The sequence below is a fragment of the Schistocerca cancellata genome, chromosome 1 (assembly GCF_023864275.1).
Source record: "Schistocerca cancellata isolate TAMUIC-IGC-003103 chromosome 1, iqSchCanc2.1, whole genome shotgun sequence".
Classification (NCBI taxonomy): domain Eukaryota; kingdom Metazoa; phylum Arthropoda; class Insecta; order Orthoptera; family Acrididae; genus Schistocerca; species Schistocerca cancellata.
In genome coordinates, this window is record NC_064626.1 from 832,675,288 (window position 1) to 832,747,376 (window position 72,089).

A 72,089-nucleotide genomic window follows, 5' to 3' on the forward strand; every position below is an offset into this window, starting at 1 on the left:
GCATATTTTTGTACACATTTATTGCAAACGCCCTGTGATTGTAAAAAATCCGCTTTTATATGTTGCACAAGATGTTGCAAAAATTATTGCTTTGTTTGTTTTTACAATAATTACCACTGTGGCTCTTGTTTATAATTATTATATGTATAAAAGTGAATGTTTCCTAATCGAATTTGTTATTCTGATTAAAAACCCAATGATTCTCCTTATATACTTTACAATGAAAAATGGAAAACCCACCACCATGAATTGTGTTGTTGGAGAAAAAGAAAATAATTTTTATTCAATAATGTAACTAATTTGTTAAAGATAATGTAGGTTTGGGAAACTTTATTAATAATTGGTGGAATAACAAAAGAAAATGAAACAGAAGAAAAAAAAGTGCTAGAGGAGGAATAGAACCAGACACCTTTGGCGTAAGAGTCCGAGCCCTAAACATCTAGGCCAGACGGCGGCTCGGCAATGGACTAACATTTTATACACATAAGGCACATAAGAAACTTTCGATCCATTTTTCCCAGGATTTTCCCGGTAGTGCGTCCTAATATTTTAACAACGTGAGGTGTTAGAGGTCCTCTTTCACCACACAAAATTTCGGACAAATCCCCGACCCCACGCTCGTGGTGACTCCTTGTTAGAGGAAAACCTTTACCACTGTTAATAATATTACTTGATAATCTAATTTCAGTGGATTCTTTAAGAACACATTCCCAATAGCGAGAAGCAGGAGCGATCAGTTGTGTCTTCACATCATCTTGTGTCCTTAGTTAAGGCAGTGTACCGCCAGTGCCGACTTCTCAGGTTGGAACAACCGATGATGTTCCACACACCGGTCCTGAATAGTTCGAATAATTTCACCAATATACTTCTTTCCACAGTGGCACGGAATTTCATAAGCCCCGCGCTTCCTCAAGCCCAAATAATCTTTAACTGAACCAAGGAGGGCTCTAGTCTTGTCCACCGGCGTAAAAACACTTTTAATATCATATTTTCTTAAAATTCTTGAGATTTTACTTGATATACTTCCCGCAAAGGATAGATAAGCAACAGCTTCGAAAGTATCTTCTATAGGCATGCGTGATGGACCAAACTGAAGAGCACGGCATATTTGTTGTTCCGTATATCCATTCTCTTTAAAAACAATCAAAGAATATCAGCAGTTATTACATCGGGAAAGTCTATGAAATCACATGACTCAATAATATCACTGTTCCACAAGGTTGCATATTTGTGCCAGTATTTCTACATTTTTGTGTAACCGCACCTCGATTTCGTATCTCGGGAGGTGTAAAACTGATGCAATACGAGACATCGTGCACAAAAACACGCCACTAAGAACTCGTGACGCTGTCTGTGATGAAAAATGGTCCTTGTACCAGCGTTGTTTTGTAACACCTTACTGGCAACACTGGTGGTCTCTCGGTCGTCTGGTAGAGAGACGGCGGCACAAAAGGACTGGCCAAACTAGGTGCAGCATGGCACGGCGGGACGGTAATCCGCTTTCACGCAGATACCCTGCGGACGACATGTCCTGAATTTTGTTTTTAGCATACTGCGGGTGTAAACACGACGTACACTCAAGGGGATTACAGCCGGGGACCCGGCTATGGGGATTATGGTTTCTGTCTCCAGAGCCGAGCTGCGGGGTTGCCTGTCCGCAACGTCCATGGCTACCTGTGAAGCATTTCCGACTGAGAGGAAGTGTATGAGGCTTACCGTAATGTAATTTTTCTCGGTTCAGCTCACGCTACTAAAGCGAAACTGTCGTCCTGTTTTCGTCCCCTAGAGTGAGTTTAAATATTAAGTATCATGTCGGAGAGATTACATGGCCCACGTGGCAATTTCTTTTTTCCGTTTTTTTATATCTCATCGTAACGAAGACTGAATTACAAACATCAAAAACGGATTTTTAAACGACTGGTTTTGCGGGGATTATTTTCGTCCGAAGAGTTGGAGAGTGGCTTTTACGTATACTGCAAAATTCATATCCAGGTTATGTTCACCAGCACTACTGAATCCGACAAAAAAGGTTCTGTGCAGATCTAACATACGCCTCGAGGAGGACACTGCTTCACAGCCGGTTGAGCATGAAATTTATGACTTTCCAGCTCCTCCCTCTGCTTTCAAATTTCGAGGATCGGCATCTTATGCATCACTGCCATTCGAGACGGTTTCCTCCATTCCGAACTCAATACCAGTAGGCTACGTAAGAGACAATTATCGCGACACCAGTCACCTCTTAGTTTGCGAGACTCGACAATCTACATCAGTGCAGGTAATAATTACGTTGGCACCCAAATAATGCGCTCGCTCTAGAATAATGTGGTCTGTTAATGACGATTAATAACCTAATCACCGAAAACGAAACTTATTATGTTATTACAAACTTAAAAATGATAGGTTAATAACTCTGTGTGGCCATAGAGGAAGGAAGAAACCAACTAAGTATTCCTGTAACTCTGCATAAGGATTTAAGATGCGATACGAGAAACAATTTTCGGGAACTACAAGTTGAAACAATGTAGGATTTACATCCAGATTACTGCATCGGTATAATTTACAAGGTTCTCCACAATTTCTATTACAGGCTCTTAGGTACAGTAAAGAAAACTTATCAAATATTTTTTTAATGAGGAACCCATGTACTGAAGATCGAATTTCAGATTTCCCTAAAGTCTCCCACTTTACGGTACGTACATAAACCGAGAAGAGGGAGCTGTTGTCAGTCTTTGTTGCAATTACGATGTCGCATACCATTTTCTTCCGACTGGAACCAGGGCTACCAGAAACTGGTACGTCAGCAACAAGGAGAGTTGATACGTTCGTGCACGGACGCGACGCACTCTCGACGTCGAACAAAATCGTCTACGACACGTAGAAGAGAACGAAACGACAAGCACTCGAAACATTGCCCATGCCGCGGGCTCCTTAGAGCACATGGCCTCCGCAGTTTGCATACGTGAAGCGGGGCATTTGATAGTTAAGCGATTTTCAAATGTATTTAACAGCCGAACGGTACATTTCCAGAGACGGTTTCCTTGTCAAAACCAGACTAAGATCGCTCTGCAATGCCCAGAAGTCTGAAACAGGAATTGAGGACTACCCTTTGTATAGTAAGCAACGATACAAGAAATTCTGTTTTCTCTCACTTCCAAGAGTAAGACTGATGAGTTACACATGAATTTAAATATGTATATACATGAAAGTACCAATTTTTCACCCGGTAACGGCTCCTTTGCTATAGATGAGCACGTTATGCATTTCAACTACAACAACAAGATCTTTCTCCTGCGAAGTGGTTTTGTTACTAAAGTTATTGTTCTATAGTGAAGTAGCATAAGTACCGAACTCATTTACGGGTTTCAGCATTTTCATCCACCCTTTTTTCTTTCAAGTACAAGAATGAAACCATTAATACTTCTTTTTTCTTTAATTTCTGCTATTTATAAAACACATGAAGTAACGGATGCAAAATACTAACGAGTATTCTCTACAGACGAATGGAAAAACTGGTAGAAGCTGACCTCGGGGAAGATCAGTTTGGATTCCGTAGAAATATTGGAACACGTGAGGCAACACTGACCTTACGACTTATCTTAGAAGCTAGATTAAGGAAAGGCAAACCTACGTTTCTAGCATTTGTAGACTTAGAGAAAGCTTTTGACAATGTTGACTGGAATATTCTCTTTCAAATTCTGAAGGTGGCAGAGGTAAAATACAGAGAGCGAAAGGCTATTTACAATTTGTACAGAAACCAGATGGCAGTTATAAGAGTCGAAGGGCATGAAAGGGAAGCAGTCGTTGGGAAGGGAGTGAGACAGGGTTGTAGCCTATCCCCGATGTTATTCAATCTGTATATTGAGCAAGCAGTGAAGGAAACAAAAGAAAAATTCGGAGTCGGTACTAAAATCCATGGAGAAGAATTAAAAACTTTGAGGTTCGCCGATGACATTGCAATTCTGTCAGAGACAGCAAAGGACTTGGAAGAGCAGTTGAACGGAATGGACAGTGTCATGAAAGGAGGGTATAAGATGAACATTAACAAAAGCAAAACAAGGATAATGGAATGTAGTCGAATTAAGTCAGGTGATGCTGATGGAATTAGATTAGGAAATGAGACACTTAAAGTAGTAAAGGAGTTTTCCTATTTGGGGAGCAAAATAACTGATGATGGTCGAAGTAGAGAGGATATAAAATGTAGACTGGCAATGGCAAGGAAAGCGTTTCTGAAGAAGAGAAATTTGTTAACATCGAGTATTGATTTAAGTGTCAGGAAGTCGTTTCTGTAAGTATTTGTATGGAACGTAGTCATGTATGGAAGTGAAACATGGACGATAACTAGTTTGGACAAGAAGAGATTAGAATCTTTCGAAATGTGGTGCTGCAGAAGAATGCTGAAGATTAGATGGGTAGATCATATAACTAATGAGGAGGTATTGAATAGGATTGGGGAGAAGAGAAGTTTGTGGCACAACTTGACTAGAAGAAGGGATCGGTTGGTAGGACATGTTCTGAGGCATCAAGGGATCACCAATTTAGTATTGGAGGGCAGCGTCTGGGTTAAAAATCGTAGAGGGAGACCAAGAGATAAATACACTAAACAGATTCAGAAGGATGTAGGTTGGTGGAGGTACTGGGAGATGAAGAAGCTTGCACAGGATAGAGTAGCATGGAGAGCTGCATCAAACCAGTCTCAGGAGTGAAGACCACAACAACAACAACATGAAGTAACTTTCTCATGATTCTGTTATTTTGTCGAAAACTGGCATCATGTGCCCGTGGCTGTGTGCAAAATGTAGGCTGACTCTTACAGAGAAGATAATACCAACCACTGACAGTTTGTAATACCATTTATTTATTTAAATAGCACGGTTACCGGTTTCGAACCGAAAGGTCCATCTTCAGACGGCTCATTCACGTTAAGATACCATTTACATTAGCTTTCACTGTTTTTTTTCCAAAATTTGGATATTTCCTTGGAGTGATGGTGCCCTAGAGCATCATTTGACAAAACAAAAAGTGGGAGATAATGTAAAATGTATCGTACCTTGGACGAACCGTCTGTGGATAAACTTGTCGGTTAGAAACTGGTAACAGCGCTATTTAAATAATTAAATAGTGTTATAAAAAACGGATGGTTGCTGTTATCTCCTCTGTAAGAGTGGACCTATACTCCTCATGATTTCGTCTTCATTCCGGATTTTCGGTCTTTTATTAAAGTTTCTCTATTATATTTTGCAAAGTACGGCCCGCTTTATGTCTCTCTGTGCAACAGTGGGTGTTTAAACCCTGCAGCTTGTCTGTCTGTTACTGAGGCTTTTAGAACAGCTAAGAATAAACGTTATAGGGATATGGGAAAGCCCACCACAGACTAAATTTGTAAAAGTGGCTTCTCAGACCAGAACTTAGTCCCCAGGATACCTTGTAATGTATAGCCTGTAGCTTTAAGAATGCTACCGACGCGACGAACGTTCCATTCCTTGGGTGACAGCATTGCCAAACGACAAGGATAGACAAAGTTTGATTGTTGCCCTTTTTTACATTTGATGTGCAGCATTTCACAAGAACAATATTTCAATTCATACCGACATCAACAATATCGGTAAACAGAAATGTTAGGTAATGCAATCCAAATTCAGCAAAAAATCGCATCGAGCCTATTAAAAGAGGGTGTTAAGAGAGGGTGGATAAGCATACTGGGAAAGAGAGGGAGAGAGAGAGAGAGAGAGAGAGAGAGTGAGTTAGTTGGGGTGGGGGGAGACGAAATATCATGTCTTACTTTATCTGAAAATTCAACAGTATCAGACATTACCATCATTAATCCGAGATTTGTCGATTATCGAAGGATAGTCTGTGTCCTACTGTCATTTTTCAGGAATCTGTAGTCGATCTTGTCGGACAACACTTCATTTTATTTATTTTTCCTGTGCGCATAATCCATTTAGCCTCCAATCATGAAGGTAAAGTCCTTTGAATTCAGACAATGTTATAGGGATTAAAAGGCACGGTCCACAAGGATCAAATCCAGCTCGTTCTGGCTTTGTTGTTGTGGTTATCACTTCGAGCACAGGTTTGATACAGCTCTCCACGACAGTCTAGTCTGTGCAAGCATTTTCATCCCTGCATATTTACTACACTCCACATCTACCTGAACCTGCTTACCTTTAATCACGTATGTGACACCTGCAATTTTTATACCGCACGCTCGTCTCCCACATTTGAATTTCATGTTTCTGCATGTGTCCTATAATCCGATACCTTCATTTAGTCAAGAAGTAACATAAATGTCTACTCTTCCTATCTCAATACATTACCCTTTCATCAGTTATCCAGTTTACCCATTTAAGCATCAGCATTCTTCTGCAGCACCGCGTTTGAAATTATTCTACTATCTTCTTGATCGAATTGTTTAATATCCATCTGTGAATGACTACACTCAAGACAAATACCTTTAGAAGAGCCTCCAAAGAATTTAAATTTGTATTCGACGTACGCTAATTTCTCGCTCTCAGAACCGCTTTTATTAATATTGTCAGTCTTCATCTCATACCCTTCTTATTAAAATGTCGCCGGATATTTAACGAGAAAAAAGTTCAACCAGTTATTATTAGTGTCTCATTTTCTAATGTAATTCTCTCAGAATCGACTGATTTCAGTCGACTAGATTCCGTTATCATTGTTTTGCTTATATTAGTGTTCACCTTATAGCCTCTTTCTTTGTCCCTATATATTCCGTTCAACTGTCTTCCCTATGGTTTTTCTGAGACAGAATTACGTCTCCCGCAAATCTCAAAGACTTTATTTCTTCTTCCTGAAATTTAATTCCCTTTTCTAATTTCTCCCTGGTTTCCTACACCACTTGCTCACTGTACAGATTCCAGAACTTGGGGCCAGTTCTACAACCTTGTCTAACTCCGTTCTTGACTATTTCTGACGCTATAACCCTGCATATTTCCATTCTTGACTACTGCATGCGTTTCATGTCCTTCTACTCTCAGAACTGCAGTCTGTACCATTGGATACAAACTTTCGTCCCCTGTTTTCTATACCGGCTGAATTTAGAAAATGTGAATTTGATATCCAGTCAACACTGTCAAACGTGTTCTCCAAATCTAGAAGTGTTATATGTGTAAATTATGACCTAAGATGTTGAGTCCCATAGTGCTCAGAGCCATTTGAACAATTTTGAACCATATGTAAATTAATTATCTTTCCATTAACCTATACTAAGATAAGTCGTATGGTCAGTACGGCCATCAAAATGAAAACCGATCTTTCTCGAGGTCAGCTGAATCTAAATTTTTCACTGTTCTGAATGTAACTGATGTCAGTAATTTGCACCATTACGTTTTAAACTTATGGCTCTGTGATATTCAGATCAGTCAGCACATGTCTTCATTGAAATTATAATTATTGTATTCTTCTTGAAGTCTGAGGATATTTCATATGTTGAATATTTCGTGCATATCCAGTGACATATTTCAATAAGGTATCTTCTGCTAAGGATTTCAACAATTATAGCGGAATTTCGTCTACCCCGTGTACGTTGTTTCGACTTGAGCGCGTCTATAGCTTTCCATTTCTCGTCTGCCTTGATATTTTGCACTTACTGGCAGTCTCACTTTTTACTCCTATCCCGTTTTGAGTGTTATGTTTGTCACATTATCATACTTTAACCATCCATCAATTACATTCAATATCTCGTAGATAATCCTAGGATTCCTACTAGGTCACGTCTTTTTGGCCATTTGATACTTTGCTGTGTTTACTATTGTATCTATCAAAGGTACCAATTCGAGTACTGTCAATTTCCTTTCTTCAGTTTCACTAAACTAAATTCTAGTTAACTCTCCGACATTTCTGCAATTTCTTTACATTTCGTCTGCAAGTTGATAAGCAATGAACTACGTTTATTGTCCACATCTGTTTTTAAGTTTAAAATTCGGCATCTTCCTGAAGCCTGGCACTTTCTCTAGGGACTCATCCACTTAAATAACTTATTTGTGCTATTTTGTCTAGAACTGACATATTGCGACCGTGGCTGTGTACATTTAATGTAGGTTGATTCTTACAAAGAAGAAGACAGCAACCAGAAACTATTTACACTGCTGCGCCGTGGCGCTATTTACTTAAATAAATAGAAGTATTAATAGTGGCTGCCTCCCCCCATGAACCATAGACCTTGCCGTTGGTGGGGAGGCTTGTGTGCCTCAGCGATAGAGATAGCCGTACCGTAGGTGCAACCACAACGGATGGGTATCTGTTGAGAGGCCAGACAAACGTGTGGTTCCTGAAGAGGGACTGCAGCCTTTTCAGTAGTTGCAGGGGCAACAGTCTGGATGATTGACTGATCTGGCCTTGTAATACTAACCAAAATGGCCTTGCTGTGCTGGTACTGCGAACGGCTGAAAGCAAGGGGAAACTACGGCCGTAATTTTTCCCGAGGGCATGCAGCTTTACTGTGTGATTAAATGATGATGGCGTCCTCTTAGGTAAAATATTCCGGAGGTAAAATAGTCCCCCATTCCGATCTCCGGGAGGGGACTACTCAAGAGGACGTCGTTATCAGGAGATTGAAAACTGGCGTTCTACGAATCGGAGTGTTGAATGTCAGATCCCTTAATTGGGCAGGTAGGTTAGAAAATTTTAAAAGGGAAATGGATAGGTTAAAGTTTGATGTAGTGATATTAGCGAAGTTCAGTGGCAGGAGGAACAAGACTTCTGGTCAGGTGAATACAGGGTTATAAATACAAAATCAAACAGGGGTAATGCAGGAGTAGGTTTAATAATGAATACAAAAATAGGAGTGCGGGTAAGCTACTACAAATAGCATAGTGAACGCCTTATTGTGGCCAAGATAGACACGAAGCCCACGCCTACTACAGTAGTACAAGTTTATATGCCAACTAGCTCTGCAGATGACGAAGAAGTTGAAGAAATGTATGATGAGATAAAAGAAATTATTGAGATAGTGAAGGGAGACGAAAATTTAATATTTATGGGTGACTGCAATTCGATAGTAGGAAAAGGAAGAGAAGGAAACGTAAAGGGTGAATATCGATTGGGGGTAAGAAATTACAGAGGAAGACGCCCGGTAGAATTTTGCAAAAAAAAAAAAAAATGGTTCAAGTGGCTCTTAGCACTATGGGACTCAACTGCTGAGGTCATAAGTCCCCTAGAGCTTAGAATTACTTAAACCTAACTAACCTAAGGACATCACACACATCCATACCCGAGGCAGGATTCGAACCAGCGACCGTAGCGGTCGCGCAGTTCCAGACTGTAGCGCCTAGAACCGCTCGGCCACTAAGGCCGGCAGAATTTTGCACAGAGGATAACTTAATCGTAGCTAACACTTGATTCAAGAATCATAAAAGAAGGTTGTATACATGGAAGAAACCTGGAGATACTGACAGGTTTCAGATAGATTATATAATGGTAAGAAAGATATTTTGGAAACAAGTATTTAAATTGTAAGACATTACCAGGGGCGGATGTGGACTCTGGTCACAGTCTGTTTGTTATGAACTGTAGATTAAAACTGAAGAAAGTGCAAAAAGGTGGCAATTTAAGGACATGGGACTGTATAAACTGACTAAACCAGAGGTTGTACAGAGTTTCGGGGAGAGCATAAGGGAACAATTGACAAGAATGGGGGAAAGAAATACAGTAGACGAAGAATGGATAGCTTTGAGGGATGAACTAGTGAAGGCAGAAAAAGATGAAGAAGTTAAAAAGACGAGGGCTAGTAAAAATCCTTGGGTAACAGAAGAAATATTGAATTTAGTTGATGAAAGAAGGAAATATAAAAATGCAGTAAATGAAGCAGGCAAAAAGGAATACAAACGTCTCAATAATGAGATCGACAGGAAGTGCAAAATGGGTAAGCAGGGATGGCTAGAGGACAAATATAAGGATGTAGAGCAGGCTGTTCCAGCTCGTCGGCTCCATTGTGAGCCGCGGAGCGCTCCAGGGAGCCGTGTCGCTCGCTGTGACCATTCAAGTGGGCCCGCACGCCGGCAGGTGTCACGGCAGGCTGAGGCAGGCGGCAAGGCAAGCGTTTTGGCTCTGAGCACTATGGGACTCAACATCTTAGGTCATAAGTCCCCTAGAACTTAGAACTACTTAAACCTAACTAACCTAAGGACATCACACACACCCATGCCCAGGGCAGGATTCGAACCTGCGACCGTAACAGTCCCGCGGTTCTGGACTGCAGCGCCAGAACCGCTAGACCACCGCGGCCGGCGGCAAGCGTTTTGATGTGCCAGTTGCGTCTTACAAGATCGACCATCTCATACTTTTAGCTCCTAAGACGTGGTGACATACTACACCAGAAAATACGATGTTCAGGAAATAAATAAGAAACAACTGTTTTATAAGAAATTGCATACTAAATTTATTGGGCCTCTGTAGCTTGACTTTTCTTTTCATTACAAGATCGAAAATATCAGGCGTCAAAGTGTTCACAGCGGTAATGCGGAGGATAGCCTTCATTGTTGCATGCTGAAGAAACGATCGTTCCTTACTTTTTACTCTTTTCATTGCTGAGAAAAGCTGCTCACAACAATACATACATCCAAACATGCCCATGATCTGAGCAGCATTGTTGTGAAGCTTGGGAAATGTTTTTTGCTGTAATGAACGATACCATCATGACAAATCCAACGTGTTGTAGCACCTGTCTTTCAACAAAGTTGAATTTTGCTAATCAATAATCTCCAAATGAAGTGATGATGACAAGTCATCGGGGGAAACTGAAAAAGGAATGCTGAACACCTTAAGTTCCATTTCCAAACTAGTGAGGTCTCGGAATCGTGTTTCAAACGACGTGATGAGCTGCTTTAACTTTGCTTGGTAATCGCCGAAAGTAGTACCTTCAGGTAGTTTTAAAGAAGCAAGACGATTGAAGAACGTTAAATGTCCATTATTCATATGCCTCTCAAATAAACGTAACTTTTGCATGAACGCTTTGATCTGGTCGTGCATGTCAACTATTAGCTGCCCTTTGCCCTGCAATGACAGATTTACATTATTTAGATGCATAGTTATGTCAGCTAGGAACGCCAGCTCTGATATCCATTTTATATCTTTCAGAAAACGCATTTCTTCCCCTTTCATTTCGAGAAAAAGGGTTATTTCCTCACGAATGGCAAAGAAAACATCAAGAAATTTTCCCCGACTCAGCCAACGAACTGTACTGTGGTAAGGTATATCCCCATACTCCGCTTCCATATCTTTCAGGAATCCTTTGAATTGGCGATGATTCATACCGTGACGCCGCACAAAATTCACACACTTCACGACATCTTTCATTACGCCACCTAGCTCTACTGTTTCAGCGCACAGTGCCTCTTGGTGAATAAAACAATGAAGAGTCAAAATGTCTTTCCCGAATTCGTCCCTGAGTTTATTTTTCAAACGAGAAGCATAACCCTGGTGACACCCGATCGTTTGTGGTGCACCGTCTGTCGCTACAGAATGGAGCTTATCCCACGGCAAATTCATATTGTCCACTGATTCACAAACAGCTTCAAAAATGTCACGTCCTGTTGCGGTGTAATCGAGTGGTACCACATCCAAGAGTTCTTCAGTTACTTGCAGCTCCACGCACAAAAACTGCAATCTGAGCACAGTCCGATATGTCGGTGCTTTCGTCAAGCACTAGCGAAAATGCAACAAAGCTCTCCGCCTTTTTTCCTGAGCTGTGTCTCTAAATCCGCTGCCATGTTTAGGATTCGACGAGACATTGTTTGCTTCGACAGGCAAACCCCTTCAATTGCCTGCACCTCCCTTGGAAACAAACATTCTGCAACGGCTACCATGCACGATTTTACGAGTGGTCCCACCGAAAACGGCTTGCCACTCGTCGCAACGATGTGAGCCACCCTGCAGCTTGCTCGATTTGCAGACTCAGTAGTGTTTTCTCCGCTCTCATTCACCTGAAAATTATAAACGCATTACAGATCACGAACTATGTTGCATGTTTTGATACCCTCCGTATTACGAAACCGTTTTTAAACTTAACGTCTCCTGGTATGTCGTTCTTAAGCCTGGCCACCAGTTCTCTGCGTGCAACGCCTTCGACCTGATCGTAGTGCGCTGCGTGAAGCCGTGTATAATGTCGTTGTATATTGTACCTCTTCGCAGAATTAATTACTTTATGACATACAAGACACTGCGGACGACCATCCCTCTCAATGAATAGAAAGGTATCCTCCAATAGAGGTACAGGGCTCCCGCAGCTAATCATAGCTGTCATTGAACACGGATTATTGCGTCAGTTGCGGCTGGATGCGGCCAGGGGGCAGTGAGTTCGCTTTCCCCCTCCACGTGGGCTCCGAGCTGCCGCAGTGAGCGCTCCGGAGCGCTCCGGCTCCCTGGAGCTCGGTTGGAACAGCCTGATGTAGAGGCTTATCTCACTAGGGGTAAGATAGATAGTACCTACAGAAAAATTAAAGAGACCTTTGGAGAAAACAGAACCACTTCTATGAATATAAAGAGCTCAGATGGAAACCCAGTTCTAAGCAAAGAAGGGGAAGCAGAAAGGTGGAAGGAGTATATAGAGTGTCTATACAAGGGCGATGTACTTGAGGGCAATATTATGGAAATGGAAGAGGATGTAGATGAAGATAAAATGGGAGATATGATACTGCGTGAAGAGTTTGACAGAGCACTGAAAGACCTGAGTCGAAACAAGGCCCCGGGAGTAGGACAACAGTCTCAGGACTGAAGACCACAACAGCAACAACAATAGTGGCTGGTTGCTGTCTTATTCTTTGTAAGAATCAACCTACATTATTTTTTATGGTTCTTAAACCAAGTATTACCATTGATTAAACTGTGTTCCATTATTTTAACAGGCGGCTTCCCAGTTCATTCTTTAGCATAAATATTAATGATATTAGGCGGAGAAGATATGTAAGCATGTACATTGAAAAACCCGATTTAGGGGCGTTTGAAAATTCTGTGCAAAATAAAAACTACTTGCGTGTTTGGGGTAAGCCTTTTTTAATTTTCGACATAGTCTCCCTTAAGACGTATACACTTCGTCCAACGCTGTTCTAATTTGTTGATCCCTTCCGAATAATAGGAATTGTCCAAGTCTGCAAAATAGGTATTGGTTGCTGCAATCACCCCCTCGTTTGAATAAAATCTTTGTCCAGCCAGCCATTTCTTCTAATTTGGGAACAAATAGTAGTCCGAGGGAGCCACGTCCGGGGAATAGGGGGGATGTGAAACGAGTTGGAATCCTGTTTCCATTAATTTTGCGACCTAAAATGCTGAGATGTGCGCTGGTGCATTGTCGTGATGGAAAAAGGACTTTTTTGCGGTCCAATCGCAGGCGTTTCTCTTGCAGCTCGGGTTTCAAATGGTCTAATAACGATGAACAATACCCACCTGTAATAGTTTTACCCTTTTCCAGATAATCGATGAGGATTATCCGCCGGCCGGGGTGGCCGAGCGGTTCTAGGCGCTTCAGTCTGGAGCCGTGCGACTGCTACGGTCGCAGGTTCGAATCGTGCCTCGGGCATGGATGTGTGTGATGTCGTCATAGTGCTCAGACCCATTTTGAACCAAGTTTTATCCCTTGCTAATCCCAAAAGATAGTCGCCATAAACGTTCCGGCTGAAGGACTGGTCTTCACCTTTTTTGGTGCAGATTCTCCCTTGCTAACCCATTGTTTAGATTGTTGTTTGGTCTCAGGAGCATAGTAATGTATCCATATTTCATCCACAATGACGAAACGACGTTTAACGTCCTCCAAATTCTTCCTGAACAGCTGCAAACCATCTTTGCAACACTTCACACGATTCCGTTTTTGGTCAAGTGGGAGCAATCGCGGAACCCATCTTGCGGATAGCTTTCTCATGTCCAAATTTGAGATGCGCACAGCATTATAAATCCCAGGCACCTTACCTCTTCTGTCATCCATCACCATATCATAGATTTTATCAATGATTTCTGGAGTCGTAAACTCCACAGAGCGTCCAGAATATTTAGCATCACTTGTGCGTATATGGCCACTCCGAAAATTTAGAAACCACTTATAAGCTGTTATAATCGAAGGTTCAGAGTCACCCTAATGTTTATGAAGCTTCTCTTTAGTATTTTGAACATAGCTGCACAACAGCAAGGGTTCCACGTAATACAATTATAACCGGACGACCAGTTGCAATGGATACAGAAATTCTTTACCTAGGTTTCGACAAATATAAATTTGTCTTCTTCAGAAGGTAGCCTAAGGACAATGAACATCATAGCATACATTAGAAAAGTATGAAACATAAGCCAAGAATAAATTTTAACACAAATTAGAGAACTCTTGCATTACAGAAATATGATAACGACGACAGGTACTTACAATTTTAAATTAGTAATGACTAATGTACCATCGCCGTTTTTACAATTGTCGGAATAGATCCATTTCTCGAAAATAAAAGATAGCCCTATAATTAGGATTTGTCACGTAAATACAAAATAGTTCATGGATCTTGCAGAGCTCACAACCGACTGAGTGTAAATCGGCGAGCGTAGTTACTCTGAAACCAGGGCAGGTGGCGCTCGTGAAGAGAAAAATGTGCCAATTGTCGTACAAAGACAACGTGTAAATTGTCAGTATTAATAACGTCCTTAGGTAAAGTGACAATAAAAACGAATGAAATTAACACTTGAAAGGTCTCTGTTGGATTCCTTTCATGTTTAATTTCTTAAATCTGTTGCCATTTATGGAATAAATTCCTCTTCTAAATGTACTGTGGCGTTTCTGACTATCTGGGAGGAGACTGAGCAGTGGAACGTGTTACTTTTACACATAAACAAGAACGATCTGTCACACTACTACACTTTAAAGCACAGTTTATATGTGATTCTTATATGTAATTCATGTCACACAGTCTCATACGGAACCTACATCCGCTTTCTTTTATATACTGTATATGATAAGATACTGTCATCCCCCTTCCCTTTTGTGTGAGAGGATGAATGAGCATATGTATTTCTAGTTGCATGCTTGAGGGTAGCAGACAAGGCTGTCTGCTAGAGAACAGTAGGACCAACGTCGGAACAGGTAGCTACGCTTCCTAAAAGCAAAGAGGTGTCTATCCTTAGTATGGTCCTGTCCGTCCGTTGTCATGTTGGTATAGGAAGCTGCCCCTCTGGCCACTTCCGTTGGTCTTTGTGAGCCACTGGGAGGAAGCACGCTCGGCAGTAGGGGAGTTGCAGGGTGGCCGTGGCGAGCGTCTGAAGTGGTAAGATCTCCGGCTAAGCGCGTGTCTGTTAAGTCCGTAGGACAATGGATTTCTTAAGTTCAGCCTAACTGAAAATTTAATCACTTTTATTTCGGGTTTAGGTCTAAAATATCCGATGTTATCTTAAATTGCAGCGCAGTGTAATTATCGTGTGAAGTTCAGATTATTTTTCGGTAGTTGCTTTGTTACTACTTTGTGAGTAAAGTGGAACCATGTGTTGATCAGTAACTCTAACTAAGTTCATCAATCTTAAATCCGAATGTGCATGAGATTATAACGTCTCGTCTTGAGAATATTTTTTTAATATAGCAACTTTTCTTTATGCTTTTCTTTATGTTCAACCCACGTGGGGTGTACTTTGCGAGACCAGTACCACGTGCTTATATAACTGTTTGACCCATCAGGTTAATAGTAAGACGTTAGTAACCAGTTCAAGGTTTTTCTTTTGTGTTTTTTATTCTCGCTTGTAAATTCCACTGTTTCGATCTAAGATAAAACATTGTTTTGCGTGTGAAAAAGTGCGTACTAGGTTGGGTATCTTTCGTGTGACTGTCGTAATTTTTGTGGGACACATTTATTTTGATTAGTGTGTCGCATACCGGTTATAAATTGCACTAATGCAGACACGTAACCAAACTTAAAGTAAGCGGTCCGACAACCTAACCAACATGGACCAAGGGGATAATTTAATTTCGAATGTTAACGCGTCGGGCGGTTCCGAAAATGCAATGGGGAATACTTCAGACGAAATGCAAGACAGGACGAACGGGCTCACATCAGAGCCACAAATTAATTTGCCTCCAACTAACCAAATTGATTTGGCAGAACTCATGAAAGCCTTATTGCAACAAAATAAAGAATCATCCGAAAAATCGATCCGCGAGCTAGGCGAACAAATGACGCAGAAATCTGAAAAATCGATCCGAGAGCTAGGGGAACAAATGACGCAGAAATCTGAAAAATCGATCCGGGAGCTAGGGGAACAAATAGACGAAAAACTAATCCAGCAGACAAATAAAGTCGACAAGTCGATGCAGAGAGTGTCCGATCATATCTCACAAAGAATAAACAATCTGGCAAGTGAGATAAAAAGTGATATTATGAAAGAATTAGGCCGTACATTTGAACAAATCGATGATCGTCTGCAAGCCTTAGAACAGAGCAAGCGGAGGGGCGATGCCGAATCTAAAGAAAGCGAAGAACGGCTGCTTAGGAATTTCCTAGAGCTGAGGGAAGAATGCCAAAGGGAGCACCAGCAGGTACTCTCGAGTGTCCAAGAGGCGGAAACGCATTGTCCCACGTCCGTTAGAAACACAATAGCGGACAACAGTTTAGCGATCCACGCGTTGGAACAGCAAATAGAACAATTGAAGCAGACTGGGGCGGAGGACAAGAGACAAATTGATGATAAGATTGCGGCATTAGCAGACATTGTAGGCACGATGAAGCTGACGGAAAGCGAGAACAATACTACACCGGTAGCGGCCGCAGAGACCGAAGAAGTGCGTTCTCTTCTGAGATTTCAGAAGGGACAGTTCGAAGTGAACAGGCAAAACAGAGCTGTAACAGGCGAATTGCAAGAACGCGTGGCGCATCTGGAAAACCGCATGGCGTGTGATTCCGAACTCGTCAATAGCATTAAAAATAGCCGTACGAACAGTGTAGAGAGGGACTCCGGCCACGAGGGAGATTTTGACGACAGGGAAGAATGCAATTTGACGGGCAGACATGAGAATAATAGAAACATTCAAGGGCCTCGCCAGGAGGAAATGCGGGGATTTGATTTCAAACATTTCCTTACGGTGAGAAAGTTTGAGATATTCCGAAATTCGCAAAAAGGAATACATCCACGAGCATGGCTCGAGCAATTTGAGTTCTGTCTTCCTCCCGACTGGGCAAGTTCACATAAGATAGAATATATGTGTGGCTATTTGGAAGGCGAACCGGCGATTCGCATGAGGTCGGCAGCGCGTCACTGCAACTCCACTCGGGAGTTTCGACAAGCCTTTCTGTCCGCCTATTGGTCGGAAGCGGCACAAGACAGGGTCAAACATGGCATAATTATGCTGCCAAATTTGAACCAGTCTGGTTTCGGCAGCCCTGCACGCCTATTCAACCACATGCTGCAGGCAAATCAATTTTTATACGACCCATACGGGCCTGCGGAACTAATTAGGATATGCATCACCAAATTGCCGATGCACTTGCGGCACGTCATTCTTGCGGGACGATGCAAAGAGGACGTGGAAACGTTTAAAACACTTCTCCAAGAGTTGGAATACAATACAGCAGAATGCCCCGCCTAATCAGGCACAAAGTTATTACGGGGCACAGCAGCGCGACCGCAGTCGTGGCCGTATTACTAATCAACGGCGTGACTGGTCGTCGCGACGCGAACGGAACAATAATCGGGACCGGCCGTATAGAAACTGGGGTGACAGTCGCGAACACAGGTGGAACAACAGAAATGATCGAGGACGTAGACAAGATCGTGAACGCTACAGGTACGGCAACCAGAATCGATACGATGAATACGGTGGGAATAGGACTGTAGGCGGAGCACCTCATGATGTCGAAATTCGGCCGGCTAACCCTAGACATAATCCAGCAAATGGAAATGAACGAAACCGGCAATGACAAACGATCAGCGCAGAAGGCGCCCAATCGGGACAAATGAGCGACATGGCAAATGAGTAGAAAGGGCAGTGGGGACTAGAGAGGACGGTGAAGAGAAACAATTGATTAGTTTACATTTGTGATAAATGCATTTTGAATAATATGTTGATAAAAATTAATGATAAAGATGTTTCTATGTGATGGATTGAAGTGATGTTTTAATTTTTTCTCTCCTTGTGCAATTAGGATTTAGTTTGATTCAAACGTGAAGATAAAAGGTTTCTTTGTGAACGAGTAAAATGCTGTTTATGTTTTTTTTTTTGTGTGTAAATTGAAAAGAGTCGCTCCTGAGGAAAGCAAGATCGTTGCTGAATTAGTGCATAAACTCAGGGGAATATCCGATCTGTGGGTATTATGGGTCTGGCAAACCCAGGTCCCCAGCTGTTAGTAGCCGTGTTTCCGATTTTCTGTTTTCAGTGCTACTATCTATCTATTACTATTCTATATCTGTCAGTGTAAATGAGGATCTCTTACTATAGTATGCGTGCTGTATGAATATTTTAAGATAGGAAAACTCAGGGGAATATCCGATCTGTGGGTATTATGGGTCTGGCAAACCCAGGTCCCCAGCTGTTAGTAGCCTTGTTTCCGATTTTCTGCTTTCAGTGCTACTATCTATCTACTACTATTCTATATCTGTCAGTATAAATGAGGATCTCTTACTATAGTATGCGTGCTGTATGAATATTTTAAGATAGGAGAACTCTGAGAAAGGAATGAGTAAGTTTGGAATCTTGAAAACAGGATGCGATAATACGATTGTTGAACCATTGGCTTCCAATATGCGATGATATGTTAATATTGATGATATATGTCCTTTTTGTTCTTTATGGCTGAGTACGTAAAGTGCTGTCTGTGGATTTCGTAAGTATATTGATTCCCTTCAAGGTGAAAGAAGAATTGTGGTTTGTGTAATTTACGTGGCTCTGAAATATTATTGTGGTAGTCAAATACGAGCAGCTTTTCAGCAAATGGAGAATGGAACGGAAATATGGATCCTTTTTGTAGTCTTGATTGATGTTGAGCCAAAGCCTAAAAAAATTATTCTGCGTTGATACTTGTCCTAGAAAAGCGACGTTTATGTGCTTTGCTGATGCTGTGAGCATTACAGCTTACTGTTTTCGCTGGTGCGGGATGCACTGCAGCCTATATGATTTGTACTGAGCAAATTTCCCTCTTGAAGGTAGAGGATGATTAAATAATTTTGATTATGGGAACGAAGGAAAGCTTGGTTTAAGGTAATAAGGATAAAGCAAAACATTTGCCATTTAAACTACAGGAGGATTCGGATCTTTTGTGTCTGTTGTAAGTTCAATATGTTAAGATGATACTGTTTTACAGAATAGAGGTGACCACAATTTTGCCATTCATGAGAAATGAATCCAGAATAACTACCACAGGCGAAATAACTGATTTGGAAGCGAAAGGTAACGTAAAGAAGGAACGAAATCGCAGCAAAATGGGTAAGAAAATGTAATATAACCTGTATAATGCAAATATTTTTAACCTTCTCAGAGTCATCAGCGTGATTAATTGTTGTGATAACGTAATTTTAGGTGAAATTTTCTTACTGTTTTATGTGTGAATATATGAGTATGATAAATGTATAATTGCGAATCTCTTTTCAGGGGTGCGAACTGGTATAAATGTTTTGGCGTGTAAATAACCATTGTTCTTTTTAATGTGTATGTTTAAGGAAAGTTCTCCATATTTATCATGTGACAAGACGTATGCCGCGAGCGTCAAGAAGAGGACGAATTAGAACAATGTTGTAGTGGTATATACACGGTGTTGAAACAGCATTGAAGTAGCTTATTGGCTTAACTAGTAGTGGATAGAAGTAGAATATTGAGTAATGCATGTTTATGGGTAGTTAGTTTGTAGAATAGACAACAGGTGTGCATGTATGTGTGTGTAAATAACATGTTAACCCTATGCTGTCCTGACCTATACTTGCACAAGGCATAATCCTATTCATTTTAGTGAATTAATAAATAGCATTTGATTTATTAAAACGTAAGTGAACCACATTAGTGATGTGGATTTAAATATTATATTGTCAGTTCATTTAAATTTTTATACTGTCAAGTCATTTCACTTTTATTTTTTTTACAATGTCAAGTCATTTAAATTTTATTTTATATTGTCGATTCATCTAATTTTTTTATTTAAAAAAAAGAATATTAAGTATCACTTTGTTCTTAAAAATTGTGAAAGACAATACTAAGTGGTATTATGTATGACATTGTGTAATCACATAAGGATGATGAAAAATTTCTGTGAATGCAGTTGAGAACGTGAAAGCGAACCGGCAAAACTCTTAAGAGACAGCGGGAGCAGCCGGACTAGTTGTAAACTGGCGGGTTTCCCAGCAGGACACGCTGTCAGCCAGGCCACTTGGGGGGCGCGGCCGACAACAAAAGAAGGTACGCGGCAAACACTTTCCCTTGTACCTGGAGCTAATGGGCGGCCGCCCCGGGTGACCCTTCCTCGAGGCGATGACCTGAGATGGGCGAGCGGTCCACCGCGCGGAAATCCATCTGCTGGCAACGCACCACACGCACGCGACCGTGACGAGACGGCCGCGGTGAAACAACACAAGGGGCGTGGAGCCTTTTGACAGGTACTGCCCAGAGATACTTGCAGACGTCAACGACGCCTATCGACATTTCCTGATGGATGCCTACTGTCAAGCGACAGTAAATCATGGTTCGATGTTCTCTGGTCGCTAAGGGTGGCACAAAAGAAGAGCCATTAAGTGTCATCCTTGCCCAGGAATATCAAACCGGCGAGCCAATTGAGGATAACCCAAGAATGTAACAACACAAAGGGCGTGGAGCCTTTTGACACATACTGTCCAGAGTAACTGGCAGACTTCAATGATGCCTATCAACATCTCCTGACGGATGCCCACTGTCAAGCGACAGTAAATCATGGTTCGATGTTCTCTGGTCGCTAAGGGTGGCACAAAAGAAGAGCCATTAAGTGTCATCCTTGCCCAGGAATATCAACCTGGCGTGTCAAACGAGGATACCGCACGAATTTGACAACACAAACATGGAACCAAATCGAGATGACGTGACACGGGAGAAACTTCATGAGAGGGCAGAGACGGCGGGATCGCACGCAACAGATGGACAAAAAAAATCCCGACTGACAGCTGCGGCGACGAACCCCCCCTCTTTCCCCTATATTGTGCCTCGGAACAGTGGAAGTACTGAGTGTGTCAGTGAACAGTGATTATACGGTTCTTAGTCCAGTGCATATACGTGTGTTTCTGTCAGAGAAACTCTGACTCGTGTGTTTTGCAGGAGTTCGATTTATTGGTGTTTATCAGACTGACTCTTGTATTTTGCAGGTGTGCTATTTATCTTTTTTAGACTTTGACTCTTGTATTTTGCAGGTGTTTTATTTATAGGTGTTTTTTTTTGTTTTAGATGTTGACTATTGTACTGTTTTATTTATCAATGTTTGTTTTTGTGTGATGTATTAGATTTGTGATATTTTGTTTCGTAAATTCATTGCTGTGGCATTGCTTCGTTTATCAGTCAGATAGCTTTTTATTCTCATTGAACTGTGATCGATTAGCCTTTGCATGGGGCATATTTACTGTGAGGAACCCCTTAAGGGTAACAATCACATAATTATTGTAGTTTCAGTATAATGACACAGTGCTCATTGTTTGCTAGCTAATTGAAATATAGTAGAGTGATTAAATAAGTGCCACATAGTTATTTTAATTCTACAAATTATTAGTTTTATACGATATAAAATTTTTTGCGATAACCACTTTGTAAAACATGTTTTTTCTCTTATCATTTTGTTGCTTTTGCAGATTGTGCATTGTTATGTTCTGCTTTTTAATACCGATGTTATTTGATGTTCTTTTTTTAATTGCTGTGGCACCTTTGCTATTTTCATAAATTTTGCTTGTTAATAAACAGTCATAAATTTTCCTGTGATCAGTTGGCTCTTGCAATGAGCAAATACTGGTGAACTCCATAAGGGTAACAACCAGAAATTGTTTTCATATTAACGACACAGGAACCATTGTTTTTACTTGCTGACCGAATTAGGTCTACACTACCTTTTAAATAGGTGTCACAGATTGTGTTCTTTTTTTTCTGTTTGAAATTGGTAGATTCTAAAGATGTGTTGAAATTATTGTGTTTTAGCAAGTAGCTGGTGTCCTTTTGCCTTTTCTTTTACACTTTTGGTTTAAGTAGGGTGTGAGAAGCCTGCTTGGGAATGTCCTAGCATGGCCAGAAAATTCCCTGCACAGTCTTTTCCCGGAGCGTTGGGGTTATGAAAGGTCTCTGTTGGATTCCTTTCATGTTTAATTTCTTAAATCTGTTGCCATTTATGGAATAAATTCCTCTTCTAAATGTACTGTGGCGTTTCTGACTATCTGGGAGGAGACTGAGCAGTGGAACGTGTTACTTTTACACATAAACAAGAACGATCTGTCACACTACTACACTTTAAAGCACAGTTTATATGTGATTCTTATATGTAATTCATGTCACACAGTCTCATACGGAACCTACATCCGCTTTCTTTTATATACTGTATATGATAAGATACTGTCATCCCCCTTCCCTTTTGTGTGAGAGGATGAATGAGCATATGTATTTCTAGTTGCATGCTTGAGGGTAGCAGACAAGGCTGTCTGCTAGAGAACAGTAGGACCAACGTCGGAACAGGTAGCTACGCTTCCTAAAAGCAAAGAGGTGTCTATCCTTAGTATGGTCCTGTCCGTCCGTTGTCATGTTGGTATAGGAAGCTGCCCCTCTGGCCACTTCCGTTGGTCTTTGTGAGCCACTGGGAGGAAGCACGCTCGGCAGTAGGGGAGTTGCAGGGTGGCCGTGGCGAGCGTCTGAAGTGGTAAGATCTCCGGCTAAGCGCGTGTCTGTTAAGTCTGTAGGACAATGGATTTCTTAAGTTCAGCCTAACTGAAAATTTAATCACTTTTATTTCGGGTTTAGGTCTAAAATATCCGATGTTATCTTAAATTGCAGCGCAGTGTAATTATCGTGTGAAGTTCAGATTATTTTTCGGTAGTTGCTTTGTTACTACTTTGTGAGTAAAGTGGAACCACGTGTTGATCAGTAACTCTAACTAAGTTCATCAATCTTAAATCCGAACGTGCGTGAGATTATAACGTCTCGTCTTGAGAATATTTTTTTAATATAGCAACTTTTCTTTATGCTTTTCTTTATGTTCAACCCACGTGGGGTGTACTTTGCGAGACCAGTACCACGTGCTTATATAACTGTTTGACCCATCAGGTTAATAGTAAGACGTTAGTAACCAGTTCAAGGTTTTTCTTTTGCCAATTGCTTTTCGATCTATTGTATTTTAATTATCAAAATTATTGTGGACTTGTACGCTTTGTGTAAACCAAGTTGACCACGTGGAGCATGTGGTGTAATCATCAAAGTAGCCCTCAGCTATTCTTTTTGCGAAGACTTCACAAAGAGTTAATATGAATTTAGTATACCAGTGTGTGGTAATTACATGACGGACAGGATTGTGGTATGAACGTAATTTCTTTGGGTAAAAACTGAATCTGTTGGTTGTGGTTAATTTCTTCTTGCTTATGTTTCAATGTTCTTCGTGTGTTATTTTATGAATGGAGTGTTGCATGCAGTTTTCCAAATCTTGGCTCCATATTTTATGTGTTCCGTAAGATTACAATCTCACATTCTTTTCAATCGTAAATAAGGCACCAGCTCAGTTATAACTCACGTATAATATGCTGAAATTTCAATGAACAATCTTAAAATAAATTTCCAAATATAAACTGATTTCTTTCTTTTTATTTAAATTCTCCTTTTTATATATATATTTTACCGGTTTTGTATGACTACTAAAAGATTATCATTAATGTTAGTCTGCTAAATATCTGATGAAACAGTTGCCCAGTAAACCACGGTTAACGTCCCCAGACAGATCACGGCTTTTAACCCACTTTCATTGTCAATTAGCTCCGATTTCAGCATACCAAAATTAAAGTTACAACGTTACACACTCCCATTATAACAGTATGGGAGCATTGGTACAAATAATGTAGTTATACATCAAAAAAGCAAGTGGCGCTTACACCGAGGAACTTACGGCCAGTGGCATATACAGTAAAATAAACAAAATTACATTACTATATTAGTAAAGCCCGCAAAGGGTATATATGTCAGAACTTTAAAATTGACAATAATGGCTCTTGTCAAGAAAGAATTACGGACACTGGTACACGATTCTGTTAATACACAATGACAGGGAAAAACAATTTTTTTTCTTAGAGCGAGGCGAATTCACGTGAGGGCTGATGTAGTAGCAACATACATCGTGAGAAAACCATCATTACAGAAGGGGTAGTGTGCTTGAAGCATAGAAGGTGCATCATAGCTTTCTGAGGAAATAAACCACTAAGGTTACCAGCATTAATATTATACCATAAACAGTACAGGCTTAAAGCCTTCGAAAAATACTCCACAAGCAAGGTTCAACTGGTCGTTCAGTACATTACCGTCCTTGAACTCAACATGTTTGAAAATTTGTAACTCTTCTCACAGATCTAATCTACTCCCTTTGACTTCACTGTGTAGGACAACATTGTCTCCTAAATGTTTAGGCATATGACTGGCTATCAGGAGGTGTTCAGCAAAAGTAGAGCTGTGTATATTCGCTCCTTTTTTACTTAAATTTGAAACAGTGTAACAAAGTGCCTCCTGTTAAAAAGAAATTGGTACGTTTAGTCATTTCTGATAGAATAGTAAATTTGTACAATAAAAAAGATTATCTTAATAGTGAATCTTACTGTATATACCTATTTTTAACAAAAGCTTTTAAAGATCTTTTTAATTTCCAAATTGACCACCTGTGGAATATTATTAACGAATGGCTCTTTAATCGTAAAGAAGAAATTAGGGGCAGACATGAAAGAAATTTGTTGAAGTTTAGTAATAGGGCCACAAGTAAAAATGTTAATATAGCACACTATAGTGTCAAACATCAGTTTTACGAGAGAATACTGAATAAAACCAATATTACTTTTACGCAGGCTGAAAATGACTTGTTATGTAAAGGCCTTAAATATAATTTGCCTGCACAACTCGATAAAGATCCTGTTATCTGTAATGTTATTGTAGATCTTAAAATGGGTTTGGAATCCCTTCCATTAGAGAAAACTGAGCAAGTCAAATGTGCCTACCAATGTGATAACATAATAGAAAAAAAATTAAATTACTACCTAATGATCAGTCGGGCGTATATAGTATAGTAAAAAGCATTAATCGTAAACTGAGAGAACACGACGCCTTAGTCACTAAGATTGACGAAGGGAACACTGCTGTCGTGGCTTATAAAAATGAATATATTGAAAAGACGGTAAAGATTTTTGAGCAAAATGACATCACTCAGGTTACCGTAGATCCAACCGCGGAATTGGAAAAGAAATTCGGCGTCGTTTAGCTAGTTCTGTCAACTTGTTCAATAACTTCCATAAGAAATGCCTTATAAATATGAACCCGAAACCATCCGTGCTCAGAAGTCGGTTTAAACTGCATTAACAAAATCATCCGATTCGCCCTGTAGTGAATGGAATAGATAGTCCACATCACACACTCGCTAGGCACCCCCATTTTAAAATTAAAAATGCTTTCACATTTGAAAATAATTTTTCGGTTAATAACAGCAAGGAACTGATCAACATTATTCAAACTGGAAGATGTACACCTGACACTAGTCTGGTTTCCTTTGACATCGTTAGTCTTCATACAAATTTCCCTGTCGATGTAACCATAGCCATTGTAAAAAAGTATCTACTAAAACAGAAAAGTAAGTGAAATTAAGATTGCGCAACTGATTAGTTTGCTTAAAGTCGTTTTGAAATAAAATTAGTTCACGTTCAAGGCGAAAATCTATGTACAACCAGATGGTTTAGCAATAGGTAGTGCCCTCGCTGGTATTTTGGCAGATGCTTTATCAACGCTCTGGGAATAACGTTCTTCAATTCAAGTTCAGAATTACGCCACAACATCTGTTATTATGCACGTTATGTTGACGACATTATCGTTGCTTTTGACGGTACTGATCATGAGTTAGAGCTTCTCTTCAATACTTTCAATGGTTTACATGAAAAAATTTCCTTCACAAAAGAACTTCAGAATGAAAAAGGTGAAATTAACTTTCTTGATTTAACAATTTCTATACAGAGTAGTTCCTTCAATTTCAACATCTTCCGTAAAGTAACGTATTCAGATAACGTCATCCCTGCTTACTCAACTCATCAAAAAGCTCATAAACTGGCGTTTTTTCATTCTGCCATTCGCCGTATGGTAACTACTCCTTTATCATCTGCCGATCAACAAAAAGAATTGAGTGTCATCAAAGCGATTGCGGTTAATAATGGGTACAATCAGAATATGACTGATTACATGTTCAGTACGAAAACTTCCCAAAACTATTCGACTTTGAACAATAACCACCCCACTGATAGCAAAGAAGCTAAAAAATTTATTTCTATTCCTTTCTTGGGTAATATATCGCATAGGATAAAACGTCTCCTAATGAAAAAATTTAACTGCAACGTCTCCTTCTATACAGATAACTGTTTAAAGAGAAATCTTGTACATTCAGTAGAGATCGCCGGCGATTGGTTTTCCTATTGAGGGGTTTACAAACTAACCTGGAATAACTGTCCTTCATACTATATTGGTCAAACAGGCCGAGCTGTGAAAACAAGATACAAAGAACACCTATTAGGTAAAAAAGGAGCGAATTTACACAGCTCTACTTTTGCTGAAAACTTCCTGATAGCCAGTCATATGCCTAAACATTTAGAAGACAATGTTGTCCTACACAGAGAAGTCAAAGGGCATAGATTAGATCTGTGGGAAGAGTTACAAATTTGCAAACATCTTGAGCTCAAGGACGGTAATATACTGAACGACCAGTTGAACCTTGCTTGTGGAGTATTTTTCGTAGGCTTTAAACCTGTACTGTTTATGGTATAACATTAATGCTGGTAACCTTAGTGGTTTATTTCCTCAGGAAGCTATGATGCACCTTCTATGCTTCAAGCTCACTACCCCCTCTGTAATGGTGGTTTTCTCACGATGTATGTTGCTACTACATCAGCCCTCACGTGAATTTGCCTCGCTCTAAAAAAAAGAATTTGGATTTCCCTGTGAATGTGTATTAACAGAATCGTGTTCCAGTGTCCGTAATTCTTTCTTGACAAGAGCCATTATTGTCAATTTTAAAGTTGTGACATATATACCCTATGCGGGCTCTACTAATATAGTAATGTAATTTTGTTTATTTTGACTGTATACGCCACTGGGCGTAAGTTCCTCAGAGTAAGCGCCAGCTGCTTTTTTGATGTATAACTACATTATTTGTACCAATGCTCCCATACTGTTATAATGGGAGTGTTAGTTCCCTTCTTTTTTATTGTCACTTTACCTAAGGACGTTCTTAATACTGATAATTTACACGTTGTCTTTGTACGCCAATTGGCACTTGTTTCTCGGCACGAGCGTCACCTGCCCTGGTTTCAGAGTAACTACGCTCGCCGATTTACGCTGTCGGTTGTGAGCTCTGCAAGATCCATGAACTATTTTGTATTTACGTGCAAACCCTAATTCTAGGGCTATCTTTCATTTTTGACAAATGTATCTATTCCGACAATTGTAAAAACGGCGATGGTACATTATTCATTACTAATGTCGTCGTTATCATATTTCTGTAATGCAAGAGTTCTCCAATTTGTGTTAAAATTTATTCTTGGCTTAAGTTTCATGCTTTTCTAATGTAAGCTATGATGTTCATTGTCCTTAGGCTACCTTCTGAAGAAGACAAATTTATATTTGTCGGAATCTAGGTAAAGAATATCTTTATCCATTGCAACTGGTCGGTTGGCTATAATTTTACTTCTCTTTAGTCATCTGCGGCGTTTTTCCTTTCATGAAGTAATTTTTAATCACCACACTAAATTCTTCTTCGTCCATTTTTTGACAATCACTCGACTTCCTTGATTCACACGAATACCAAACAGAAAGAAATAGACCAGTATGGCTGCAACTTGCAGTGCGTTCTTTCCAAAGATGCTAGTAACTAGACGTGACCTCGATACGCACCAGAGGTGCCATATCTCGGAATTTTCCCGGACTTTTCCTACGCCTCTCGTACGATACTGTTTTACGGAAGTTATGCTAGACATAGGGTAGCAATCTGCTTGTGTGGTATCTCACCACGACGTAACTGACTTTGTCGAAGGAGGGCTATGGGTAGATTCCGTGAAGGCATCCGATACCGCACGATCTTAAATTTCTATGGATCATGTTTCGTTAGAGTATATCTCAATTCAGTATTATTTACTATCGGATGTAATTAAATGATAATAGGTGTAGTAAGTCCAAGGCAATTTTATCAGTATAACATATAGCGTAAAGCGGATACACATTTCAGTACAGTGCGTTACATCAAGAATCGGAGCAACACTTTTGACATTTGCGTCAAATTTTCATCAACCATTAGAGAGCTCGGAATCAATTAACTGTAGCTCAATCTGTCTGGTACTGGAACGCTATTCGTTACCACGCCGCATGAAAGACAGTAATTGTGAGCGGTAGCGCAAATACCTGGCCGTTTGTATAACGCACAGCTACTGTTACCGCACAGTACATTTCTCTGTAGACACCATAGAGCACACAGCATCAGTACCCATTCTGTTTGTGTGATGTGCTCCCAGAATACAGCCTCATGAGAGGCTCTGTTTGCTCCCACTGTTTGACTTACACAATGGAGTAAAGAGCGCGGGGATTGCTGTGAGCATAGAGAATGGCCGACTGCATCAGGCACCAGTGCCGGGGTGATAACTTGTGTCACTCAATGAAACGAAGGACATTGTTCTATTAGCAGAGTTAGAAGGAGATATTGGGATTGGTAGCAGTTTTATCACTTCTACAATAATGAGGGACATGTTGTAGTATTATACTTTAATATCGAAACGTAATTCATACTTGCAGTTTACGAATCTATGTTGATAAGGACTGCCTATGAAGGCTGACGTGGTCTTATTAAGGGGTTCCAGAACATCCTATACTTGCAATGTTAAAATAACGCTTATAAATTACATCTTTCCTCACAAAGTATTTGAGGTAGGGAGTTGAACTTTTTACATATTATTTATTGGAATATGGGCTACAACTTAACACAGGGAGTTTACAAAATTTTAGTTCAGTTATTAAAGATGATTTTTTTTCAATTGTAATGAAAATTCACAACATTTTTTTGCAATTTTTTATTTATATATTCAAAAATATACAGTTTTTTGGAAAAAGGCTGTGTTAAATTATGCAGAAGGTACTGTGTAACATTTACTGAAAGTTTGAAACAAATATGTTTGGAAGATCTTTAGAAAACATTTAATTAGTATGAGAAAATAAAAGTTTTGGGACTCGAGCGACAAAGATTGGATTAACTTTTTAGTGCATTCCAGGTCCATAGGATGGATTATCTTCATCCTCTGCAAACTCTTCCTCCAGCTTCCTCTTGTTCCTCCTCCTGTTTACTCTTGCTTGTATTTCTAGACTCTTTACAGCCCTGTCTGCAGCCCGAAGGCGTTCCTTGTCTAAAGCAAGCATCGCTCGTACCATGTTAGAACCTATCTTCATTCCCATATTTCTAAATACCTTGCACCATACAATGTTGCCATCATTGAAAGTCACAACAACAACTTTACTTTTACTCATTATTAAACTTCAACAAAACAGAGACTCAAGAAACAGAATTAATTAGGAATATTTTCGAGATAACGACAGAGTAAATAAACATGAAACAATCGACAATCACACCAGCGATATATATTGAACCATCACAGGTTAGCCACAACACATACTTTATCTCACATCACTAAAATGTACCTGATGAACACGGACGTTAATAATAACACCATTTGACAGCAGTTTAACAGCGCCACAGTGGGTCACGCCCATGTAGAACACATTTAAAAAAAAATTTAAAAATAGTTGTAGTCTTCGGAATTGAATAAATTATATATCTATTAAAAGATAATAGTCTGCAGATTCAGAAAACGCAAAAAAGTAAAAATTGAACTTTTCATGATTTTGAGCCTCTCCGGACCCCTTAAGGTGAAGTTGTTTTGAAAAATCACTGAAAACCTAAATTAGGGTGACCGGATTAGAGTCTCCATGCTTCTAAATGCTGGGCTAATAACACAACCTCATTCACTTCCTCTCTAGTCTACCATACTCTATTTTTAAACATTTTTCCAAACAACTTATTATGAAATAAGTTCTTTGGGAAAATGTAGTTATCGTTACACTTTTCATCAGTTTCGCAACACCAGTCACCGCAAGTGCGACATGCTGTTCACTCATGATTTCGTAACGGAAACCGGGCAGTGTGACTTTCTTTACTGAGTCCTCAACAATAATAACTGCAGAAAATACGTACAATGGCATCAGAACAATGATGATACTATTTTGTTACCATTTTTTGGTGCCGCAGCTTTCGATCTGCTTGTATGAAAACTGAATCAGTATCCGTCAATAATTAGTGAAATGTTGCGTTCAAAAAGAGACTTCAAATCATGGTCATCATCGTGATCGTCATTATTGTCTTCAGGGAGTATACCTTTTGGGTCGTTTCACCACAGGACTGTTCATGTCCTCTCTTCAACGGACGTCCATCGTTTATTTTTTCGTATATTGCAACTTCAGTTATCCTGTCTTAGACATGCGTTGGACATGGTTTCTCCGTTCTGTATTTTGTCAGTCATAGTTTTAAGAGATTCAACATTTAGTTCTTGTCTAATAATGTAGTTTCATCACCGTTAGACACCTGAAACAACCAACTATTCCTTCATATAACTCATTGGCACTCTCTAACAAGTAGCTCTTCATAAGACTGACATTTTGGACTCTGAAGAGTCTCTTGAGTCCAACTTTTCTTTAATCCCAAGAAATCCTCTAGTGAAACTTACTATTCCCAAATGGCTGTCCTCTGAATCCAGTAACGTCATAGAAACCCAAACGGATCCACAAACTTCTAAATTTGCGTGTAACTCACCTTGTTAAAATGCAGTTCCGTCACTTACACTATGTGATCAAAAGTATCCGGACACAAGGCTGAAAATGACTTACAAGTTCGTGGTGCCCCCCATCGGTAATGCTCGAATGGAATATGGTCTTAGCCCACCCTTAGCCTTGATGACAGCTTCCACTCTCGCAGATATACGTTCATTCAGATGCTGGAAGGTTTCTTGAGGAATGGCAGCCCATTCTTCACGGAGTGCTGCACTGAGGAGAGGTATGGATGTCGGTCAGTGAGGCCTGGCAATACGTCGGCGTTCAAAAACATCCCTAAGGTGTTCTATAGGATTCAGCTTAGCAGTCTGTGCAGGCCAGTCCATTACGGGGATGATATTGTCGTGTAAGCACTCCCCCACGTGCCGTGCATTACGAACAGGTGCTCGATCTTGTTGAAAGGTGCAATCGCCATCCCCAAATTGCTCTTCAACAGTGGGAAGCAAGAAGGGGTTTAAAACATCAATGTAGGCCTGTGTTGTGATAGTGCCACGCAAAACAACAACGGGTGCAAGCCCCCTCCATGAAAAATCCGCCACACCGTAACACCACCGCCTCCGAATTTTACTGTTGGCACTACACATTAATGCTGGTAACCTTAGTGGTTTATTTCCTCAGGAGGCTATGATGCATCTCCTATGCTTCAAGCTCACTACCCCTTCTGTAATGGTGGTTTTCTCACGATGTATGTTGCTACTACATCAGCCCTCACGTGAATTTGCCTCGCTCTAAAAAAAAATTTGGATTTCCCTGTGAATGTGTATTAACAGAATCGTGTTCCAGTGTCCGTAATTTTTTCTTGACAAGAGCCATTATTGTCAATTTTAAAGTTCTGACATATATACCCTTTGCGGGCTCTACTAGTATAGTAATGTAATTTTGTTTATTTTGACTGTATATGCCACTGGGCGTAAGTTCCTCACCGTAAGCGCCAGCTGCTTTTTTGATGTATAACTACATTATTTGTATATTGCACATGACGTTCACCGGGCATTCGCCATACCCACACACTGCCATCGGATCGACATATTGTGTATCGTCATTCGTCACCCCACACAACATTTTTTCATTGTTGAATCGTCCAATGTTTACGCTCCTTATACCAAGCGAGGCGTCGTTTGACATTTACCGGCATGATGTGTGGCTCATGAGCAGCCGCTCGACCATAAAATCCAAGTTTTCTCACCTGCCACCTAACTGTCATAGTACTTGCAGTGGATCCTGATGCAGTGTGGAACTCCTGTGCGATGGTCTGGATAGATGTCTGTCCATTACACATTACGATCCTCTTCTGTACACTTTTGTTCTGTACGCGTCCCTTCACGTTCCCACTTTACTATCACATCGGAAGCAGTGTACCCAGGGATGTTTAGGAGTGTGGAAATCTCGCTTACAGTCATATGACACCCAAACCACGTTCGAAGTCTGTGAGTTCCGCGGAGCGCCCCATTCTGCTCTCTCACGATGTCTAATGACTACTGAGGTCGCTGATGTAGAGTACCTGGCAGTACGTGGCATCACAATGCACCCAATATAGAAAACGTATGTTTTTGGGGGTGTCCGGATACTGTCGATCACACTTATTTAGCAACTAATGAACGGATATTGTGCCTCAACCTGACATTTTTGTGTCCCTTAACATAGAAGAAACGACGATCGTGTGTGACAGTCCGGTTCACTTTCAATTTCAAGATATATGACCTACCAGTGAGCTATTTGCACCTTTTTGAATCAGATCTACTCTCATGTGCAGAGAAAAGCAGAATCCCTTGAACGACTAGAGAGAGAATGTTCATATACACAGGACATGTACATTGGTAGGTTCTGCAGAAATGATTACCATTTCAGTCAACTTTGTTCAGCCTGTATCCTCTTGTCTGGTAGGTACACGTTGTGCTATGGGCCCCGATAACTTGTTCCATACCTATGACATCGACGCGCATAAGGGACGAATTACTTCCTGTGTTATAGCTATCCATGCTGTGTTCACCTGGTTCCAAATTTCATCTATGGTGTTTGGCTTTATGTCACAGCGCTGCACCTGTTGTTTCACCGCATCTCACACATTTTCGATTGGCGACAAGTCTAGTGGTCTAGCTGGCGAGCAGAAACGGTTGACATCCTGTGACACAAAGAAGGGACCTGTTCGTGCAGCAACATGTGGTCGTGCATTGTCTTGCTGAAAAATGGCGTCTCGGATGTTACGCAGAAAGATTATAGCTATGGGTCGCATGATGGTATTCACGTAGGTCACACTGGTCGCAGTGCCCGGGACTCGCATCAACTTTGATCTATGGTTGTACCCAATAGCACTGCATGCCATAATGCATGTGGGTCTTGTCCGAATGCAGTGAGTGTGATGCCGGTCCCCCTGTCAGACGCGAACCAAAATGCGTCCAAAATTTTCAAACATACAGAACCTGGATTCGTCCGAAAACACTATGTTCGCCAGTGATGACGTTATTCACATCATTGCCGTCGAACATGTTTCTACTCGTTTTTCAAAGGCAGGCGGAGAAGTGAACGATGCGCACGTAACCCATGCCGTAATAAACGGCGACGGGCTGTTATTCTTGATAGTGTACGATGTGTTACACTATTCCACTGTTGCCCCAGAGTCGAAGAATGAGGTCGGTCATGCTCTGCCATTCGGATGAAATATCGATCTTCTAGGGAGGGGGCCGGCCAGTGTGGCCGTGCGGTTTACGCGTTTCAGTCTGGAACCGCGTGACCGCTACGGTCGCAGGTTTGAATCCTGCCTCGGGCATGGATGCGTGTGATGTCCTTAGGTTAGTTAGGTTTAAGTAGTTCTAAGTTCTAGGGGACTGATGACCACAGATGTTAAGTCCCATAGTGCTCAGAGCCATTTGAACCATTTATCTGCGGGGGGGGGGGGGGGGAGAGTGCGCTATCTGACCCATCTTGTCGTGTTCTAGGGCTTTTCGAAGAATCATTCTGGACACACTCGTTGCACTGCCGAAACCCTTCACCCAATTTGAGCAGCAATTTTCCGGGTGGATGCGTCAGATTCTTTCATGCCAATAATGCGCCCTCTTTCAAACTCACTGATTTGACGGTACGGTTCGCGCATTCGCCTGCGAGGCATCCTGAACGTCTGTTCAAGACACACTAGTCCATTACCTTCGGTTTATACCGACAACGATAGCCGCAGGAACACTTTACCGGTACGTAGTGCTGCGCAGCGATATCGATGTTGATTTTGAACACGTGGGGCGATATGGTTCAAATAATAACAATTTCTGCAAGAATATACTAATTTACATGGTCTGTGAATATGAACGTCCTATCTCTAGTTGTTCAAGGTGTTCTGTTTTTTTATGGACATGTATGTATCTAGTGGCTCGTCCTCTGTCTCCATTAACAGTTCTCAAATATTCTGCCGCACAGCAGGTGAACTCCAACCCTGTGTCCTCTCTGTTCTCTTCTACATCAGCTAAATCACCGATACGACGAAACCACCACTTCATAGCCGCCTGCGACCATATACAAAGACATCAATTTACTAGCTGTCTACTCAACACTACATAAATTGCAAGGATGCAACAAACTCCATACTAACCCATTTACCTCCTGGTGTTAACAATGAATTCTCGAGCTAAATTTCTGCATGCCAACCGTCAATCATGGGATTCTGCACCTCCAGATTCCATCACCATGACTTCTACCTACATTCAAAAATACGTCAGACCGTCTCACGTATTAACCATTCCATCATTAACACATAATAGGCTAGAAGTATTTGAATCTGACAAAATTAGTAATTACATCCCGCAGTTTATTTTCACATCATTTACTCTACTGTTTCGAAGATGTATCAGTCCTTCCAAATCTCTGACATCCCACTACTGTGCACCGCTTACACCTTGTCTGTTTACCTCCTCCAGCTCGAATTCCTTACCATCTCACCAAATTCACCTCACTCGTATACCTGATTAAACGTCTCCGTAATTCTATACGTTCAGTTACCAGTCATGAAACGTCGCCTAGCGAAACCGGATATATTAAAACGACTATCCTCAGTGCCCTCTCAGTACCCCCTCCTGTCTCTGCATTATACATAACCATGGCCGGTACGTCTTAGTCATATTAGCCATTCCTATCGTAAAATTTTATCTTGCCACGCGCTCCTCCATACTACATACCCTCGATACCAGTACACCACATTCTTCACCATCCCCCTCCTCACAGCACCACCTAATCCTCTTTCTTCTACCTAATATCTCTCACTTTAGATCCTAGAGCTCTAAATGCAGTCCAATGAATCCCTTCGTTCACAATATAAACACTCTGTGTTCTTTTTTAAAAATGAAGCTTTTATTTACCTAATATGAATGGTGAGTCATTTCAAGAGCATACACGTCCATTGACTACTCATTGCGTCACTTAATAATCTTTCTTCCGTCGTGCACCTTCTCTCTGTGTAGATCCTAAAGTTTTTAGTGCAGTTCACTGAAATGCTTCATTCTCAATATAATCACTTTGTTTTTATTTTTATTTATTTTTTTAAATCAAATGGCTCTGAGCACTATGGGACTTAACATCTGTGGTCATCAGTCCCATAGAACTTATAACTACTTAAACCTAACTAACCTAAGGACATCACACACATCCATGCCAGAGGCAGGATTCGAACCTGCGACCGTAGCGGACACGCGGTTTCAGACTGAAGCGCCTAGAACCGCACCGCCATACCGGCCGGCTTATTTTTAAAAAGATGAAGCTTTTATTTACTTATTATCAGTGACGAATCGTTTCCGTAGCCTGCACCTTCATTGAATCCAGATTATATGTTGCAAATGGGTAACCTGTTTCATCTGAAATGTATGTGACAAATTGCAGGGTACAGTCAGAATAAATTCACATGTAGTTGTCAGCGGCCTTTTAAAAAAGTCACTGCATCCGCATCATGGATTATATTGATTTTGTGAGACTGACGCAGAAAAATAGTAAATATTGTAATGTCACATAAAGTGTAAACAGCCGGCCAAAATGATTGGAACAACGTTGCAATAATACTGTGAAGTAAAGTTTATTTAAGACACTAACTTCCAGTCTTCCTGTATTTCACATTTCGGTGATGAATGGTTACTTTGATTGAAAGACACCATTATTAGTAAAACGATTATTGGAATTAGGATGTGTTTTTTAAGTTGTGACATATATACACTCGTATAAAAACAGAAGTCGAAGTACGTAACGGTTAATTTATCTAGGTCTGACAGAGAATGTTCGTGGTAGTCAGCAAACAGAACGAAATCGGCTCCCGAAATTTTCTGCTGTGCTGCTTTTCCTTTCCAGTTCAGTATAAATTTACTGAAGAAGGAGATTACGATCGTAGGATAATTCGTTTCGGCGCCGGACTTAATTGCAAAACGTCGTCCGAAGGGCTCGTACCCACAGCGTGGGAGACTGAGGGAAATCGCCAGCCGGGAGACCCTCTAATAGTTTCTCTGGCGCCTGTGCTCAAATTACGCTGCGAGTCTACTGAAGCTAAATTATGCAGGACACCATTAACTCGAGTGACACACGGCTGGGGTGGCAGCTGAAGACCTCAGAACTATGTTTCTACTACCGCAAATAATTCTAGTATCTTTTTCCTCGTTACTTTTTGGGACTTGTAATTTTGGTATGCTCAGATAAGATATTATTGACTTGTATGGACTCATTCTACTCTTGTGCTCTCGACATTCAGTGAGAGTAACCGAATTGAGATAGGCCTATAATGCCTAAACTGTTATTATAAATACCAACAATTTACTTTGTTTGGATCTAACTGTATTCATACATATATGCCATGATACTAGCAGGGAGCGTCTGTAATCACATTACTTTCAGCTGCAAAGTTTGTATGAGGCAATGATCCCTTTTTGCTTGAGGAGTGAAGTAAAAGCTTCATGGAATTTTTACTCGTAGCATGTCCTGACATAGTATTCGGGCGATAAGTATTATTCATTTAGTGAATGTATGACACACATTAACCGTTTTTGAATCACTAGAATACCTACACCTGCATAAAGAATACTAAACTGCTATGTAAAACACTTCAACATAGCTCTCTAGCATTTTGTAGTACAAATGACAATATTTCCAAGCGAATATCAAGGTTTTTTATATAGTTTACGGCCACAGACCTGTAAGTGTGTGTGGGTTACTGATATTGAGCAGGCAGTCGTAACCGGTATAGCTACTGAACCTTTGAATGATTTCAAACCTTGAGGAAGCGACAAATCAGTAAGATGACATGTTCCTCGTAGATTCATTCAGGAATGTCACATGGAACAACGTTCTGCCATAATTCAGCGTTAAGAGAGAAAGTCTTTATTGTTGCGTGCTGTAACAGTAACTTCCGGTGCTCACCCACGATCATGTTGCTGACATCTTGAAAGTAGGACGTTAATATTTCTTTGGGAAGTTGGACAGGATTCTGGTGTGGTGTGCATACAAAATCTGTGATTCTGAGATGTTTTTATCGCGAATGGTAGCGAGCGAACAACTGATGAGAGTAGTCAGATATAGCCAGCCTGCCTGGAGAGAAGCCGCGCCACAAATGAGGTAGCAGTCTGTCGTGAACGTGCTACTAGCGCCGCCTTAGACTCTGGTATTGAATGTGGATTTTTCTTTATTTGTCTTTTTGCTGCACGTAGTTGTTGCTTGCTTACGCACTGGCAGAATTTTGTCATATTCGTATATGGATGCATTGAGTGTAGTATTCATATCTTTCTTGTGATCAGATACGTGATTATTGATTGCAGACATTGTAGAATAATTAAAGTTGTTGCTAATCATTTTGTCGAAGTAAAGAAAAGTCCGAGTAAAGTTTGCCAGTGTTTAAATGGTCAATTTTCAGAATATAATAAATCCAAAGTTTTTATTGGTTTCACTTATTTTTTTACACCGCTCAAGGCATGTTGACCAAAACCTTCATGATCATTCAATTTCTATATAAAAAATAAAAGCGGCTGTAGTTGTTTCAATAGTTGTGGCCATGCATTGCACCCTGCTTGGATCGCAGTACTTCTTTTAAATTAGTTCAGCATGTTGCTGGATGCAGAATATTCACACAGATACAGCGGCAAGACAAGGTAAGTTGTCTGCGTGCCGGTGAATTATTCCATTAATGCTTAGGAGATGTCAGAGACGCATTTTCGTACTTCTCTCACCAGAATAATAATAATTACAAATATTAAAAGAAACAATTTTCAGCTGTCGACCTGTCTGCCAGGATTTCTTTTCGCTGGATGATTTCGCGGTTAGAGATGCTTCGTCTTACTACTGCATTTGCAACAGTTGTTGGTCAGTAGTTGCTACATAGCATTTTTGTTGCTTGCACGCTGCTCCGCATTAATTCAAAATTTTTTACTTCAACAATTTTCTGGTTCAGGATTTGTTAATTTATTTTGTAACAGCGAAGTGTTAAGATATTTGTTTTGCGTTTTTGTGTCATTTTGTTTATTGCTGCAACGACAATGAAAACCAAAGCACAGGCGGAATGGACAAGATTGCAGAACAAGCTCCAAACAAAGTTTCGGAAAATTTGAGGTATACTGTAGAAAATTCTTCTCAGGATGATGGTCAGGGAATTTTCGACAATACTGTGAACAATCAGACTGTAGGATATTATTAGCCAATAATGCGTGATGAACTGCAGGGAACTACACACAATTCAGGAGATGAATATACTGACACAAACCTATTTTGTTAGGAGAGATTCAGGTATGTCCTCTATTTCTATACGGGAAAATAATTTTATCTTTCTCTCTGTCAGTGATAATGTTACTCAAGTAATACTACCTCAGTTTAGTGAGATTAAAAAATCGAACGACGAACTTCCTGGAGAGATCAAAGAATCTACAGATGAGACTAAGGAAAATTTACGTTGTAAATTCGAGGAAATGTCAGAACGGTTGAAAATTCTGGTACGTGAGGAACTCAAGTCTGATAGCAACAATTTTGAGTCAACACTCGACCACTTACAGTCTATTGACATTGCTGAGTTGAGACGTCACAACAAGAACTGCAAATAGAGGACTTTGCACAAAAGTTTGAGTCATTACTGTTACAGACTAACTCTGAAGTTCCAAAGACGAAAAATCAGTTGATGACAGTTGCAAAACGAGTAGAAGGAATATTCGAAAGAGCGACGCATACGAACAATGATTCAGATTGAAGGTCAGAGGATACTCAGCCGGTTCCGTTCGCTGATACCGTAGAATTTCAGTCCCTGCAACGTTTTAAAGAAGAGAAGGTGAAGGTTAATCAGCCAAATAATCGTGACGTGAGAAACATACAGGAACATCTTGCCAATATCCACGAAAAGATCGGTTGTGATAACGATATCACTTCTTTCAGGTACATGATACGTTAGCAGGACACAATGATTGGAATGCGAGTTACGGTAAGAGGGAAAACCAATCCATTTAGAGGAAACAATTGTTTTGGTTTCAAGCATTTTCTCACAGAAAGAAAATTTAAATTTTTCGCAATTTTTCGCTGAGGAAACAGTTGATTTGATTCCAAGCATTTTCTCACAGTAAGAAAATTTAAATTATTCGCAGTTCACTCAAGACAGAAGTTGCAACAAGTCGACTATTCTTCGACACCAATTGGCCATAACTTGAATTCGTTTGCAGTTGTCTCTAAGGAGAACGTGCGACAAGAATGAGATCGATAGCACTTGAATGTCACACGTGCGGCGATTTTTGTCACCCATTCTTGTCCGCTTACTGTCCGTTTACTTGTCTGAAGCAACTCAATATCGCGTGAAACATAACATTATTATGACGCAAAGCTATGAACAATCGAATCTCTCAACTCCTGTGCAGCACTTTGAAAACATGATGAGCATTAAAAAATATTTAACTAATCGGTACAGTCCGTCAGAAGTAATTCCCATTTTCTCGACTAAATTACCCATCAGATTACACCACATAATTTGTCAGGACGTTGTAAAGATAATTCGTATCCTTTTCAAGCGCTGAAACAATAATAATCAGTATTGGGCAAATTACTGTCAGCGGCGTAACCGAAAATGTTGATGGAATTCGGGTGAACGACATGATTAGAGACGCAGTGAAAACAGGCACGATGTGAGATGTCAGCCCTGCAGTACAGATTACAGACGCTCGAGAAATTATTCCTGCGACCGTCAGAATTGTCAGCATAGGAAAAGACATCGCATACTGTACGAATATAGAAGGTATGTCAAGGAAGACAATTTTGGACGCAATGGCAATGTCACAGAATATCGAAATTGGTATGACCGCAACAAATTTTGATTCCTGACGTGGTGTCAGATTGTAAAAACCAGGGCGTCGAGCCCATGGGACAATAATACTAATTATGTAATACGAAACAATTGAGCTGGCAGATCAAACCAAAATTGATGTGATCGTAGAAATTCAAATTCTAAGTCTGGTGCAACTGTAGAAATAAGACCGCCCAGCCCACGCAAGAACATCAGGCAAAACGAACCGACGCAACGACGACTAACAGGCACGCCTGTGCACGCTATTTGCAGTTGCAGGCAGTCTACATTCGAACCACATTAACTTCGTACGTTGGACACGTTAGAGACACACTGTTACAAAAAAATGACGACTGTGAAAATACTTGCATGGCCTATCGTAAAAATTGCGGTAGGAAACGTTTCGCTTTCTGCTACACTTGATTCTGGTAGCCCGGTTAATGTGATTAGTGAGACAGTGTTTAGTAAACATGCTCAGTCATCTGTTTATCCAACTTTGCTACTATTAAGAACTAAATTGAAAGGAGTGATTAAAGGAGAGAGTGTAGATATAAGTATTCAGACTTCGTTAGTTTTCATGTGTCAGGGACACAAGTTTTTCGCGAATTTTCTGATAGTACTTCGTTTGTCAACTGAAGCAATTTCGGATGTAAAATTTCTACATGAATACAAATCGATGTTAAAACTGTTGCGACAATGAAGTAATGTTACAAGTAAATGAATAACGCTTAAATCGCAAGGATGGTTGACAAACGAGGATGAGGATGTAAACTGTTTGCCTTCTCTCCTTCTGCTCGAGGTACAACCCTTACTAAATTTGTCTGACTGTTGCATGAACGACATAATAACATTTCAATGTGAAGATGAGCAATCTGTAAGCACAGAACAGTTAATTAAAAACGAACTTCTCAGAGATGACGCAGACACCCGTGAATTATTCGAAATTTGAAAGTCACATTCTGAAGTTCTTTTTCACAAGAGAGGAACTAAAGGAAATTTTATTTTTGAATTCAAAGTTAAGGAATGTAAGTAAGTTTTTGTACCATCTTAATTTATTTCGTTGACATATAGAAAAAAAAGTTAAATAGGAGATACAATCTGTGCTAGATCACGGAATAACTGAGCATGCTAAGAGTTCATATAACAGCCTGTTACACACTGTAAATAAATAAATAAAGAGGATTCTTCAGTTACACTCGTTATCGTTTCCAAATATATCAAAACTACAATAGAAACAGATCGACCACAAACACTAGAAGCATTGTTACAGAAATTTCATGGTGTAAAGGTAATGTCTTCTCTAGATATACGATCTAACTTTCGGCGAATCGAATTACATCCTGAATGTACGAAATATACAGTCTTTTCCTGTTTTGGAAACTGCTACCAATTTCAAAATTTCCATTTGGTTTCAGTGTTTCATCAGCTACATTTTCTCGTGACTACATTACCTCGCCAAAGCATTTGAAAGACAGTATCACCACCTTTGTTGACGACATCCTAATCGCTGAAAATGGACAGAACTGAACTAGGTATTGAGCGATCTATTACAGAATTTTCTTGAACATGGCATTTCAGTGAGTTTATAAAAATCAAAATTTGGTAAAATGTAAATTTAATTTCTTGGCCACATTGTCTCGATGAAAGATATCTCACCCGATCCAGATAAACTGAAGGCAATGGAAGAAATGCCTGTACCTACAAACTACACAACTTAGAGAATTCTTAGGCCCTTTGAATTTTTATCGACGTTTCATCAGCTTAGAGAACCTGCCCACACCTAGACTCCCAGGTAAGAATACAGTTTGATACTGGGATGAATTCACCCAGATCGAATATGATGATCTGAAAACTGAACTGCTTAATGCACTCATTATATCACACCCAGATTTATCTCTTGATTTTTGCCTTTCGACGGATAGCTCAAAATCTGATCTTGGTGTACATTTGTTTCAAGAAGTTGTAGAAAATGGAATTCTTACACAGAAAAGCATAGCTTTCGCCAGCAAAGTCTTAACCAAGCCGAAAGTAACTATTCTGTCACTGAGATCGAAGCATTAGCCGTAGTTTGGAAATTTGATAAATTTCGGTACTTTCTACAAGGTAACACACTAAGGTATATACGCAGCATCAGGAACTTCATGCTCTTACGACATCCTCATCATGGGCTTTGCTCTTTCAGGAATCAGTTTCACTCCGCGTTCAGAAAACATTATTGCTGATGCACTTTCACGTGCACCTGTTGGTTTAGTCCAGTGTAATGATGAATATACCAAAGAAAATAACTTTAGTTTGTTATGGATGCGAAAAGTAGCATCTGAAAAGTTGTTTCATCTTCATTACGTGGCATCGCTAACGAACAGCAGAAAGATCCAATCTAGAATGATACAAAGGAGATATGGCAAATCAAATCCGAAACGGCGAAGAGACAGTTTTGCCTAGTACGTAACAACATTTTCTTCAGAAGCAGATGACCTGATATTCCTAATTGGGTTTTGTGCATCCCAAACGAATTCGTTGTCAAACTCACTTGGTATGCACATCTTAGTTACGCACACTTTGGTGCTAAGACACGTTTTCAGAAATTACGGGATACATGTCATTTCAATAATATGAAAAAGCTAATTCGGACTCTCTTGATAAAATGCAAACTGTGCCAAAAGGCAAAACAACCTACCGTACCTCACAGAACACCACTGTTTCCAATTATTCCTGTGAAATTAACAGAATTATCTGCTTTTGACATTTTCAGTCCAGTTACGAGATTGAAACATGGCATCAACTTGTTTTTGTAAATCTTGAGCTTACCTCTAAATCTATGTCATTTACACCTTTACGGAAATCAACTTCAGGGATTATGTATGATTTAGTAATAAAGCATTTTTTTCAGTAGTTTATGGAAGGAGTCGAGGTAAGGAATGTACACTCTTTAAACGAAGCAACCCACAGCTTTACTAGTTACATGGAGATACTGTTTGTCCACACTTTATTCGAAGTTAGAATCAGAGTGATATTTTCAAGAGTGATTTATTTTGTCATGAAAGGATTTCTGAGAGGAATGTACTGTTGAAGTTTTGTTGCTGCTGACGAGATGTATTATGACGATAAATCCGTGAACGATGGACCTTGCTGTTGCTTGGGACGATTGCGAGCTTCAGCGATGAGATAGCTGTACCATAGGTGCAACCACAACGGAGTAGTATGTATTGAGAGGCCAGACAAACGCTAGGTTCCTAAAGAGGGGCAGCAGCCTCTTCAGTAGTTGCAGGGGCAACAGTCTGAATGATTGAACTTGTCTTATGACCTCAAACAAAACAGCATTACTGTGCTGGTACTGAGAACGGGTGAAAGCAAGGGGAAACAACAGCTGGATTTTTTCCCGAGGGCATGCAGCTTTACTGTATGGTTAAGTGATTACGGCGTCCTCTTGGGTAAAATAACGGAGGTAAAATAGTCTCCCATTCGGATCTCTGGGCGGGGGCTACTCAGGAGGATATCATGTATAAGAAACAAAACTGGCGTTTTATGGATCGCAGCGTGAAATGTCACATCCCTTAATCTGGCAGGTGGGTTAAAAAATGGGAAATGGATATTTTAAAGTTAGGTATTATCGGAATTAATGAAGTTCGGTGGCAGGAGGAACAGGACTTCTGGTCAGTTGAATATGGGGTGATAGATACAAATCAAAATATGGGTCATGAATGAGCAGGCTTAATAATGAATAAAAATAGGAGCGTAGGTAAGCTACTACGAACAGCATAGTGAATGCATTGTTGCGGGCCACGACAGACACGAAGCCCATGCCTACCACATTTTTACAAGTTTTTAGACCAACTAGCTACGCAGATGATGAAGAGGTTGAAGAAATGTAAGATGAGATAAAAGAAGTTATTCAAATAGTTAAAGGAGACGAAAACTGAGTAAAGGAAGAGACGGAAAAGTAGTGGGAGTATGTGGACTGGGGATAAGGAATGAAAGAGGAAGACACCTGGTAGAAGTCTAAACAGAACATAGCTTAATCATCGCTGAACTTGGTTTAAGAGTCATCAAATAAGGTTGCATATGTGTAAGAGGCCTGGAGACACGGAAAGTTTCAGATAGATTATATAATGGTAAGACAGAGAGTTAGTGACCATGTTTTAAATTGCTAGATATTTTCGGAATCAGATGTGGACTCTGACCACAATCTATTGATTATCAATTGCCCCCCTTACACCCCTTCTAACAGCCGTATACCGGAAGTCTCTAGAGGAACGGAAGGTTCCAAATGATTGGAAAAGAGCAAAGATAGTTCCAGTTTTCTATAAGGGTCGTCGAGCACATGCGCAAAACTATAGGCCTATATCTCTGACATCGATCTGTTGTTGAATTTTAGAACATGTCTTTTGCTCGCGTATCATGTCATTTCTTGAAACCCAGAATCTACTCTGTAGGAATCAACATAGATTCCGGAAACAGCGATCGTGTGAGACCCAACTCGCTTTATTTGTTCATGAGACCCAGAAAATATTAGATACAGGCTCCCAGGTAGATGCTATTTTTCTTGACTTCCGGAAGGCGTTCGATACAGTTCCGCACTGTCGCCTGATAAACAAAGTAAGAGCCTACGGAATATCAGAGCTGCTGTGTATTTGGACTGAAGAGTTTTTAGCAAACAGAACACAGAATGTTGTTCTCAATGGAGAGACGTCTACAAACATTAAAGTAACCTCTGGCGTACCACAGGGGAGTGTTAAGGGACCATTGCTTTTCACAATAAATATAAATGACGTAGTAGATAGTGTCAGAAGTTCCATGCACCTTTTCGCGGATGATTCTGTAGTATACAGAGAAGTTGCAGCATTAGAAAATTGCAGCGAAATGCAGGAACATCTGCAGCGGATAGGCACTTGGTGCAGGGAATGGTAACTGACCCTGAACATAGACAAATGTAATGTATTGCGAATACATAGAAAGAAGGACCCTTTATTGTATGATTATATGATAGCGGAACAAACACTGGTAGCAGTTACTTCTGAAAAATATCTGGGAGTATGTGTACGGAACGATTTGAAGTGGAATGATCATATAAAATTAATTGTTGGTAGGGCGGGTGCCAGGTTGAGATTCATTGGGAGAGTCCTTAGAAAATGTAGTCCATCAACAAAGGAGGTGGCTTACAAAACACTCGTTCGACCTATACTTGAGTATTTCTCATCAGTGTGGGATCCGTACCATGTCGGGTTGACAGAGGAGATATAGAACGTCCAAAGAAGAGCGGCGCGTTTCGTTACAGGGTTATTTGGTAAGCGTGATAGCGTTACGGAGATGTTTAGCCAACTCAAGTGGCAGACGCTGCAAGAGAGGCGCTCTGCATCGCGGTGTAGCTTGCTTTACAGGTTTCTGGATGAGGTACCGAATATATTACTTCCCCCTACTTATACCTCCCGAGGAGATCGCGAATGTAAAATTAGAGAAATCCGAGCGCGCACGGAGGCTTTCCGGCAATCGTTCTTCCGGCGAACCATACGGGACTGGAACAGGAATGGGAGGTAATGACAGCGGCACGTAATGTGCCCTCCGCCACACACCGTTGGGTGGCTTGAGGAGTATAAATGTAGATGTAGATGAAAATTAAAACTGAAGAAACCGCAGAAAGATAGGACATTAAGGAGATGGGACCTGGATAAACTGAAAGAACTAAAGGAAGTAGGGAGTTTCAGAGGGAGTACTAGGGAACAACTGAGAAGAACAGGAGGAAGGAATACAGCAGAAAAATAATGAGTAGCTCCGGGATACGAAATAGTGAAAGCAGCAGAGGATCAAGTAACTAAAGAGACGAGGGCTAGTAGAAATCCTCGGGTAACACAGGAGATACTGAATTTAATTTATGAAAGGAAAAAATATAAGAATGCAGTAAATGAAACAGGTGAAAAGGAATACAAAAGTCTCAAAAATGAGATCAGAATGAAGTAAATGGAAGTGGCTAGAGGACAAATGTTAGGATGAAGAAGCATAGATCACTAAGGGTGAGATAGATGCCGCCTACAGAAAAATTAAAGAGACCTTTGGAGAAAAGAGAACCACCCATATGAATATCCAGAGCTCAGATGGTAAACCAGTCCGAAGCAAATAAGGGAACGCCGGAAGGAGGAAGGAGTTTATAGAGGGTCTATAAAAGGGTGATGTAGTTGAGGGACATGTTATGGAAATGGACGAAGAAGTAGATGAAGATGTGATGGAAGATGTGATACTGCATGGAGAATTTGACAGAGCGCTGAAAGACCAAAGTAGAAACAATGCCCTGGGTGTAGACAATATTCCCTTAGAACTGCTTATAGCCTTGGGAGAGTCAGCCATGACAAAACTCTTCCGTCTCGTGGGCTAGACGTATGAGATGGGCGAAATACCCTCATACTTCAAGAATATAATAATTCCAGTCCCAAAGAAAGCAAGTGTTGATAGGCGTGAAAATTAACGAATTATCAGTTTAGTAAGTCATGGTTGCAAAATACTAATGCGAATTCTTTACAGAGGAATGGAAGATCTATTAGAAGCCGACTTCGGGGAAGAACAGTCGGCTCCCGTGGACATGATTGCTTAAGAAAAGGAAAACCTGCGTTTGTAGCATTTGTAGACTTAAAGAAAGCTTTGGACAATGTTGATTGGAATACACCCTTTCAAACTCTAAAGGTGGGAGAGGTAAAACACTTGAGGGGAAAGGCTATTTACAATTTCTACAAAGACCAGATGACAAAGACTAGAGAGGCACGAAAGGGAAGCAGTGGTTGAGAAGGGAATGAGACAGAGTTTTAGCCCATCCTCGATGATATTCAATCTTTAAGTTGAACATACAGTGAAGGAAACGAAAGAAAAATTGGAGTAGGATTTAAAATCCAGGAGACGAAATAAAAGTCTTGATGTTTGCCGATGACATTGTAATTCTGTCAGAGACAGCAAAGGAGTTGGAAGAACAGGTGAATGGATTGGACAGTGTCTTGAAAGGAGGATATAAGGTGAACATCAACAAAAGCAAAACGAGTATAATGGACTGTAATCGAATTAAATCAGGTGAAGCTGAGGGAATTACAATTGGAAATGAAACACTCAAAGTGGTAGATGAGGTGTCCTATCTGGGCAACAAAGTGAGAATGGTCTTAGTAGAGAGGATATAAAATGTAGACTGGCGAAGGCAAAAAAAGCGTTTCTGAAGAAGAGAAATTTGTTAACATAGAACATAGAGTTAAGTGTCAGGAAGTCTTTTCTGAAAGTATTTGTATGAAGTGTAACCTTGTATGGTTCTGAAACATGTACGATAAACAGTGTGGACACGAAGACAAGAGAACCTTTTGAAATGTGGTGCTGCAGAAAAATGCTGAAGATTAGATGGGTAGATCACGTAACTAATGAGAGGGTACTGAACAGAATTGGGGAGAAGAGAAATTTGTGCACAACTTGACTAGAAGAAGGGATCGATGTGTAGAGCACGTTCTGAGGTATCGAGTGATCACCAGTTCAGCAAACGAGGGTAGCGTGGAGGGTAAAAATCGTAGAGGGAGACCAAGAGATGAATACACTAAGCTGTTGTTATTCGGAGATGAAGAGGATTGGACAGGATAAATTAGCGTGGAGAGCAGCATCAAATCCGTCTTTGGACTGACCACGACAACAACGAGATATCGATTACGGAAAGAAAACGTATTACAATCTGAGATTCAAATCAAACATGCTATATACGCTGCAAACTCCAAAAGGACATGGGAGTTTTACTTGTATGAAACTGCAGCGCTTTCAGATGAGACATTTTCACCTGTTTGGAGATGAGAGTGCATATGTGGATGTTGAATTAGGTGGTATAAGTGTGAAATGGGTTGTCTACCTTTTCGAACATTTGGAATAAAATTGTCTTACTAAAAATTTATTTCTTTACTTATTACTGTTTACACTTACTGTACTTTGTTTTTTGTGTGTGACTTGATTATAATTGACTTTTTTCCTTATTGCAGTGGTAATAAAATAAACACAGAGCTCTATGTATTTGAATGAAGTAGATAGTTTTCAGGTCGGAGTGTAACGTATATCGCGAGCGTATTACATTCTAACAATCTGCTACGGAGGACTAGAGACTGCTGAAGTAACTGGTCGTGTTAAAACATTGATCCATGACATGTATATAAATATGTATGAATATTGACAGTTGTTTTTCTGATTGTAGTATTTTTTCGCCTCGGTGCAACTTGACCTGCTACATTGTTATGCAAGTTGTAAATAATTGTGTAAAATAAGTTACGTCAATACTGAAGCGCTTTTTTATCCACTTTTATTTCATTATTTCTCTTATGGAGGTGAAAAAAATGTAGGTACTGCTAAAGCAGTAACGCAATGCCGGTTTTAGCACGTTAAGTTAATGATTGTAAGCTGATGATTTTTTCTCTTGTCATTAAGCAGTACTGAAGCTCAAGAGAAGTTATTTCATTCACTTTCAGTTGATAACCCGTTTCTTTCAGCTACTACTGTACAGTACGCGGATATATCTTTTTTGTGTAGCATATCAGAGTAAGTTATGTTATTATTAGTTGCTTTATAAGACATGTCTTTTGAATGTTGTAATTACTTTTCTGTTGTGATTAACTAGGTATGGCCACACAATTCTGACTCCACACAAAGACAAGCTGACATTTGACACCTAACAATATCGACTTTGTGATGCTACTTGTGATTTTCTTTGCGATGATCGTCATGTAAAGATTAGTATGATCTTACGAGAAATGAAATATTTGTACTGTAACAGAATGGAAATACCTGTCATAATTACTGACTCAATACTTAGTGACTGAATCTGTAATAAGTTACGAAAATTGAACTGACTGTGCAGTAATAAGAAATGATATTCTTTACTAAGTTACGTTGACTCGAACTCAAGTCCCTTATAACGTATGAAAAAGACATTGAATGTATACTCACATATATTTTGTCTTAAATTTCATCCACAGAAACTTCATACTTGGATCGTTTACTTGCAATTTTACTGTGTATGTCAATGCATGTACCAGCAATGATAATTTTCTATTGTATGATGATGTAAGTCACATGTAATTAATTTGTATACATCAACTCTGGGTATCTATGATTAATTGTAACTTCTTTTACAAAAATTATGTCATCATTGATGTCTTTAGACAAATCTGTACGTTAGTCACTAATGTTATACGTCACACATTTGACATGTTATGGATCAAAACATGTACTTCACAGTACACTGTGTATTGTACCATCAGAAAATGAATTTGTATAGAATACGTTTGCCTCCATATGGTTGGCGTGGACAACATTTACAACTGCTCTTCAAGAAACTTGCCACATTTACGTAATTATCTGTAGCCATACATATTTTGAGTGCCTTCTCATACGATGTAGATTTTATATTCAAGTATATAACTTACTATTATTTGTTTATTCACTATAATTTGTTTCTGTTACTGTGTTATATGTGATACTTTTGGTCTTCTGTGTCAATTACAAGAACCTGTTTTCTCAAAGAAATGTAATTTCAATGCTTTTGTGATTTCATCATGAATTTTTTGTTATTTTAGCAAGTTATACTTGTGCTTTATGCAATCAGTACTGATTCTGTACTGTATCTTTATCTGAATATGAAAACGAGTGACACATTAAAACATTTCGGTGTAATGTTATGTAATGTATGTAACTAGTCCCTGAGTCTGGTAACACCTCAAACATGTAAATCCTCAGATTAAAATTAACATTTCGGTGTGGTGGTCAGTGGACATAGTAAAAGTTGTCCCGAATCTGTTACACTTAAAACATGTTTCTGTACCTCATTTTCTATTGCCAGATGAATTTTTCTCTCTTAAAGAAATGTAAATAACGTTTTGCAATGTTGTCAAGTGAACTACCGCCATTATCATGCAGATATATTGTTTACCCGCACATTTATACTTGTATACTTATTTCATCTCTCTTTGCAGTATTTACAGTGGTATATCTGCACTACTGAAAGATTTTTACACTCTTCGAGGACTTTAAATAACATTTTGTTATCCTGTCAGATGAAGTACTATCAATGTTATGTGGATATGAGTGTTTGCATGCAGAAGATGACACATGTATATTATTTTCCTTGATTAGGTTGTGCAGCTCATCAGTCTCCTATTATGTACATAATGTGCGTAATCTGATGCTGATTTTCATATATTTTTCCACTTTTGTAGGACATGTGACTCTATTTTTCTCATTTTTGTCTTGTAAGAATTTGGCATTTGCTCCTTGCCAACATGTTAGGCAAGAATTATCCCACAAAATTCTTAAAAGTGAGGGTATCGCTTATGAAAGTTGGACGTTAATATTTCTTTGGGAAGCTGGTCAATGATTCAGCTGTGGTGTTCATACACACAATGAAATATTATTACCGAGAGTGCTACCGTGCGAACAGTTTCTGATACTAGTCACACGAAGCTGCAGTGGAAAGATGCCACGCGACAGATGAAGTCGCAGCCTACTATGAGCGTGCTCGTAGCGCTGGAGGAGACTTTGGTATTAACTGATTATTTTTAGTAATTTACCTTTCTGCTGCACCTAATTGTTACTTGCTTACCAACTGGAGGGATTTTGTCAGATTTGTGTATGCATACATTGAGAGTAAATTTCTTAACTGCGCTGTGACCAGGCACGTGATCATTGATTGTAGACATTGTGGAAGAGTTAAAGTTGTTACTAATCACACTGTCGAATTGAAGGAAATGTCCGAGTAAAGCTGGCCAGTGTCCAAATTGTCAATTTTCAGAAAATAGTAAATTAAAAATTTTTATTGATGTCTCTCATCTTTTAGACCGCTTAAATCTTGTTAACCAAACCCCTCCTGATCATTCATTTTCTGTGTATAAATAAGGACTGTATTTGCATCAGTAGTTGTGTCGACTACGCACTGCACCTTGCGAGGACCGCAGAGCTTATTTTGAATTATTTTAGCATGTTGCTGGATGCAGAATATTCAGTGATTTGCAGCGACAGTACAAGGGAACTTGTATGTGGCGTGCAAAAGCATTATTGTATTAATCATTACGAGAGGTTAGAAAGTATTTTTAAAATCGCAGTCAAATACAAGAGAATTTGATTTTTCGTGATTTATAGGAAGAGTAATAAATTTGCCTTTCTTTTTCGTTAATCAGAATACTAATATTGTAATGGTGATTTACACATTTCCATACGCCTTCACCAGAAAAATAATAATTCCAAATACTAAAGATAACAGTTCTCAATCTGTTTGAGGAGTTAGGCGTTTTGGCTACTGCTTCACAGTATATTTATTTGTCATGATGTTTTCTGTAAATATTCTACTGTGGTTTAAAAGGGACATTGGTGTTCATAATTACCATACCGCATCAGAAGAAAAAATGGCATTCATTACGCCACGTCAAGATTGTCTTTATCGCAAAGATGTTTACATAATGCTGCTACCAAAATTCTGTACCATCTACCCAGTGATATAAGTAGTGTGAGAGAGAGCAAATATAAATTTGAAAACAAACTGAAAAAGTTTCTCCCTGACAAGTTGATCAACTCTTTAGCTGCATTCCAATTTTTGCATGTGATGGGTAGGAAGTACCTGCTGACAACTGCACTAAATAAAGAATAAAAAAGGAAAGAAGAAAGCAATTGTAAGTGGTCAGCATTTAGCAGTACCTACAGATTAATTTTTAATGTTATAAAAATTAATTGTACAAATGACCCACTGAACATGAAACTAAGTTACTAACGTGGGCAACGAACTAAATAAACTTAATAGCGAAGTACATCCGTTTAATTTTTTTTATAGCCATTAATCTGTAATCTTATTCTTAGGGCCGATTGGCTAAAGTAGTTGATCTGAGATCAACTCAAAACATGAACTAAAATCAAACCGAAAAAGATAATATGCATTATATGACGCTAATGTCAATCACTTCGCTTTCAGGATTCTACGGATTAATTCTTGTTCATTTGCAACAGTTCACAACCAGTGACACAACAGTACAATAAATTTTATAGTGCAGTACCGTATTGGAACCCATCAAAAAGGTTATACACCCAGTCGAAAATGATTGCCTCCGACGAAATTTCATGTCTCAAATGTATTACAACACATTTTATTTTGCGCAAATATACATTAAAAATAATCCCTGTACAGTAGAGCAGTTGCCTCAAGAACTACGAGTGATTTACGGTGCCCCCACGTAATAGAGCCCCAGAAAATTACTACAGAACCACCATGTTGCACACGTGGGACACAAGTGTTCGATGTGACCAGGTTGCCTCCAGACACGTTGTCTGCGGTTATCAGGGTACAAACACATTCTAGTTGCGTCCGCAAACGACGCCTGAAGCAGATTCTGGGCATACATTCTGTGTGATTTCCTGCCCAAATGGAGGTAAGTGGATTACGAATTTGTGCCCGCCATGGTCATCGGTAATAAAGATCCCATCATGCAGTCGTCTCCTAAATGTGCGACGCGATACGTGACGTGTTGTAGCCTCTTCGAAAGCCGAATTCAGCTCTGTCAGGCTATTGTTCTTTCGACTCAAAGTCATAGATATCGATCTTACTGTACACTTGTCAAACGTGGACGGCATAAGCTGTTTAAGTCGTCAACACTGCCTCTCAGCTCGAATAGATTCCATGTCAGTACCACATGACTTTAACTCCAGCACACACGTCGAGCAGTTTTTTATTTTCCTTTATTGGGTTTCGATTCCCCATAAAGGGGGGCGGGCTGGCAGCAGCTTATTACGCCGCTCTTCAGCCTACAGAATTTGTTTTAAAAAGATGAAGATAAAAAATAATAACAGTTGGCGATACGTCGAGCAACCTCCTTTGGTTGCCAAGCCTTCTGCACGTGAAATGATGATGTGGGGACCGAACACTGGTCGAGATCGTCCTTCGTGGCGTGATGGATGTGCTGTCTACCCCAGCCGTCTCTAATTCGTCCCTACTAGTGCTTTGCTTTCGACTGAAACGCAGCAGTCCATTTCACAGCGACAATATGTCCATGTGTGAGGTTTATGGTAACTCCGTATGTGTTTACAAACAACGTCGCGGGTGACCTTCCAGTCCGTAAATGGTCACAATGGCAACAACCATGCACGACGTTTCGGGACGATGAAATATCTTTTTTTTTTTTTGAAGTGTACATATTAAATTCAAGTAAAACACTTTCTCAGATCTCCCTTGAGATGAATGTTTTAAATAATCTCATCACCTAATTTTTCTTTGCCCATTCTGTATAGTAATATCCTAGAAATCTCAGAATATCACGTTCAATGCTGAGGGAAGCCAGAGAATTAATTTTATTTCCTAGGCCAATTTTTGTCACTTTCAGTTTTGAAAGTTTTATTTTTCCTCTGTTGTTTGTGATCATGTTGCCGGTACATTAGTACAGGTACGATGATACGAGTAAAACAATTTTTGGCGTTTCATGTGTTCTGGTCTGGATTAAATGAAGTATGAAAGAAATCCACTGCCGGCCGGAGTGGCCGAGCGGTTCTAGGCGATTCAGTCTGGAACCGCGCGATCGCTACGATCGCAGGTTCGAATCCTGCCTCGGGCATGGACGTGTATGATGTCCTTAGGTTAGTTAGGTTTAAGTAGTTCTAAGTTCTAGGGAACGGATGACCTCAGATGTTAAGTCCCATAGTGCTCAGAGCTATTTGAACTATTTTTGAAAGAAATCCACTGCCAGTTAAATGGAGTTAATTTCAGAGGGCAACGCTGCATTATTATATTTTTTTAAGTCACTAAGTTCAAGAACTGTGATGGTTCTGTCAAAAGATGTCAGTGCTCTATTACTTAAGTACTGTGAGCAAGAAATAGTATAATTAGATATCACTGAGTTCACGGACTTTCAAAACAAGGGACTACTAAACTTATGTCATTAGGTGCTGCAAAAGTATCCTCGACGTAGGAAATAAAGCGATTACCTTTGCTAAAATCATTACGCAGAGGCTGATAACTGTGCAGGATTGACAGAGACCAAATATTGTTAATGAGACGATGTGGAACTGCATATGTGGATAGCAGTTTGAAAACTGGCTGTAGTGGTATATATCTGGCACCAATCCCAGCAATAATTGGCGATACGTCACTGAATTTGCTGATGCGTTTGATTATGCCACTGTCAAAAACGTAGGGATGCGAAGATCCTCAATAATAGGAACTATTGGACAGTTCTATTGTTTTTACTTGGCTTGTAAATCAATTGATTGCAGGTGACAGAAGAATAAATAGTTGTTCTTAGCTGTTATGTGGCATTTATTAAGTTGTTTTCTATCAATTATTGTGACATGTATCCAAATCTGTACACATCTAATGTTCTGCATATACGAGGCCGTTCAAGCTGATATAATTAGTGTGGAGTATACAAATTTGGATTTTGTACCCCAATGTAGACACACCATAAATTTTACCAGTTTCAAATTTCAGTTCTTTCGAACATCGTCGTACCTCCCCTAAACTTAGAAAACAACTTCAGTGAAATAGAGTAAATACCATAAATAATTCTACTAAACAGTACCCCGGTACATTACAGACGTTTAATAATCCTATATGGTAATAAAAACAGCGTTTTAGTCTCCATGTCTAATATATTTAAATGTGTTCAAGCAATTCAAGTGCAGGACATTTTGCGAGTCCTTCATCAGAATGGTGTTTTACTTCATTTTATTTATAGCCCTAATTCGGTAACCATACATATATGATATTTCTATGTCACATTTTTAGAGCCATTATCTTTAGAGGCATATTTCCTGTAAGTATATAAAGAAAGAAAACCTTCCAAAAACTTCGTCAAAATGGATATTAATATGAATAGGATGCATAAAAGCATTTATGTCGAAAAAAGAGATGTTAATTACTAAACCAATGACTGTTAACTACATTGCCTGTTGTTCATCTGTCTGAAGAATAGTGACTCCTGAGGAATATGCAAACAGTGGGATTGAAATATGATTAGCTGGAGACAAAAAGCTCTATATCGGAAGTTGTCAGTTGGAAGGACGAACCCATAAAAGTTTGCAACTTTATTTAATTAGAATGATCTGTGGTCTTCAAGTTACTCTCTCTTATTCCTAATAAATTCATTAATTTACTTTTACTTTAGAGGTGTATTAAGAAGGGCATATAAGCATGACAACTCTGTCATTACCTCGATATTCCACGAAGTCACATTCTTTCTTTCTTCTGTTCTTTCGCCTAATTCTTCTGTTTGTTAACGGAAATGTACTTGAAACCTTCCTTATTTTAGATTCCTTCACTGTTATATTCAATTTTCCCTCTATCACGTAGCTCATCTTATATTTTCCTTATATAAATATTAGATCAATGGCAAAATGTCGGCTCAGCTACCTTTTCACATTGTAAAAACACATAAGTTGGTGCGTTTCTAAGGATTCAGCCTTCACCTTTAGAATTATTGTACAAGTATCTTTAAACATGATCAAGATAAAAATCCTAAAATTTCGTGGTCACTTTCCTTGTAACCTTGTCTGCCTAAAATATGTTTCCACACCATCCGTCGAGTGGACAAAATAAAATGAAATGACGTAAGCCGTCCTGAGTATTTGCAGAGTTACAGCAACAGCTATTCGTTTGCATGGTCCGTACACCTCCACAACGGACACGTCCTGAATACAAAGACAAAACTTACGTGATTGAACACGTTGTTATAGAAACCAAGAAATAAATCAGATACCAATGAAGAAACAGAATGAACAATCCTATTGGGAAGCTTGAAAGTTCAAACCTGAAAAACAACAGATCGCCGGTGGTATAGGTGTGACTAAAATAAGTAAGCAAATGCAGACATTAAAATAGATCTACGGACTTTGTGAAGATGTTGTTTGTCATCTGTGAGCTGTTCGTTAAACGTATTAAGATTTTTCACATTATGTATCGTAATCTCAAACTGTTTTAGTACATCCAATTGCGGACCCCTATTCTGTATGTGCAAAATTGTGAGGTCTTCTTCAATCACCAACAAAGGATGACCTATTTCATGAACGTAAGTGCTGGAACCTTCTGAAGTTATTAAGCCTAAAAGCAGCTTTATGTTCCTTGTACCTCAACCTGAAAGACCTACCAAACTGGCCAATTTAGGTCGCATTACATCAAGGGATCACCAATTTAGTATTGGAAGGCAGGATGGAGGGTAAAAATCGTAGGGGGAGACCAAGAGATGAATACACTAAGCAGATTCAGAAGGATGTAGGTTGCAGTAGGTACTGGGAGATGAAGAAGCTTGCACAGGATAGAGTAGCATGGAGAGCTGCATCAAACCAGTCTCAGGACTGAAGACAACAACAACAACATACTATTGTTATATTGCATTCTGTAGACATGAAGTCTATAGTACTATTCAGTTATTCCTTAATTACATCGTAGCGGTTTGTTCGTTTTAAATACAGATTTAACTTTAACTAGCTTAAAAACATTAGGTATATTCTGAGATAAATCAAAGAAAAATGGAATATTTACTTTCTTAGCATTTTGCGTGGCAATACCTTTCACAAAAGTGCGGCATTTCTTGTGTATTAATATATTCACAACGCTCTCATGTTATCCGTTAGCTCTGGCTGCCTGTTTTACAAAATTCAGCTGAGTTCTTCTGTCATGTTTATTCACCGGGACTTTCAACGCTCTGTCTATTAAACAGCCGAGGTCGCAATGCATTTGGCCCGTCATATGACAGTAGTAATTATGTATCAAAAAATATGTCTTTGTCGGTTTCTTATACCCATTGAAGACATACGTACCTTCTTGCTTCATGATATTTAGATCAAAAAATTCGACTTTGCAATATTTTTCCCATAATGGATAAAATCATAGTTATTACATGTCTTTACCTTTTAATTATTGAAGCTGTTGCATAATTTTTCTTACAATCTGTTATGGCTCGAACTTTTGGATGTGCAAGTAAAAATAAACCCGTATTTCTTAATTTTGCTCCACTGCCACGAGAACCACAAACGAACTTGTTCCACTGCCGGTATTCAGTGAGTATCCGCAAAGACGCTGCTCGCCATTAGATGTGATGTCACCAATGTCTGTTCCATGGCGCACAAAAAGTAGTTGCCTGTCCTCCGGCACGCTCAAACTTTTATTGCCGCGGTAAGGAGTTGGTGTTTGCAGATGGAAAAGAAGGAGACGGAAAGTGACTTGAGAAAAGTTAGACCGCGGTGCCGTCTCCAAGTCTTCACGCAAAGAAAAGGACTGGCTCTCATCTTGCTGGGGTCCGACAGTGACTCACTTTTTGGTCTGTGGCTTCATGTAGCTACGCGGACACCTGTTAGCGGCCATTGTGTCGGGCTTGGAAAAGTTAATCTTGTCTGCAGCGTACAGAATTGAGGCTCTCTGATATAAGTAATAGCATAAAGAAACATAAGTAGGTAGCAGTAGCTGTTATAGTTGCCTCCTGTCGAAGTTTAAAATTCGCAACGAGACTGTATTTCGTCTGCTTCCTCGAAATTACGGGTTTCTATGTCCTTATGTCGATTACCTTTTTGTGCGAGAATAAATTTGTGCACTTCAAAGAAATACACGAAGTTGATATCAAAAGTTCTACGTCTTGCTCCTCTACAGCTGTCTGTGTTGAAACAGGCCACACTTCGCGTTAATCCTTTCTTCCTAAAATTAATGAAATAAATATTTCGGGAATCTAGCACCTTTTACAAGTTTCACGTAACCCCTTGCTGCTCTGATCACAATTAGAACATAGTAAAGAAGTAACAAAGTTCACTTTCAGAGCATCTTGAAACCTGTACTCGGATATGCAGAGAGCCGGATGGTATCGTATTTATTTATTTACTGTAAGGGCGACAGTACAAAACCAAACAATACGAAGGAAACGTGATAATTTGTGGGTAACTGTGTAAGAATTCTACAGAGGTTCCACGGACTTGTTCACAAAGACACGTTAAACTGCACTTACATTTTCAACACCTAGGTCTGGCAGCACACTGTTGAACCGCACAAGTGGTATCCTTTGCTTTGCATAGGGTTCAATTTGCAGTGTATAGGTTTCGACAAAGATTTCACCATTTCAGAGTGCGAGTGATATGTCCCCATCTCGAATAGCGTCAGTTGGACGTCTGACGTTGGTCTTTAAGTCATAAATATTTAGCTAAAAATGTAAGTGCGTAATCAATTTGGTTGTGAGAAAGCCTATTTTTTAACAATGGAGTGTTCGAAATGTGACTTCACGTTGTTGACGTTGTACAAAGCTGTTGTTCGCTCCAACGCCACATATCAACTAAAATCCGACAAACTTTTATTCAAAATAGCGTTACGTTATAGATTATGCAAACATAAGTAGTTGTTGTTTGATGTAGCAGCACAGTGCAAAAGCGTAAGGAAGTTAATGCTGCATAGCGGAGAAATAAAAGTGGCGTTGGAGAGAAATAGCAGTAATATGAAAGAAATAAAAACTATTCGTAGTTTCTAGTTGTTGTTGCAACTTTTTTGTAAATGAATGACATCTTAAGATCAACTTTGTCGAACATAAACGTTTACAGTGAGCGCTTCGGTCAGCTGAAGACTCAATGGCGTGGTTATCTGAGTTTTAGTGTAGCAAAAAACACATTTTTTCTCACAAAACATCTACACTACTTTAAATGAAACATGTTTACAGTTATCAGTCACTGTTTATTTATCTCCATGACGCGTTTCAAAGGTTTAAACCTCCATCATTAGGTGGATTTACATTTGTTAGTATGACATTGTGTGTATTTTGTGTTACGTCATGTTGGAGGAACTTATGGCACTGGCTAGTGGAGAAACAAAACACTATTTCAGAATATGATTTTGTGTTGCTTTTGACAAAAACTAAATGTATACTAATGGTAAAAATAAAAATAAATTAAATAAAAGATTCCATTCACTACCATAACACATAACATGTATAGTGTCATATTTTGTAAACAAACATGGCGACTGGAAACTATTAGGTGCCAGGATTGTATAACACAAGAGAAAAGATCATCACTAACTACAAATAATATACAATGTAACAACACTATTACAGAACCAACTTTGAATGATTTTCGAGCTGTTTGTTTTGCAGTGTCGAATACATGCATTGTTATGAATATTTCAGGTCGTAAATAAATCCGATTTTGACAAGGTAATACAGCTTAAACTTCTTACTCGTTTGTAAAATCAGGCGACATAATACAAACTTTAAGTACAATAATTATGTAGGCTACAGATGTAAAATTATACACAAATAACGATTTTGGTTGAGGCTCACAGATAGATATGAAAGGCTGGAGGCAGAGGAAGAGACAGGGTGGAAGGAGTGATTGTACAAAAGCAAACCCTACAAAGTAGGGTGTCTTATGATTATGTCTGTTACATGTAATAACTGCCTAATGGTTGGGATAATACACTTGTTAATGCTTTAAAATATGCACATAGACATACAATTTGTGCCATAAGTTAATATGTGAATAGTTTCAAGCTGATGGGGGATGTAAGCTCTTGGTGTGGTGATATATTTGTAAATGTACTATTGGGGGTTTGTGCAGTAATACAACTAGATATTTATGGTAAATATTAAGGTGTGTGTGTGTGTGTGTGTGTGTGTGTGTGTGTGTGTGTGTGTGTGTGTACTGCAAATTTAATAATATAAGCAATTGCTGCAAATGGAGATGACACTATTGTAAATATTGTAATTTTTGTCATTTAAAATGGATTCAGGTTGTTTTGTTTGGTGTTTGTATACTTTGAGTGTTTCAAGGATGTCTAGTTTTTCGGCATTTGGTTGGATGTGTAGGATTCTGATACATGTGTTGTTAACATGGTGTTTTGTTTCATCTAGGTGGGTGACTATTGCTGATATGAGGTACTTTTTTGTTTTTTAGTGCTGCTATGTATATGTTATTTGAATCTAATTTCAAATGATCTGCTTGTCTGGCCTATGGATAAGAAGTCACAGTCCAAATATTCAGTATTGTATACACCTGCGTGATGAAGTGGGTTTCATGTGCTGATGTCGTTTGAAGACAATGGCAATCTGATATGAAATGTCAACTGGAAAGGGGATTATATGGAAGATGTCTCCTTTTCTGTTTTTTGTGATGTGATTCCTTTGCCACTATTGAGTTTCTTTTGGGGTTTGTACTGTGGAGCTATTAGAACCGTTTGCAGTAGTTGTTTGTTTTATTATTTCAATTTCTTGTTCATATTTGTCTTCATAGAGTTCTAGTTGGATCGTTCTATTGATCAAGTACCGGAATACAGCCATTTTGTGGGCTGTGGGGTGACTAGAGGTGTTATGGATTGTAGTATGTGTTTTGGTAGGCTTCTGATAAATTTCAAACAGATGTATGTTGTTCTCTATTCTAATGATAAGGTCTACTTTATACTGTCATCTTCTTGGTGTTCCACAGTGAATTTAGTGTTTTCATGGGAGTTGTTGAATAACTGGATCAACTCATAGGTGTCATCTTTTGTGCCTCTGATAAAAATGATTCTATCATATACATTCTATAATATTACATGATACTTTACGGAGATGGTGATTGGAATTGAGTATTTTATCTGCAAGTAACTTATAAATATTTCCGCTAACAATCCACAAAGCATTGACATCATTGCCAGGCCATCTGTTTGTTTGTAGATTTTAATGTTAAATTTAAAATAATTATGTGAAAGTGTGAATTTGAGCAGGTCCATTAGTTTAATAACGTACGTTGAAGGGAACTTATTGTGCTTTCGTAGGTTTTCATTGATTATCTGTAGTGTGGAATCTATTGGCACCGAGGAGTATGGGTTTTATAAGTCAAATAAAGCAAGTGTGGCTCTATCAGGTACTTCTATGTTTTGACAGGTTGTGTAAAATCTTCTGTGTTTTTAAGTGTTCCTTCATTACTGAATGTGTGTGCTTCTTTGAGAATTTAGAAGAATATTTTGTTCATTTTAAATGCTGGGCTGTTCCAACAGTTCACTATAGGACTGACAGGGATCCCATTTTTTGTGTATCTTTGGTTGTAGTAGACACCCTAAAACACTCGCTATTGGCAAAATCATCACATCACAAAAAACTAAAAGAAAACCATTTTCCATACAATCCTCGTTTTACATAACATTTGATATCAGATTTTCAATGTCTTCAAACGAGAAGTCATAAGCATATCCTGTACCACAAACAACAACACAGGACAGAAGTTACCCAACATCAGTACATGAAGCCCACTTCATCACACAGATTTAGGCCTACACAAAATTGAATGTTTGGACTGTGACTGCTTCTAGATAGGCCAGACAGGCAGTTCATTTGAGATTAGATTTAAAGAAGACATGGGAGTAGTAAAAAACAAAAAAAAACGCGCACACCAGCAATAGCCACCCACATACAAGAAACAAAACATCATGTTAACAACACATATATCAGCATCCTACACATGCAACCACAAGTCAAAAAACTAGACATCCTTGAAGCACTTCAAATATAAAACACCAAACAAAACAACATGAATCCATTTTAAATGACAAAAATGATAATATTTACAATAGTATCATTTCTGTTTGGAGCAGCTGCTTACATTATTAAATTTGCAATATGTGCATGCACGCACACACACACACACACACACACACACACACACACACACACACACACACACACACACGCACACACGCACTCACACACACACACACACACACACACACACACACACACACACATGCACTCACACACACACACACACACCTACCTTAATATTTACGATAAATATCTAGTTGTGTTACTACACAACCCCCATTTGTACATTGAATTGACCTCATTTACAAATATATCATCACATCAACAGCTTGCGCCCCCTGTCAGCCTGAAACTACTCGTACATCAACTTTTGGCACAAATTGTACGACCATTGTGCACATTTAAAGCTTTACAAAGTGCATTACCCCAACTTTTAGGCAGTTGTTACAAGTAATGGACACAATCTTAAGACACCCTGCTTTGTAGAGTATACCCTTGTACAATCAGTCCTTCCACCCTGTCTCTCCATCTAACGTTTTCTCTTTTTCTCCCTCTGCCTCCAGCCTTGCATATCTATCTGTGAGTCCCAATCATAATTGTTATTTATGATAATTTTACATTTATAGCCAACATAATTATTGTACTTAAAGATTGTAACACGTCGCCTGATTGTGTAAACGAGCATGAAGCTTAAGCTGTAATACCTTGTAAAAATCGGATTTATTTACCACATGAAATATTTATTCCAATGCATGTATTCGGCACTTCAAAACGAACATCTCCAAAAGCCTTTTAAGTTTATTATGTAAGAATGTTGTTACAATGTATATTGTTTGTAGTTTGTGATAATGATTTCTCTTCTGTTATACGATCCTGGCACCTAATAGTTTCTGGTCGCCATGTTTGTTTACAAAATATGGCAGTACACATGTGATATGTTATGGCAGTTAAAGGAACGTTTTACTTATTTTATTTTTATTTTTACCATTTTTACTCCCCGCCGCCGTTGGATAAGCAGCTGCAGCAGCAAGTCGTATACTCCTAGCTCACTCATTTGTTACATAGTTTAATTCCTAAATTCTTTGCGTGTTTTTGGTACTTGCATTGTTTAATTCATAAATTTCGGGCGTATTATAATATTTGAGAGTTGTAGAATCGCGTTTTAGTACCTGAGTAGTGTAATTTCGCGTAGTCGTTTGTCTTCTGTTTTTGTTTTGAACGGCCAGTGTCGGTTGGTCACAGTCAGTTTGCTCCCTGCCGCCGTTGGATAAGCAGCTGCAGCAGCAAGTCGTATACTCCTAGTTCACTCATTTGTTACATAGTTTAATTCCTTTGCGTGTTTTTGGTACTTGCATTGTTTAATTCATAAATTTCGGGCGTATTATAGTATTTGATAGTTGTAGCATCGCGTTTTAGTACCTGAATAGTGTAAAATCACGTAGTCTCCTTCCGCCGTCGAGCAGTGTGTCAGCAGTGCGCAAGTAGCAGCATTACTGCTTTTACTAGGCAAACTTGTATTTTAATAACCGTTTAAATTTTGTGTCGATTTGTTTGCGCTCTCTGTAGATTAGTTCAGACGTTCTTTGCACAACAGTTTTTAGCATGGATAGGGACTGCAACTGCTGTGTTCGGATGCAGGCTGAGTTGGCATCCCTTCGCTCCCAGCTTCAGGCAGTGTTGGCTTCGGTCACACAGCTTGAGGCTGTTGCCAATGGGCATCACTGTGGGGGTCCGGATGTGGGTTTGTCGGGGATGGCCAGCTCGTCCCACGCATCCCCCGATCGAACTACGACTGCCCGCATTGAGGCTGATCCCTCACCTGTGGTAGAGTGGGAGGTCGTCTCGAGGTGTGGCAGGGTGCGAAAGACATTCCGGAGGGCTGAACGGAAGGCCTCTCCAGTTTGTCTGACGAACCAGTTTCAGGCTCTGTCTCAGGCTGATACTGATCTTCGGCCTGACATGGCTGCTTGTCCTGTACCAGAGGTTGCCCCTCAGTCTGCAAGATCCGGGCGGTCGCAGAGGGTGGGCTTACTGGTAGTTGGGAGCTCCAACGTCAGGCGCGTAATGCGGCCCCTTAGGGATATGGCAGCAAGAGAGGGGAAGAAAACCAAGAAGCACTCCGTGTGCATACCGGGGGGAGTCATTCCAGATGTGGAAAGGGTCCTTCCGGATGCCATGAAGGGTACAGGGTGCACCCATCTGCAGGTGGTCGCTCATGTCGGCACCAATGATGTGTGTCGCTATGGATCGGAGGAAATCCTCTCTGGCTTCCGGCGGCTATCTGATTTGGTGAAGACTGCCAGTCTCGCTAGCGGGATGAAAGCAGAGCACACCATCTGCAGCACTGTCGACAAGACTGACTGCGGACCTTTGGTACAGAGCCGAGTGGAGGGCCTGAATCATAGGGTGAGACGGTTCTGCGACCATGTGGGCTGCAGATTCCTCGACTTGCGCCATACGGTGGTGGGGTTTCGGGTTCCGCTGGATAGGTCAGGAGTCCACTACACGCAACAAGCGGCTACACGGGTAGCAGGGGTTGTGTGGCGTGGGCTGGGCGGTTTTTTAGGTTAGATGGCCTTGGGCAAGTACAGAAAGGGCAACAGCCTCAACGGGTGTGGGGCAAAGCCAGAACTTTCGGGGACCAAGCAGCAATCGGGATTGTAATTGTAAACTGTCGAAGCTGCGTTGGTAAAGTACCGGAACTTCAAGCGCTGATAGAAAGCACCGAAGCTGAAATCGTTATAGGTACAGAAAGCTCGCTGAAGCCAGAGATAAATTCTGCCGAAATTTTTACAAAGGTACAGACGGTGTTTAGAAAGGATAGATTGCATGCAACCGGTGGTGGAGTGTTCGTCGCTGTTAGTAGTAGTTTATCCTGTAGTGAAGTAGAAGTGGATAGTTCCTGTGAATTATTATGGGTGGAGATTACACTCAACAACCGAGCTAGGTTAATAATTGGCTCCTTTTACCTACCTCCCGACTCAGCAGCATTAGTGGCAGAACAACTGAGAGAAAATTTGGAATACATCTTACATAAATTTTCTCAGCTTGTTATAGTCTTAAGTGGAGATTTCAATTTACCAGATATAGTCTGGGACACTCAGATGTTTAGGACAGGTGGTAGGGACAGAGCATCGAGTGACATTATACTGAGTGCACTATCCGAAAATTACCTCGAGCAATTAAGCAGAGAACCGACTCGTGGAGATAACATCTTGGACCTACTGATAACAAACAGACCCGAACTTTTAGACTCTGTATGTGCAGAACAGGGAATCAGTGATCATAAGGCCGTTGCAGCATCCCTGAATATGGAAGTTAATAGGAATATAAAAAAAGGGAGGAAGGTTTATCTGTTTAGCAAGAATAATAGAAAGCAGATTTCAGACTACCTAACAGATCAAAACGAAAATTTCTGTTCGACACTGACAATGTTGAGTGTTTATGGAAAAAGTTCAAGGCAATCGTAAAATGCGTTTTAGACAGGCACGTGCCGAGTAAAACTGTGAGGGACGGGAAAAACACACCGTGGTACAACAACAAAGTTAGGAAACTACTGCGAAAGCAAAGAGAGCTTCACTCCAAGTTTAAACGCAGCCAAAACCTCTCAGACAAACAGAAGCTAAACGATGTCAAAATCAGCGTAAGGAGGGCTATGCGAGAAGCGTTCAGTGAATTCGAAAGTAAAATTCTATGTACCGACTTGACAGAAAATCTTAGGTAGTTCTGGTCTTACGTTAAATCAGTAAGTGGCTCGAAACAGCGTATCCAGACACTCCGGGATGATGAAGGCATTGAAACAGAGGATGACACGCGTAAAGCTGAAATACTAAACACCTTCTTCCAAAGCTGTTTCACAGAGGAAGACCGCACTGCAGTTCCTTCTCTAGATCCTCGCACAAACGAAAAAATGGCTGACATCGAAATAAGTGTCCAAGGAATAGAAAAGCAACTGAAATCACTCAACAGAGGAAAGTCCACTGGACCTGACGGGATACCAATTACTGGATTCTACAACATGGATTCTACACAGAGTACGCGAAAGAACTTGCCCCCCTTCTAACAGCCGTGTACCGCAAGTCTCTAGAGGAACGGAAGGTTCCAAATGATTGGAAAAGAGCACAGGTAGTCCCAGTCTTCAAGAAGGGTCGTCGAGCAGATGCGCAAAACTATAGACCTATATCTCTGACGTCGATCTGTTGTAGGATTTTGGAACATGTTTTCTGCTCGAGTATCATGTCGTTTTTTTAAACCCAGAATTTACTATGTAGGAATCGACATGGATTCCGGAAACAGCGATCGTGTGAGACCCAACTCGCTTTATTTGTTCATGAGACCCAGTAAATATTAGATACAGGCTCCCAGGTAGATGCTATTTTTCTTGACTTCCAGAAGGCGTTCGATACAGTTCCGGACCGTCGCCTGATAAACAAAGTAAGAGCCTACGGAATATCAGACCAGCTGTGTGGCTGGATTGAAGAGTTTTTAGCAAACAGAACACAGCATGTTGTTATCAATGGAGAGACGTCTACAGACGTTAAAGTAACCTCTGGCGTGCCACAGGGGAGTATTATGGGACCATTGCTTTTCACAATATATATAAATGACCTAGTCGATAGTGTCGGAAGTTCCATGCGGCTTTTCGCGGATGATGCTATAGTATACAGAGAAGTTGCAGCATTAGAAAATTGTAGCGAAATGCAGGAAGATCTGCAGCGGATAGGCACTTGGTGCAGGGAGTGGCAACTGACCCTTAACATAGACATATGTAATGTATTGCGAATACATAGAAAGAAGGATCCTTTATTGTATGATTATATGATAGCGGAACAAACACTGGTAGCAGTTACTTCTGTAAAATATCTGGGAGTATGCGTGCGGAACGATTTGAAGTGGAATGATCATATAAAATTAGTTGTTGGTAAGGCGGGTGCCAGGTTGAGATTCATTGGGAGCGTCCTTAGAAAATGTAGTCCATCAACAAAGGAGGTGGCTTACAAAACACTTGATCGAGCTATACTTGAGTATTGCTCATCAGTGTGGGATCCGTACCAGATCAGGTTGACAGAGGAGATAGAGAAGATCCAAAGAAGAGCGGCGCGTTTCGTCACAGGGTTATTTGGTAACCGTGACAGCGTTACGGAGATGTTTAACAAACTCAAGTGGCAGACTCTGCAAGAGAGGCGCTCTGCATCGCGGTGTAGCTTGCTCGCCAGGTTTCGAGAGGGTGCGTTTCTGGAAGAGGTATCGAATATATTGATTCCCCCTACTTATACCTCCCGAGCAGATCACGAATGTAAAATTAGAGAGATTAGAGCGAGCACGGAGGCTTTGAGACAGTCGTTCTTCCCACGAACCATACGCGACTGGAACAGGAAATGGAGGTAATAACAGTGGCACGTAAAGTGCCCTCCGCCACATACCGTTGGGTGGCATGCGGAGTATAAATGTAGAGGTAGATGTACATGTAGATATACATTTAGTTTTAGTCAAAAGAAACCCAAAATCATATTCTGAAATAGTGTTTTGTTTATTCACTATACAGTGCCGCAAGTTCCTCCAAAATGTCGTAACACAACACACACACACAAATGTCGTACTAACAAGTGTAAATCCATCTGATGAAGGAGGTTTAAACCTTTGGAATGCGTCGTGGAGATAAATAAACAGTGTCTGATAACAGTTAACTTGTTGTTTCAGTTAATGTCAATAACAGTCATGGTAAAGTCTTACCTAAAATGTTCGCATTTAAATCTATACTACTCATTCCTTAATTAAAAATTCGTTTTCTCTTGCATTCAGAACAAGTTTGCAATAGAGTCAACGAAAGATCTTTTCGCTATTTATAAATTTCATGTTTTTCACAAACGTGCAATCCATCACATTTAGTTATGGCATAATAGTTGGCCAATCAGTTCTTATTTGCTAAATAACGTCACCTCAGTCACTATCGAATAAAACCATGAGTGGGATGGAGCCTCGTGTAGCTGGAGCTGTAGGGGCCATGCAGCACTCATTTGCAATTAGGAGGCCTAGGTCAGCTGCAAATTCTAACAGAAAGATGAGGCTTCTCACGGTAGAGGTGTGAGCCAGCAGTTAATGGAACTGTTGGGGAGTGAATACCAGGGCACCAGCACTGTGAGGCCTAGTGCAGGGTTGGCTCAAGCAACTGAGAGTATAGGGGAGATACGTACGAATTTTACTAAGGAGGATCAGGTAGTGAAACTGGGTGGAACAGGGAACAGTCTTGATATGGATGGGGAATAAGATGTGGGTGGTGACCTGGTGCAGATAGATACTCAAAATGGTGGCACTAATGTGCATTTCGTGTAACTGTTTTAGTGTCATAATCGACCTTATCTTAATACGGCTGTTAGGCGCGTTAACACGGGACTGGGGAGTGTGCTGATGGCAGAAGGCATGGGTCACATCTTAGTGGTGCCAGTTCGGTCTATCAGTAGATCAGGATTCATTAGGCATGTCCTTCACCTCAATAGGTGTGGGAAGGGAATGCTGGCAAAGCCTATAGGTTACAGTGTAGTATGTGGTGGTGGTGGTGGTGGGATCACTCATGGAAAAATTCCTGTGGTAGTTCGTGTTAGAGCTGCACCTATCTCAGATTGAAATCAGGTGATAGGTAAACCTACTTCAAGGAAGTTCCTCTAACTAAAGATTCACCTTCTGAGGATGTAATGCTCCCAAAATGAGAAGGAATGAGCCTTGCAGACGTACACATTTCTCACAACGCTGACGCCATGATTCCATGGCAGCGGCGAAGGCTCCTTTAGGAGTCTGTTTTGACCACTGGAAAATAGCTGAGGCAATAGCAGTACAGCTGGTGAATGTGCGGCCACGGAGAGTGTCTTTCATGTTGGAAAAAGCCAAAAGTCACTAGGAGCCAGGTCAGGTGACTAGGGAGCATGAAGAATCACTTCAAAGTTGTTATCACGAAGAAACCGTTGCGTAACGTTAGCCCGATGTGAGGATGCGTTGTCTTGGTGAAACAGCACATGCGCAGCCCTTCTCGGACGTTTTTGTTGCAGTACAGGAAGGAATTTGTTCTTCAAAACATTTTCGCTGTTCAAGTAAGAAAAACGTCGCCATTTTAAGTATTGAAAACAGTTCTCATTCTTGCCGCTGGCGGTAAAATTCCATCTGCCGTACGGTGCTGCCATCTCTGGGACGTATTGACAATGAACGCCGCCTCATTTTAAAACAATGCATATGTTTCCATCTCTTTCCAGTCCAGAGAAAAAAAATCGGAGGCCTTAGGACTTGAATGCACCTCGTATTTCATTTAAATACTAGAGGTACTAGAAATAAAATTAGTGAACTGCTTATAGATGTTGACTCTGAAATTATTGGTGTATCAGAGCACCACTTAAATAATTTGACAATTCGCAGGCTTCCTTTACCAGGATACAGATTAGCTGACTGTTTTTCAAGGAGTTCCTTGTGGGGTGGGGGAGTGGCTATGTATGTAAAAAATATCCATTTGAGTCCATAGACGTACCACAACACTGCACTGAACAGATATTTGAATGTTGTGCAGGGACAGTCGAATTTAGTGAAACTAAACTTCAAATGTTATTGTTTATAGGTCCCCTAACTCAGACTTCAGAGAGTTTCTCCTGAAGCTAGATAGGGTTCTTCATTGAATTTGTAGGAAGTACCAGAAATTAGTTATATGTGATGCCTTCAATATTACTTTTGTATATGCAGGTGCAAGAAAAGCATGTTGGTAGATCTCATAAATTCATATGATCTGATGCAGACTGTGTTTTTTCCAGTTAGGGTGCAAGGGAACAGTACCACAGCCATAGACAATATTTTTATTCATTCTTCATAACTAGATGGGCAATCTGTTAGTAAAAGGGTGCATGGACTTTCAGACAATAATGCAAAAAAGGTTTTTGTACTCAAACTAATATCATATTTAATTACAAACTATGTAGGAAAGTTAATCCAACAGCGACAGAGAATTTTTTAAACCTTGTCAAGGAATAAGATTGGCAGGATGTTTATAGTGCTGAGAACATAGATGATAAAAACAATGCTTTCTTTAACACATTTCTCATGCTCTTTGAGAGTTGCTTTCCACCCCAGTTGGCTGACTAATGGGATAAGGATATTTTGTAGAAATAAATGGGAATTATATCGAAATGTTAGGTCAGAATCCAGCTTCAGTAGCCCATTACGAAAATTATTATAAGATGCTTAAAAATGTTATTAGGAAGGCAAAGAGTATGTGGTATGCAAATAGAATAGCCAATTCACAGGATAAAAATAAACCATATGGTCTGTTTTGAAGGAAGTGTGTGATCAGCAGCACAAGGTCGACAATATAAAGTCAGTTTGCACTAAAAATATTTCTGTTACTGATAAATCAGATATATGTTCAGTGTTTAACAATCATTTTCTGAGCATTGCTGGTGAATTAAATAAAAATTTAATTTCTACACGGAATCATATAACTTTCTTGGCAAATGCCTTTCCGAGATTGATGTCTGAAATACTCCTCTGTGATACAGACAAGAAGGAGATTGAGTCAATAATTAAATCACTGGACTCTCATGGCTATGATGGAGTGTCTAGCAGAATATTGAAGTACACTGATGCACATGTTAGCCTTGTAGTTAGCCATATTTGTAATTTTTCCTTTACGAATGATCAGTTTCCTGGACGATTAAAGTACTCAGTATAAATGGCGCTTTATAACAGGGGAGCAAAGAATAATGTAGACAATATTAGACGTATTTCTATGCCACCAGGGTTTGCTGAAGTTATTGAAAAGGCTGTGTACGTATGGATAATTGATCATTTTATATCACACATTTTGCTATCAGATGTACAGTCCGGCTTTAGAAGTCGTTTAACAACTAAAAATGCTATATTCCCTTTTGTCCGTGTGGTACTGGATGGGTTAAACAAAGAGTTTATAACGCTAAATCACATCAATACTCAGTTTCTACAGTTTCTAACACACAATTCAGCAAAACCTGACGTTTTATTTCACAGAAGGGGCATATGATTAGTGAAACTGAACACTTCAAATTTCAAGGTGTTCAGACAGATGGTAAGCTGTCGTGGAAAGCTCACTTTCAGGATCTTGTTCAAAGACTTAATACTGTCATTTTTACTATTCGAAAGGTATCTGAAGTGGCTGATCGTTCGACACGAAAATTATTCTACTTTGATTATTTTCATTCGCCTATGTCTTATGGTATTATATTTTGGGATAACTCTTCCCAATCTAAGGGATAATTTTGGCTCCAAAATGGATGATCGGCAATAAGTTGTGTAAGTTCACGAACCTCACGAACCTCTTGTTGACCCCGCTGGATATATTTCGTAAACCGCATCAAATACTGACGAACCGATTCCACACACCGAACTGAAACGTCCCCTTTGAAAAATTGTACATGACTGTGCTTAAACTGACACACAATATTTTTTTTTAGCGCAACGCAATCTGACTTTCAAAAATCCCTACAAAAAATTGGCCAGTTGCGTAACCGAATCGGTAGATGCAACTGAGTCAATTTTAGCTTGCAAGGTGTCCTTATTTTCATGAACAATAGTTTGCAGTTCTTTTATGGCTGCTTCAAGATTCTGTAATGCATTTTCATGACGCGAAAAAATAGGTTGGAAATGATCACAAATTTGTGTTTTTACGTCATTACAGACTTTCTGACATTTCGATTCAATGTTATGTAACTCAGCAGTTAAATCTTCACGTGTTTGTTCGAGAGTTTGTTCCAATGAGTCTAACTTTTGAAGCTTTTGCTGTGTTTGTCTCTGATTTTGTTCAATTGTGTGTAACTGTTGCTGTGTTTGTCTCTGATTTTGTTCCATTATGTCTAAATTTTGAAGCTTTTGTCCAATTTGTTGCATTAACTGTAATAACAATGCACTGGTGTCTGAAACATGTTCCTCAGTGCTTTTCGGCAGTGAATTTGCACCGGCAACATTCACATTTTGACAAGCGGAAAATGTGTCTTGACTCATTTGAGAAAACGGTGAGAACCCAAAACCTGAGTCTACAGTATTTGCAATATTGTGTTCTGTCATTCCCGATTCCTGAGGCGAGCTGTTGCCGACCAATCGATCGATAATGCTTCCCTGTTCACTACCTGTTTCACTGTCTAATCCATTATTTGCCGCCCGCTCCATTTCCCTATGCACAATTACCAAATTACTACTTTGAATGTCTGTTAATTCATTACACAGTGGTGCTGGTAAGCTACGCTCGTCGTCACTATTATTTCTCAGTTTA